General features: G+C 41.0%; 1 protein-coding gene across 2 annotated transcripts; it reads right to left on the reverse strand.

Annotated features, from left to right (window-relative positions):
• Nucleotides 1-12,865: 12,865 nt before the first annotated feature.
• VLDLR (very low density lipoprotein receptor) lies at nucleotides 12,866-27,442 on the reverse strand. Of its 2 annotated transcripts, XM_030236890.2 has the most exons (19): nucleotides 27,214-27,442; nucleotides 23,102-23,221; nucleotides 21,997-22,119; nucleotides 21,042-21,164; nucleotides 19,348-19,719; nucleotides 19,119-19,241; nucleotides 18,917-19,039; nucleotides 18,339-18,458; nucleotides 18,136-18,261; nucleotides 17,593-17,764; nucleotides 17,060-17,284; nucleotides 16,787-16,905; nucleotides 16,274-16,413; nucleotides 16,030-16,171; nucleotides 15,574-15,720; nucleotides 14,571-14,660; nucleotides 14,100-14,177; nucleotides 13,821-13,990; nucleotides 12,866-13,510 (listed from the first exon to the last, which is right to left on the reverse strand). In XM_030236890.2, the coding sequence occupies exons 1-19, from the start codon at nucleotides 27,425-27,427 to the stop codon at nucleotides 13,475-13,477; spliced, it is 2,763 nt and encodes a 920-aa protein (XP_030092750.1). In that variant the 5' UTR covers nucleotides 27,428-27,442; the 3' UTR covers nucleotides 12,866-13,474. The 2 variants fall into 2 exon arrangements, with proteins under 2 accessions (XP_030092750.1, XP_030092751.1); XM_030236891.2 differs by lacking the exon at nucleotides 14,571-14,660.
• Nucleotides 27,443-72,089: the final 44,647 nt, after the last annotated feature.

A 72,089-nucleotide genomic window follows, 5' to 3' on the forward strand; every position in this document is an offset into this window, starting at 1 on the left:
TCAGACTGGAAATGAGAGAATATAGAAAACATGGCTGAAAGGCTGGGGGATATAATAGATGGTAGATATAATTGATGGTAGTAAAGGTTTCTGATAGGTCTGGATTTACAGGTCTGGAACAAGCCATGGTGTAAATAGGCCAAAAAATTTGGAGGGTCTTCATTCTAAGTAACTCAAGGAATTTTAATTCATTAAAACACAAACTACTCAAAGCTGTCCTGAGTGTAAAAGTGTGTAATTTTCCCCAGTCAACTGCCTGCAGATAGAAAAACACCAAAGGCAGATATATTACATCCTCCTGCTAACAGTAGCATTCCCAGGGTCTCACTGAAAGAGCCATGGCAGAAGTTTTAAATCTTCCACTTGTACTGTGCTTTCTCAGGTAACCTCTGGGGACTGCTGCTTTTCACCAAGCAGAAGTGAGATACCCAAGTGCCATTCCCAGGCCCTCTGCCTGCAGGTGGAAGCAGCATAGGGAGCTCTAAGCCCCATGGAGACGTCCCATGCTGGAGCATTCTCCTGCCTCTTCCTCCAAGTGTGCCGAGATCCAAGCCTTTACTGCACCTATTTGATATTTCAGGCTTGGTTTAGGGGAACCTAAAAAAATCACTTGAAATTGCACTTTCTATGTGGAGTCAGCCATGAGGATCTGTGTTTTATGCCTCCTTGGGCACTAAATTGCAGAGTGTGATGCTAACATGCCCAACGCTGCCATCATGCTTGTGTCTTTAATGGCATGCTTGGACCCTCGTTCTGGAGCTGCAATTTCTCACCAGGTGTCTTGGTAATTAAGAAATAATAATGCTGGAAGATTTATGGCTGATGAGGTCAATAACAGTTGCAATTCATTTCCAGACCTTTCCCTGGCTGCTGCTGAATGGCTGAGGGCCACTGAAGCCCCAAACAGGTTGTGTGTAGTCATACTGTGATGAGCCAGAGATCTGTATGTTCTCTCTAATCTTTCTCTCATGATAGTTTACTGGATTCTTTCTGTCTATTTGGTTCTTTCTGTCTGTAATTGGGTGGATAAATAGTTTTGTATCTGGAAACCCTTAAGACTCTATCCCACCAGTCAGGGGACTCCCACCCTACCTTCTGAGGAGGAAAGTACGCCAATTGTCTTCCTGAGAAATTCAGATTTGCAGGAGCAAAACAGCTCATAGGTTTTCTGTTTTAAGGTCCAATTTGCCATCTTTGAATTCATTGAGCAGGAAACTGCCTGGAGAGCCTGGTTTTTATTCAGCTTCATAGTACAGTGTTTGGCCTCAGCTACCAGTTACGGGACCCAAACCCCTTTTGTTTAAAAAGTAAAATTTCAGTTTAGTAACATGACCCCCTTTCAGCTTGTCTAAGAAACACATATAATCACAGAGAATTGAACTGGTACAGAAGAAGCTCTTGGGAAAGAATCTACAAATATAGGAACAATGGTTCTATTTTAATTCAATAAAACAATTACTGATTATCTTTAAAACATAATCTAAAATTAAAATAATGAAAACCAAAATAAGATTGTTTCCTTATTACAAGTAACTCTTGGTGGATCCCATGCCAGAGAAACAAATGTTTATTTAAATCACAGGGAAGAAAATATGTTTGTACACATGGTCTCTGGTGAAAAAGGAGTAGAAAATGGTCTAAAAAGGATCTATCCTCTGATGCAGAGTTAAGCCTGCAGATTAATACTCAAGCGTAACAGCCAGTTGTTCAGAGGAGTTTTTACAGACTGCCCCATAGTGTAAGGTACAGCCCTGAGCCTGGGAAAACCCATTAACATGAAAGACAATGAAAATGCTAAACTAGGAATTTATTATCTGCTGCTTTTCTTTCCCCTCTTTCTTACAGCAGAAAACAGAATGTTAATGCAATATAGGAGAACAAATTGAAAAGGGCCAGACAGAAAAACCCATTTCCAGCTGTTCTGGAACAACGCTAATCTACTCACTTGTCTGTTTGTCTCCCTTTAAAGGGAACGTTCAGCATTACTTTTGAGGGTGACATAACCACGCTCTGAGAGTGTGTGTGTGTACGTGTGCTTGTGCACGTGGAGAGGGCACATTTGGAAGCAGCATCACACTGCAGTTTCTCTATTTTTTTGGCAGCTGGAGCGTAACATTGCCTTTTAAGTAGATTTTCTTGCATTTAATTTGTTGGATTAGCATAACTAGAATGGTGGTCATAGGACAGAAAAACATTGTGTCTCTGTCTCTTCTTTATTGGCTTGCCCTCTGACAGTATTGTATTTCACTGTCTGCCAGCTGGGTGACAGACTGCCTGATGAAAATTTATCATCTTGCCCTCCATGGTGGACACAACAACGTGTCATGAGGAAAGTATCCATGATGTCATAGTTTTAACCTCTAGCGGATGTACTGCACAAAAAATAAAGGCTATAAACCAGCTATTTTAAAAAAGTCCATTTCTCTGTGCAAATTTTCTTGCTCCTGCTGGTGGCTGACATTGTTATATTTATTAATTTTCTTCCATTAAAACACCTAACATTGTTACATAGCAAAAATTAAATAATATTCTTTTCTTAAAACAATAATTTGCTGTTTCATGGGTCTTCAAATTCAAGTACAGGGTTTTATTTTCAGAAGCCCTGAAATAACATGGTTCTTTCTGCTCATTAAACAGGTACTTCACCCAAATTAGTTCATGTCTCACAATAGTGCTGGATTTACACATGCATTTGAGTATATCAGAATATAAAATTTTGCTTCCAATTATTTTTAAGGGTTTTTTTTTCCTTTTTTAAAGTAACACAGATAATTCTACCCATTTAAATAGTTAAACCTATGAAGATGTCCTTTATCAACCAAGGCAGCTTGAATTTTAGAATATCACTATTGAAATATATCATATATGTTTTCTTTGCATAATTTCAGGTAAGAGAATTCCTTCTGGCATTTAACACCATGTGGTAAAAATAGATTTTTCAACTCAAAAAACTGAAGAAAACACTTTTTGGTTTCTTAAAGGCAGATCAAAATTATCCTAGCAGAGAGGGGATATTCTAAACTCAGGATGGGTCCTTAAAGCTTCATTGGTTTCTAAAGCGGGTATAATTGTGGCAAACCCTATCAACTCGAGAAGATTAAATTGTTATGCAATAAATATGCACTCCAGATTTTTATAGCATCACAGACATTTTCCTCTTGCACAAAGACTGCTGTTTTGCTGCACAGAGCAGTCAACAAGATACCTGATAACTGAGATAGAAAATTTTGCTGTAAATTTACCAATTAATCTCAATAATATCTTTATTACGACTACTATTTAGGCTGTTCTGATCCTGGAGATTTTTCTTCTGTAAAATGTGTCCTGCTGAACTTAGTTGACTAGTACTTTCAGCCCATAGCTTTGGCTGTGAAGCTACTTTGAAGAAACCAGGTTTCAGTCCCAGGGTTCCAGCTTTGTATGGAAGTTTTAAGAAGCATGGTGCTCCAGACTCCACATGATCATATCTCAGACACAGAAAATTATATTCTTTTACTGTAAAAAAGGAAATTATATCTAACACTGAAGCAAAAGCCAATAAAAAACCTCTCCTAATACATGGTACTTCTTTTCGTAATCTGTGCCATTCTTTTTTCCCCCTTTATCTAGAGCTAATAATTTTGTTTTGTTTTTGTTGAAAACAGGGCAAACTTTCATAAACATTCAGAAAAAAAATTGTTCCATCTTAAGTGTGCACAATGCTACACCTGATGTCAATTGCCATGTCTGGGTACAGGTCACAAATGTATCTTACTATGGGCCTCTCCTTCTTTAGTTGCACGAAGTGAATTTTAATTAATTGTAGTAAGGATGCGAATGACAATAGGACAAAATTTGCAGCTTGTTTTACATCAAATAAGCTATTCTGTTTTGCCTCTTGTATAATCGATTGTCTGTACACAAAAGATGAAAAAAAAGCTGGTCAAGGGTTTAGTGCTGTTCAGCTACCATTTGGCATGCCCATTAAATTACTGCACAAAGCAGACAACAATGCAGATTCAAGCCCTGAATCTCGTGTTAACTTGACTGCATAAATGGGTCTGCAAGTTTAAAAACAGTCGAACAAAAGAGCCACCATGGAGTGATTAAGACTTATTTGGGTGCTGGAGTGCACAGCTGCTGCAGGGAGGAGGGGGAGAGACAGCGCACATCCTCAGGGCTTGCCCGTGCTTGGCAGAGGTCCCAGCTGCAAGGAAAGGAATTGAGCAACCAAATAACCTTTGTGTTCCTTGGCTTCTTCAGGGCTGTCCCAGTCCCCCAGCGCCAACAGGATCAGTCCCACAGGGGACCACTCTGCAAAAGTCTGCCAGGCTGCAGCAGTGCTCCAGTTCAGTGTGATCTCCTGCCACACCGCGCTCCAAATTGTTCAGTTCTCCTGCAGGAACATGTCTGCTCCTTTCGTGTCACTGCAGAAGGGCAAGGGCATAGAAGCCAGGTGGGGGAGTGGTCTGCCAACTTACCAGCGAAATTTATTTCTTCAGCACGCGAAATTGAATGCTCAGCACTTCAAGCACAAACTTGAGCACTCGTCAGAGAAAAAAACAAACTCCTTTGATTGCTTTGATGTCAACAATACAGGGGTGACATAGCTTCCAGGAGAAAGATGTCTCTTCCTACATAACTGACTGATGTCTTGCTTCCTACGTAACTAGTTATCCCGGACTGCTCGTGTTTGCTAATGACTTCGGGAATCTGTGGAGAAGGAAGATCAGCACTGTACAAGCTAAAAATGAAAGCACCATGTGGCAATATTAACACAGAAATGAAACATTTCTTCATGACAGTTTTAAAAAAGACCAATTACAGTGGAAAAATGACTACTTTCAGGGAGAAGGCAGTCAGGGAACCCTTTACATGTTCAGTACCACAGCTTTATCAAAGAGCTAACAAATTACTGATTTCTTTTTTTTAATGCCACCAGGCAGTTTTCTAATACCACATTTTATTCAATTGTCCTCCTTTAACACAGCAGAGAGGATGGGCAGATTAGCACAGTACATTCAGCTTCTATGTCAGTCCTCTATCCTAAAGACAACATGGTACAGTGATAGAAGCAATGTGAAATTGATTTTTACTTTTTGTCTTTGGGATGAAGCAACTAATCAGCCCAAGACACTTTCCTTTTTCTCTCCTTTAATTTACACTTTCAATAAATTCTCCACTTCTTTGGGACATAGATGCTTTAGCACTATCACAATGTAAATGTCCCAATCACAGCAATGTATCATAATTTTGTTAAGTTTAAGAGAAATCTTGATTTAAAAAATATTCTTAGGGGCATAGTCCTATAAAACTGAATAGAAACATTTGAAGGTCATCAACACTATGTCCTTAAGGCCTTTTCTCACACAATTAGCTTGAAGCTTTTGAAAATGTATTTATGCTGTTAATGCATGATCAGTACAGTAGGCATGTGTGTGAGACTTCCAAACAGCATAAAGTAAATCCATATTATTGTTGAACTTCCCATGTAACCTGAATATATGCACAATATGAGTCTTGGAATTACTGACTGAGGCTGAGAGTTCACAAAAAAATCAGTCTTAAGCACGTCAACATAAAAAGCTGGCTTCAGGAGTCAGGTCCTGAAAGATATTTATTTTCATTGAAAATATTGTGCCAAACACCTCATTCTTACTCACTCTGATGGCTGACATCTGCATTTGTGCCCATTTCTCTTTCCAAAGAACAATACCTTGTTTTGTGTCCTTGTACCAGAAAGCCTTGTCAACTCATTGCTAAAAGAAACTAGCGTCATAAAGATATGTTAATATCACTCAAAACTGAGTAATAAAGTCTAAGTTGCAAACTCAAAACTTGCCCAGCCAAGCAGCCTGATTTAGCTTTGACAGGAGCCCTGCTCTGAGCAGTAGGCTGTGCAAAATTACCTCCAAGGATTTTTCCACAGCTATTAGAAATCCAGTTAATGACATAATATTCTGTGCTTACTCTTTCTATTTCTTTCAAATATGCATCTTGCTACTGCAGTAAGTCTAGCAGAATGAACATATACACAATTTATGTGATTGGATTAAACTGCATATATATATATATGTATATATATATGCATTTTCTGTTTTCTCTCTCCTTTAGAACAGCATGTTTAATGCAAAATCTTACAGCTAACAAAGAAGTAAACATCTTTATGGAGTACACATCTCTGGTTTAGGAATGGCACTCCCCAGTTCAATGCCCCCACCAAGACTCTCCCAAACCAAATTGCCATTCACCCCAACCCCCCTTCCCCTCATGATTCGCACTCCAGCAGGATGGAGAGGAGAATCAGAGGCACAAAAAGTTAAAATCAGGTTGATGTAAGAACATTTTACTGGAAACAGCAATGAGATAAGAGAATGAACAGTAACAACAACAATATTCATAACAAAATGTGTGAGACATAGAAATCATTTACATGGAAAGCCTACAAGGAATCCCAACCTGCTCTTCCCCACCATGCTTTCTCCCATCCACAAATCTCACTCTTCTTGGGGGAAAGAGTCCCTTAGCCTGTCCCTGGCAATCATCTGAGGTGATATGGTATAACATTAGGGTCTGGCCATTCCTCCTCTTGGCTATTTTCAAAGATTAATCCTATCCTTGGCCAAAACCAGGACAATCACCTACACTGCCTACCAGAAAAACACAGAGGCAGAACACCAGAACAACTCATCTCAGGTCTCTGATAAAATTTGGTTAAATCATGGCATTGGGCATCTTTAGGTGAAACCTGCTCATACAAGTGTGCTTCTGCACATGAGTGCTGCTGTGCACATGCATCATTCCACTAGAGCTTTACAAGCTCTGGTTCATATTTGCAGTAGCCCCATGACTTGGTACAAGTGGGAAAGCTGAGGCATAGAAGAGATTTGACTTAGATGAAGCAGGAAGCAAATAGCAGAATGAAAGCAACACACTTTCCACTTACCACATGAGCTACTCAATAGCCTTTCATACATCCCTAATCTGAGGCAGCTGTGACTCCTTACAAAGCACAGGACTATATTGTCTATACTTCTAAGGTCCATGAAGCTTAAGCAATCAAACATGATGGACCAGTGCACAGAAACTCTGGAGTGCCAAGGAATCCTGTGACAATTCCTCACAGCTAACTGTGTCAGCTTGTGTGTTTAAGATGAAGAAGTGCTGAGCAAGGCCTTTTCTTCTGTGCCAGGCTGAGGATTTCCCTGAGTTTTGTTTCCTCTCTCCAGCAAACTGGGGTCTTTTTCAATACACTTCTCTGTGTACTGCTTCTAAAAGCAAACTGTAAGTTCCTAGCAAATCAAGATACAAATTTGCCAAGATGAAAAGACTTTGGTTTGATTTCCTCCCTATTTTTAACAAATACAAAGAAAAAAAATTAAATCATTGGTAATACTCTGCTGCTGCCTGGAAATGGCCCTTTTAATCCTCATCATGTTAAGAGTTGATCTGTACCTAGTCTTCTGGACTCTCATTTATAGTCAAGCCTGAAAATGGTATTTAATGCAGCTCATAAATTAGCAGCTTGTACTGAGAACGATTCCCTGCAAGAAGAATTAATATAGCAGCTTCTCCTTTGACTTAAACTGATATTATGCTCTTGTCTTCAATGTATTGCTCCTCTTTTAATATTAATTTCTGAAAATCTTAAATAACACAGGATGTCTTTCTGCCTGATTATCAGTCCTTGATCCTTTGTTTCAACAGATGGATGAGGCATTGCATGCTGCCTTTAGAAGAGGACTGGAGCCTTTCCATAGGACCCAGGCTTGCTGGCAGGCACTCCTCCTTTAAGGAGCACCTAGGGATGTTGCTGCAGGCCTAATGGAGGCCTCCCAGATTTTGCTATTTCGGTTGCCCTACCTTTTGCAACATGAGCAGTGGGCTCCTGCATATCTTGCTTTTGTTCTTGGATTTACCCATGCAATTGCTTCTGACTGTGATGAATTTGGGCCACATTCCCTTCTGTGAACTATGGCTAATGCTAAAGACTTCATTTTACAGCATCAAGAGTCTTCTCAAAAACAACTAAAAGAGGATGTGCAGGCAAAGAGGAAGCTGCCACACATTTAAGCACACCAGAGGTACTGGAATATTCTCTGATGAGGACTGAGCTCCTCACAGAGCAGACCCCTGGCTCAGCCCTGTCTCTTGAGGCAGAGTGTGAAGCTTCACTCCCTCTCTACAGGACAACAGGCTCTGGAGGTAACTGATTTACACAGGTTGTGATTATTTCAATTCTTCACTGATTCATTAATGTGATTGTTAGGCTCCTAATGACCAGGCTGGCTGTGTGACTTCCTTCTAGTCTGAGGTAATTTAAAGGCAGTTTAATTTCCTCAGTTGCCCCTACAGTACCATGTAAAAAAACCTGCCACTTAGTGTTAAATTAACTAACTGCTACTGAAGTGTCAGATGAGAAGAACAAAATGAATGTCAGGTCTAATTATTAAAGCTATCCATCACAGCCACTTGCAGAGGCTTACTCTGGAGTGGGTCTTTTTAACTGCTGAACGCTGAAAGAAAGTGCTGGGGTAGCTCCTAGTGACAGTCATGTCTGCTCTGCTCATACAGGGAGCACCAAGCAGCCTTCTGATAGGGATTCTTGGTGGTCAACAAGGGACTCCTATATGGTATCATGTAGTGGGACCATCCACTGCTTGCCTGTGACATTCAAATTACAAAGACAGCTAACAAAACAGTAGTCCTCAGCAGTCAGGGGGTATTGGCATCTGAAACCTAAGATGGTGAAAAATGGCTTTTTTGAGTGGTTTTTCTCTCAGGTGTATGCACTACATCAAATACTGAAATGCAGTTCTCATGACACCATTTGAATTATGCTCTCTGCAAGCAAGCAGTTTTACAACTTTTCTTTCTCTGCATTCTCTTACATAAATTAAACTAGCGGTGGAGGCTGCCAGAAAGACAAAGGGCTATGAAGAAATAGCTCTTTATATGCTACAATCTGCCAGCTACCCACTTTGTCCAAGCAATTCTTCAAACTGTTTCTGAGACAAGATGTATGTATGCTACAATTACAAAATCACCAGGTTTTACCTGGCACCAGGAATTTGATAATGTGTGTGGATTACAACCAAAAACTTATAAATTCTACAGACACCATCCACCCCCTGCCCCTAAATGACTTTCACTTATTCCTCCACCAAAAAAAAAGTTGGGCAAGAGGGGCAGTGAGTTGAATGCTAATTAAAGAATAATCAGTTCTTCTAGTAAAACCAGAATGACCAAGTTGTTCTGTATGAATATAGCACATTTAACTTGAATTTTGTACTGAGGCTTCATTAAGGATCATTATTTGTAGAAAGCTGGTGGCACGAATTTATTTTTACCACTAGAGGCACCAGCAAAAAGTTAGAAACTCACAGTATTTGTTACTTAGACAGTAACAGCCACAACACACTATGGAATTATAATGCAAATTTTCAGAAAGTCTTCATTTAAATGCACGTGTGAGCTCTCATCTATTTAAGGGTCCAAAAAAGGAATAAGCTGTCTAAACTGAACCACACTTCTCAGTTGCACATGTCCACAAAGGGGACTTTAGAACATGCAGCACTGTTTCTATATGGTTGTGGCTGTATTCAATAATCAACCTTTCAAAAATACTTTCACTGGAAAGAAACAAGTGTTCCGAATGTTAAATTAATCTTTTTACATCGCTATCCAACTATCAGCTTCAAGTATATGCATTGACAGTATGTTAAAACAGTCTCATGTATTTTGAAGTTTGACACTAGGAAAGGATCTCTAGGAAGGAGGGAAAAAATTACCGTAAAACTGTCTAGTTTTTCTACAGAGGACATCGCCACAGCAAAAAACCATTTCTATGAAATGTGTTTTTCACAATCATTTGCTTTGATTTAATGCTTAGTGTTTCCTATCTTTGAGCAATTTATTACACAGCAGAGTATGTTAGTGAAATTAGCCTTCAGTTACCTCCTTAGGTTCTTGGGGTGAGGGGAAGTTTCACGTAGGATATGAAGCCTTTTCCACTGCTTGACCGCAGTGTGGAAGTGTCCCAACCAGGGTTGTGCAAGGAGAATTAACACAATAATTCTTTGCACAGGCAGTCTTTATTTTAGATGTTTAACAGCCTGGATATTCAGCAGCCTAACTGATTGCAGAGCCTGTCTCTCCCTCCCCTGCTCTGAAGAATTTTTCATCAATATGGGTAAATTTCAAAGCTCTTTCAGGACAGGAAAAGCAAAAACCAGCAAGCAAGGAATGTATGAAGTTGACTTCAAAAGAGCAGACAGACCTCTCCAAACACCTTCTTCCAGCAAGTGACAATACCAACCACTGTTGTGAGGCAGCTCAAAGAAGGAACACTTCTGCAGCTGTATGCGTTTTTCCTTTATCTGAGGACTCTCCCATTAATCTTCCAGCCTAAGTCTTTGTTTCTGTACTTCTCTTATCTAGCACTTACATAAAAATAGATAAATGCATGTTTGCTGTTTCAGGAATCATCTGATTGGAAAAAAGGTAGGCCCACTAAAAATGTAGGCAAATACAAGCTGGGTTTGAAAAGGCATATTGTAGCTAGCTGTAGAGGAACAAGGTGCAGAAGAAGAAAATCACATGCGCAGCATCAATTCCCTTTATGTTAATTTCCCTCTGAGCAGTAATGTAAAACATCTACAGCACTATAAAAACAAAGGCAGATCAAAGAGGAGGCAGAAAATAATGTGGGGGAAGAGGAAGTGTGTTAAGAGAAATTTGCATGCTTACAAGATTCAAATTTAGCTTTGCGCTCACACTGGCCAGCAGACACTGAACAGAAATAGGCAGTATTTAGAACCAGAGGGCTTATTTATTTTTCTGGGAAGCAAAAACTACACTATTACCTTGATACTACCTTAATAACCAACTACATGGTTATTAAGGTAGTATCATGTTTTTATATTTATAAGCAGAAAATTCTTCAGGAGGAATATAAGTCAACTTGACAACCAAAGAGGTTATTAATGTCCCATTGCTCTGGGATGCCACCAGACTGGGATGACGACTGAGAATTCCTTCAGTGGACACCAGCACAGCCAGAGGGTGCTGCTGTGGGCGTGCTCAGTATGGCTATACCACCTTCACTAGATGCCAAAGGAGTCATAAGACAAGGAGTAAAACAGAGTCAAACACTTGCAGATGTCAGGGGAAAAAAACTGTTGTAAAAGAGAGGAAGGCATTTGTCAATGCAAGCTGGATCTGTTTTTACAGAAGGAATCTCTGACCACTCTCCAAGCCTGCTGAGGAAGTAAACAATGATTTCATAACACAAAAATGAAGAGGGGCAGGAAAGAATAAGCCTAGTGAGGTTAAAAACCAAACAACATTTGCAAATTAGTACAAGGCATCTTGTATCATCTCCTGCTACTGCCTTATATTCCCCACTCCTCCCTCCTGCTATATGAAGCCAACTTTATCTGAAGTTTTAAGTCCCTTCTAGACTATAGGAATAAATTTTGTTTGTCAAGGCACTATTCTCTGTTCAGCAAATTGGACTAAAGTCAGAAAACAAATTCCTAGAGTCCACAGTGTCTGTAAAAATTACCTCAGGTTCCCAAAATAGACTTGAGTTGCTACTTAAAACAAAAATTAACCACGGGAAGAAATGTCTTTATTGGTTTTACTTGTTCTCTCCTTATACCATTTGGTATGATAGTGGTAAGAGCAATGAACTTCATCAAAAAAGTAGAGCTGTTCTGCACAAAGATTGGGAAGGCAGAGCATTTTGCCTGTAACTAGCTGCCATGTGAATTTATAATTAGCCATCTGACTGAGAATTATGTTTTGTTTTGTCACATTTGAACACAAATACTTCAGAGTATCCAGAGTTAGGATTTTAACAGAAAAAGTTGAATTCTACCCCATAACTAATGAACCTCACATATTACGCAGCCAAGAAAGGCACTTTATCCCAAAAGGTACTTGGCAAAATAGATACAGTATTGCTAGCCAGAAACTTTAGAGGCCCCCTTACATCCTAATCTTTGCAATTTAGTCCAATAAGTTCCAGATATCTTGATTGCCTGCAGTCAAGAGCTGACAGAGATAGCTGGTTAGAAGCTTGAACCCCCTGAAGAGTTGTGAACTTGTTAGAAACAACTTATTTTAAATCTGCACAGGTTGGCAGCTGTCCTCATCTGTTAATAAAGGGCTCCACAATACAAGAAGACCATTAAGAGAACAGACCCCAGCTGTAACTGCAACGAGAACAGGCATTAGAAGCAAGCCTAGGAAATGATCCAAGTTCTGACTCGATGATTTTTTGTTACTATTTTAGAGACAGGATTGATTGAGAATGATTTAACATGTCATCACTAAGGCATAACCAAGAGATTATTGCTTCTTCCAAATGATGTCTTAGCCTTGAAACTTCATCCCTCCCACCATAAGCAATTTTTTTCTTGCCTTGAAGGGGGAAGAATTAGCAACAATCAATCAAGCAGCACCTCATACTTCAAAAGTTATGGGGAGTAACTTTATGCCAATAGCCTGACACTGCAAGGACCTCACACTCACCTGGCAGACCACACTCTGACCTGTCTCCATCTTGCATGTCTGCCAGTGCTGCCTCTCAAAATATTGCAGCAGTGGTTGTGTCATTTTAGCCTGTGTCAGTTCTAACTTAGGAGGATCAGCTGGGCTTCTCTGACAGGAGACCCACTCTGTCCATTACTCGGTGCAGACTATTAGTCTCAAGAACAAACTTGTCACCTGGCAAGTGTCTTAGCTGCCTAGAATGCTGCTAGAAATAATTGAAGAAATACTTCATGATCTGGCTGGCCATGGTAGTGCAGCCTACTAAAGCTCTCAACTTAGGAGATACATCATTTGACTTCAGTGCTAACATAATAATCAAGAACAATACTTGAACTGCTTGACTCATTTTATTTTTATCCCCTTGGCTGCATTTGAGTTTTACAGTGGTTTCTTAAAGATCATTCATTCTTGTAGACCTCTAAGAGGTAACAGACAAGATTGAAGCAATTGTACATATAAAATTACTTATGTTTACAAATTTTTGGCAATCATAGTAACCCGTTTTATCCTATTGCCATTGCCCCAATCATTGAAAAAGAGTGTACAATAATTTACATCTGAAGTATTTCAAAGTGCTTGATAGTGATTTTCCAATAATTATTTACAAGTGGCCTATAGACATATGTACAGGTGTTACAAGTTGTGGCTGGAATATGGCTTTCTATGGAAAGTGCTTTATATTTGGTCAGTGATGTTACTGACTAACCAACCCAAGGGTTACTGATAAAACTGTAACCACTAACAGCTGAATTGTTGTGGACAGGTATTTACAGAGTTGTTAAGCTGTAGAAAATAACTATTTACACAAGTGTTCCATAAATACAGAAAGTATCTTCTTTCTTCCAAGAATGGAGGAAGTCCTTCAGCCACAAACCTGGTTACTATCCCCAAAGAATGTAAGACACAAGTAAACTGAAAGTGATTGCTGATCCAGTGCTCACGCCATATCATCATCGGTGCTGACAACAGATATCTGTAAAAAAGTAAGTACAAGTTAGCTACAGTTGCACTAATAAAAGGCAAAGCAACACACATCATTGCTAATTCTGCAGGCTAGTGACCACATTTAGCACAGATTATTCCATCCTAGGTACAGACACTAGTTAGCTACCAGAACTTTAACCTTAATTATAGGGTAATGTTATCAATTGATTCAGCCCAGTAGTGCCTGCAGCCACCAGCTTTCAAAAGGTAATGATACCTAAATTCAATTCAGGTATCATTTGGCAGTCTTTCTACTCCAATTATTAACCTGGAGTCTCAGACATAATAGATTTACTTACTGCAGGGTAGGTGTGTCCTACTGAACCACTGTGTCTTCCAATATCAATTGTGAGGTCCTCTTCTGTGGTTTTTAGGTAAACTGGATTATCAAAATTCATGCTTTTCATGTTCTTGTGCTGCCAGTTACGCCACATGAAGTAGCCAGCTGCTGCAGCCATCATCAGCAATACTGCAAGGAGATAAAGAGATTGCAAGCATGGAGTAGAGTCAGGTCAAGCTCCTAAGAGTGGCTTGTCCCACCACATGGGGTCCAAAAGGCTAGTAAATGCTCTACTCACCAGCAGGAAGAATGATCCAAGCTGCTGATGTTCTTCCAGCTGCAGTTACTTCAGAGGTTGTACCACTAGTGTTGAGTCCTGCATGAGAATTTGACACGGTGAGCTTGCGTACTGACAGGCTGGCAGATTGTCATATACAAGCATTCCCCAAACCCAGAAGCTCCTATTTGATTAGCTTCTCAGTAGCACACTGCTAGAACAGCCTGACATGCTTCGTCCTGTATTAGTTGGAAGCTTTCTTTATTGCTTGCCTTCTCTGAGCACTCCTGGGATTTCATGGAACCTACAGATTCCACACTGTCCTACGTGCACTAAATCTGTTTAACACATGCTCCAGCTGCTACACTAGATAAGTGATCTGGCCTGTGTTCTCTACTTGCATGCAAAGGAAAAAACTTCCAAGTAGGCTAGTTGGTCAGTTTGCATTTAATTTCTCTAATGTTTAGCAGTGTGAGTTATTGGGACCAGTACCTCCAGGAACTAGTCCAACAGTTGGAGATTTTTCTGTTGTGCTGGTATCTTTAGCCTCAGTGTAAGCCACAGTTGTTCCAGTACCTGAAACTAATTATAGATCAAGAACTAATTATAGATCAGTTAATCCTGAAGTTCTGCAATGGCTTTGCTATGAGAGCCATGGTAGTGAAGGTTCAGCAGATGGCAAAAATGATCATGCAGGTTGTTAGCTTCACTGGGAACACTGACATTAACTATTTCACTAGCACGCCCTCAGCAGTGAGTTCTTGATGAGAAGTAGTTCCAAGAACAAGGCCAGACAGGTAATCAGGAATGAATTATAGGCATTTAAAGTCACAACAGTCATAAGCCATCCCACCCCTCACATAAGGTTTTCTGAATAAGATTTTAATTTTACAAGTTTACTGGTAAGGTACGGCCTTTGATGCCCATAGCAGCCAAGGGAGGCCAGCATCCTTGCATTTAGCTCTCTGTGGCAGTCAGAATCAATATGCAATACAGTCAGTGGCACCTTGGAGTTTCTAGTTCCACTCCACAGGACAAAGCAAGCCTGCTACATAGTCAGTGGGGACAGCAGTAGTACAGTAGCATGCTCATCTGGACCGAAAGGGAGGTACAAACTTCCTCGGGCAGCAACATTAGCCAATCACCTTTTGATTTGTGTATTTATAGGTACAGCCTTGTTAGTTTATACCCTGTTTTATAAGAGGCTGAGTATGTTTTGTCCTTGTGCTTGCTGTCTGCAGAAAGTCATGGAGGTACAAGATCTTGTTGCAAATGATGATGATGATGCAGAAGCAAAGCATGGACTTTGAACAGCACCTGCAGACTCTAAGAGCCATATTAATGCATAAGGACCTCCCCTCCAGGATTAATTACATCAGATTAATTTTAGCAAAGCTGTCTGCCTATAGTGCTGTATTTCCTTCCCCCTAATAGTTCAATACTCTCCTGCTCCTTCCCCATTCATCCTGGAATGATCTCAGTTGTGTTACAGTACCTGTACATCTCAGACCATCCTCCTGCAAGATGTACCCCGCAGGACATGCACAGGTGTACTTTGGAGAATGTTCATTTATCTGAGGAGCAGGAAGGCACAGGTAGCTACAGCCTCCATTTGCGATGTGCTCTTCACACCAGTTCCTACCTGTTGGTACAGCAATTAAGGAGTGAACAAGAGTGAGCCTTCATGCTCCAGGTGTGCAGCAGAAGTATTTGCTCAGTAATTGTTTTAGTAGAATTACTTGTCTCAGCTGGTTATAGATTTATATCTGCTCTGCCCAAGGAAGAGCAATTGCAACTAGACCTCTTCACGCCCATGGGGCTGCCTATGTTAGAAGCTCCAAGAGCAAGAGAGTAGGAATTGACAGCTGTACAGTGTAGGGAAGGTTTGCCCAGGCAGGGCAGGCTTCTTACAAGTATTCACTGGCTTAACTATAAACTGTATTGAAATTACCTGAAGGCTGGACAAGTTCATGATACACAATGATGTCCTGTGCATCATTGAGGTTGTTCACGAGGGTAACCAAATCGGTTCCAGTAAATTTGTTGGCACCATAGACTGCCTCATTCTCTCCATCAATCCAGTACACACGGTCCTGGAAGACAATGTCATCACATCCCATTACCTCCATGATGCTATCAGCCCCATACCAGCAAGAAGAGGATCTTTGACAATGACTACAGGAAGTCATTCTTACCTCAAAAATGGTTAGAGCAAGAGGATGAGGAAGGAACATATGTGACTTCAGCACAATTCTACGATCCTGGCCATTCAAGTCTACACTTGACAGCATGTGTAGTTTGGAATCAAGCCAGTACAGGCGGCTTTTTACAAGATCTAGGAGGGGGAAAACACCAATACATTTAGTGTCCATATGGAGGAAACCTCCAAAGCTTGCTGCAAGAATTGAAACACGCACAGGTTTGAGAATGGTGGCAGTGTTGCCCTGGTTTCTTACCATTCCAGGATACAGAGGGCTGCTGCAGTGGTGCCTATATGGCCTGTGCCTCAACTATAATATAGAGCAGTTCAGAAAAAGTTACTATTTCAGTATCTGAGAAGTGCTGATGCCTGTTGCAGTGTCTTCAGGCATACAGAAGCTTCCTTTTCTCAGAAGCTGAAAATAGTTCTCTGAAGATTGACCTTGGATTTGTAGCAAAAAAATTGCTAAAGCTCCAGAATACCTCTGGCAGAGACAAGTTCAACATACCTAGAGCAATTCCATTAGGCCATTGGATTTCTGTTGTCACAAGCTGCTGTCTGTCAAATCCATTCATTCCTGCTTTTTCAATTTTTGCTGGCTCACCCCAGTCTGACCAGTACATAAAGCTGTGAAGCAGAATTTATGTTGTATGATGCACTATAGTACTGTGTAGTATCACTCTTTATTATGACCAATAACTAACAAAGGCTACCTAAGTCAGTTATCAGAACATGTAGTTGGTAAGTCCACTCTTTTAAAAGAACCTGGACAAATACTCACCCAGAGATAGGATCTACAGCAATAGAAGCTGGCTCTCTCAGCTCAGAGAGAAACAAAACCTTTCTTTTTGTGCCATCTAGGCTAGCCACTGAAATAGTCTTTGCAGTTGAGTCCGACCAGTAGATGTTCTTATAAACCCAGTCAACAGCAATTCCTGCTGGGCTGTGTATGTTGTCCAGGATTCTGATGTGTGTTCCAACTTTATCACGGGTATCAATAGAGGCACTGGAAGACAAGAATTACTTGCTTTCAACCACTTCCACTGCAGATACTATCCCTTGGCACACCTCAGCAAATACCGCACAAGATTTCAGGCAGAAGATGCATGTGGGACTTTCCATGGAGTGCTTTTTGTACAAATGTTACTAGGAAGTACAACAGGCATACACATTGGTAGCTGTGGGAGCTTGCATCAACTGTCTTTAGGACACCAGGAATCTAGTTTTCTTTACCAGAGACTAGAGAAATAGCTTGGGTAAAACCATGGGATAGTTTAGGGAAGTACACTAGGTTCAAAAGCTAAGCCCATTTACCTGAAGATTGCTTTCTGGCTGAAGTCTGCCCAGTAAAGCTTTTGCTCAGCAATATCAGCATCTAGAGCTATAGAGTTTCTTAGCTGCTCTACAAGCTGAATGTATTCTTTTCTCTCAAGGCCAATCTTCCTTATGTCCCGGCGGTTGGTGAAAATTAGACTTGGTTCTTTCCCTGTGAAAAGAGTTTGTCATCTTTACTTCTAGATATTCAGTCACACACTTTTCTTTTACAAAAAGATTTAAGAGTCATATTTAGTATTTGCCATTCCACACTTGCTAGCAGATGCTGCCAGAAGTCTTGGCTATACCATACCTCATCCTTTTCTCCCTCCACAACTTGGTAGGGAAGATGCTCCTGCCCAGGGACCAGACACAAGCAGTTTATGTCAGGCAGCTTTAGGTAATGTATCATGTCATCATTTGAAGTGTTAGTAGTGATCAGTAACACCATAATAGCTAGTGTAAAAACCACAGTAGTATAAACAGCGCATCATTTGCTGACTCATTTTAAAGTAGGGATATGAAAGTCATGTCAACACTCACCAACTGCCTTGCACACCCCAGTAGCAAGATCCATCTGATAGCCACGGCTACATTCACATTTGTAGCCCCCTTTCAGGTTGATACAGATCTGACTACATATACCAGGGTTCTGACATTCATCAATATCTGTGAAAACAAAAATTTAATTTATGCTCACCTCCAATATCACCAGTGGAGTCCATGTTAAACTACTAGACACGTACCTCCACAGGTTCTCCTGTCCAGAAGCTCAAACCCAGCTGGACAGTCACATTCATAGCCAATAATTAGATCTCTGCAGATATGAGAGCATCCGCCATTGTTCACCAGACATTCATTGATGTCTAGAAGAGAGAATTGGCCACTTCTGAGAAGGCATGCTTGTTTAGTTTTATAGTCTTAGCCATGGAGCACTTTTCCAGGTACACATCCACTTTCTAACAATGCCTGCCACATCTGATAAACTGTTCTGGCACTCAAAGTCATATACAAGAAAACCCCCTCAAATTCATGTTCACTCAGCTACCAGCACTTTCTCTGTCTTACAAGCAGGCAGTAATAAAGATTGAGGTTCCTGAAGTTCCAGTGCTTCTAATGCTTTCAAGTGCTTTCCTGACTACAAAGAAATCATCCTATCAGCCAGTTTGGCTACAATAAAACTAGTCTATTAACTAGGTTGGTCTCAGTTGTAAGTTTGTCACCAAGAAGTACCAATGGGCATTCCAGCTGACATCTGACAACTCAGAGGCTGTATCTAAGCATATCTAGTAATCAGCATTGTGCAAAGCGTTTATTCACTTACTACACTCCTTGAGGGGCTCATCACTCCAGTCCTTGCAGTCTCTCTGCTGGTTACACACTTTATTGATATCTATGCATTCTCCACTTCTGCACTTGAATTTGCCAGGTCCAGAGCACTGAATAACTGACATAATGAAGACTGTGACTACCAGCTTCAACAGACATTCTGCAAAGACTTTATTCTTGCTCAGTTCCACACTTACCATTGTTACAATTTGCTTCATCTGTGCCATCCAGACAATCTCTCACACCATTGCACTGCCTACTCCCGTGGATGCAGTTCCCATCTTCACATCTGAACTGGTCTGGTCTACAGGTCCGAGAAGCTGAGGACACAGCCATTACAGACTTTTACTCCTGAGGTTTACTGAAGCAATGGAAATAAAAGAGGAGTCAAGCAGTACCTCCTAGAGAAAGACCAAGTGAACTTACGGCAGTTGATTTCATCACTTCCATCCTTGCAGTCAGGGTCTCCATCACAGCGCCACTTTTTGTGGATACATTCACCGGAGCCACACTGCACCTCACTGGCAGAGCACTTCACAGAAGGTGCAGGCTGGCGGCCACATTGCTCTAGAGACTCATCTGAGTGGTCAGAGCAGTCAGCATCATCATCACACACCCAGCTGAGGGGAATGCAAGCCGAGCTCTTGCACTGGAACTCATGAACTCCACAGGTAGGAGGTGCACACTCCAGCTCATCACTACCATCACTGCAGTCATCTTGACCATTGCAGACAAAGCTCTTGGAAATACACTGCCCACTGCTGCATGTGAAGTCTGCTGGACTACAAGTCACATTGCCTGGGGTAATGAGAGTAAGAGAGATTAGTACATTGTCACAAGAAGGCTGGCTTTTGGGTAAAGATATTTTGTTTTGCAGCTGCCAGCTGACTCAAGATCAAACATCCTGTATAACGGAATAAGGAAGCCTAAGTGACCATCTACAGGACACTTGGGTTCCACAGACCATCCTCACTGCCTTTGGACATTGTAAGTGACGGGCATCAGATTTGAACTACTGAGTGAAAATAACCTTCTGAAGTAGCTAGGCTGCCCTTCACTTCAGATTGCAGATCTTTCAGAAAACAGGGTCTAACCCTGTGAACCAAAGACAAAGTAAAAGAAATGCTAACTCAAGAGTACAGACTAACATTAAGGTAGTCTGATGGCCAGCATGTACTGTAGCTTGAAATTAAGGTGTTTTGTACTGGTTCCCAGGACACCAGTGTCCCATTTGCCTGGACCAGTAGGGATAACAGACCAAGATCTTGCCTGAGTTGATCCCGTGGTTAAGTGCACCCATGCAATTTATGTCAGTACAAATTATGCTGGTTTGATAGCAATGTAGCTAATAGCTCGGTGTGCCTAGGCTCATAGTTTTCTCAGCTTCATTAGAAATACTGTCTGTAGATTTACCTGTAGATCAAGGCATTAGTTTGTTGAGTAAGATGGCAACTCCACAGACACACAGCAAAATTCTGGAGATCTGTGTCTCATTAGGCCATCCAGGTAAGGTGGTTCCAATGGAAGCCAGCCCTGTGGCTTTGGTTACAACAAGTATGTCTCAGGACACCTCAGAAAACTCACATGTATCCAAATTCTTTTGAATATGCCAGGAATGTTGCACTCTAATGCTGCAATAGCAGCTTTACTTGTGTACCAGCCTGAAGTTTCTCCCCACAAGCCCCCCATACATCAGAAATCGAGCTTCACAGATATTTCAGGGTAGGACTATAAAGTAGATTAGTTATGCTCTTTGCTAAAAGTTGCTACTACACCTTTAGGAGACAATTTGTTAATGTAAGCAGCAATTTCAGAAACTCTCCAGAAAACAAGTTCTGACAGTTGGCTTGCCAGGTGACTAAACATACCTATGGCTACTGCCAAAATTAGCAGAGAAAAAAAGACACACATAAAAAAGCTTACATTATTGTAGCTCTTAATTTAGCAGGATAGAGGACTGTTAGAAAAAGTTTGCTTTAAGTAGCTGCAAAACAAGATTGGTGCAGGAGAGATATTGATACTATCAAAAAATTTTACTTCCCAGATGTACTGCCCAGCTAGCTCCTTTCCAGACAAGTCAATTTCAAATAGAGTTATGCAACCACCATTTCTTTCCTTACCACAATTCTGTTCATCTTCCTCACTGTCACAGTCTTTTTCACCATCACATTTCCAGGACACTGGGATACACTGAGTTGACTGAGGACCACAGCTGATTTCATTTACCCGGCATGTTCTCGTGTCTATTGAAAAAAAGTTTAAGTTCAATCTAGGAGCCACTGATCTTGGGTATCAGCATTTGTGCTGAAAACTGAGACAGAAAGGCTTCAGGTCTGGACAAAGTTGCAGTTATTTAGATGCCAACATTTGTATAAATTGATGGAAAAGGCTGTAACTATTCTGTAGTGTTCAGTTAAAAAAGATGTTTCTAGTTTCTAAGAGATGAATATTTTAAGGGTACCTTTGTAGTGGTAGCTTTGTGATTGAATGCCAATTACATGGTAGCAGCTTGAGCTACAAGCCATAGTAGTAGGGACGAGTAATGATAAGTGCACTAGGACTTGGGCTGAAATATTCCCCACTGTGAATCCTACTGATACAGGAAAATGACGATTTCTGGATCCATATTACTGGATGAGTTATGATACTTCAGACCAGAGCTGTTAATCCTGAGACCACACAGTCAAGCCTCTGCTCTACTGCTTCCCCAATAGGCAGTCAGATACTCGGTCCCTGATTAGCTCTGTAGTATTGGGGCTGCACTTGCAAAGCAGCTGCCTTGGAGAACAGCAATCACTTGGAAGACAAGCCACAGTGATGGTCAGGCCTATCATGTTCTACTTGCTGCTTCTGACTGCGAGGAAAGCCTGGTACCAGTGCAAGAGCGCCCACTCAGTTTTGCATCTTTTTAAGCAGCGTAAAGTCTCCTCAAGACCCTGACAAGGCCAAGCACTTAGGAAGGTGCTCCCCAAGACAAGTTCATCCCTGCTTTAGGAGGAAAGCCAGACTGCAGACAGGAAGTCAAAACGCTCCTCCCCACAGGCTTGGCTGCACCGCCATGCCAGGTTCACTTACGGCACAGTTCGGAACTCTCATCAGACCCATCCTCACAGTCGGGATCCCCATCACACTGCCATCTGTTAGGCACACATTGACCACTGAGGCACACAAAGTCAGATTCGGCACATGTCTTCTTCACTGCAAAGAAGAAAAAGACACTTGTTTAGGCACCAGAGCTTAGCTTATTTATTGCTAACAGGGATCAGCTTTGTTCCCCTAGAAAGTTATTCGACGTCCTTGGTTTGTGGATTCTTGGGGTTGCCCCTCACCAACCTAGTAAACATGCTCTTGACCACTTCCTACTATGTAGGAAGTGGTCAAATGTTTCTCTGAGTACAGAGAAACATTTATATTCATCTAATCAGGCACTGAAGGACTGCTACTGCTAAGGAGACTAAGCAGGTTAGTTTATATTAGATGCTGCTTTGAACAGACCTGAGTTAAAATAAGGTGTGTTGATATTAATATTTAGGTTTTGAACTCTGAGTTTATAGTTGAGGCATTTGATTTGTCATTACAGAAGCACGGTACTATGTAACTCTAGGGTAATAGTTTAGGTCTGCCTGAGGAGACTGGCAGTTCAACCACACCAGTGATGGATATAGAGTATACTTTGCCTGGTCTCCAAGTAAATCTAGTCATCTATCTTGGCTTCTATGTCTGCTTAAAGCTAGGGTTGGCAGCCAAAGCTAGACTTAATGTTTATAGGAGACACAGCAGAATCACTTTCACATATAAAACAGGGCTTTTAGCCATGGAATAGCCAACAGCAGAGTGCTAATAGCAGGCATTTTCTGTTATGTATTCAAGAAACAACTTTAATATAAGTTGAGAACAGGCTTATATTCTGTTCATGTCAGTCATCACTCTCACAAGTGAAGAATTTTGGTCACAAGCTTTGTCTCAGTCACCAATTTCAGGAGAGTTAGATAACACTCAAGGAAATTCAATTGCCTCAGATGGGTACAAGGAATCAATAGTGGTTATTCTAAGAAATTTGTCTTTGTGTTCCAACTGCCAGAAGTGCTGGGCAGGATAAGCATCTCTCCAGCTATCTACTGTTAAGTCCCCACTTCCAGCTAGCAAGTACTAGCACAGAGGTATTATTTTGATTACTTACCACAAGCACTCTCATCACTGCCATCTGAACAGTCTTCATCACCATCACATTTCCAGATTTGAGGAATACAGCGTCCATTACCACATGCAAACTGGGATTCTTCACATTTTGCTCTTGCACCTTCAATGAAACAAGGAACCTACGGCTCAATACTGTCAAGCAATACCTTCTCACTTTACCCACTGATCAAGAAGCTACCCAGCATAATCAAGAGCATAACATCAACACAAAACCTGATCTGAGCTCCAAATTTTTCCAATCACCTTATTCAATCATGACAGTAGTGCCAAAAGCTTTCCTTCACAGTACTAGAGCAGAGTTATAGCACCATAACCATCCACCTGCCAAACAGCAGCAAACAGTCTCAGTGTTACTCTCACTCAGTTCTCCTCTTCAAGTCAGGGTCAAACCTTCAAAAGTGTGTGCCGACAATTACTTTTGCTGTCTCACACCTAGCATCACATTCTCAAAACTGTTCAAACTTTAGGCAAACTTGGTTTAAATTGATTAATGTCAAGCTGGATTAGCACTTCAATGCTCTGCTGCTAATACATTACAGCAGAATCCCCAAGACATCTATAAAGGTAGCTTAGAGAACTGCTTTGTAGCTGAGCAAGTTTTCATGCTTTGTGTTACTCCTCAGAAAGTGGCATCCAGAGACATTCCTTGGTCTACACGAAAAGAAGTGTGATGCTAAAAGTGCAAAGTAATTCATCACTTCCTTCTGGAACGAAGCCCATTGTCTCACAACTGGTAAGTCCAGGTTTGCTAGTATGTTTGAGTAAGGTACTGCTTTCTGCACAATGCTTAGAGTGAATTTTCCAGTGTATCTTCAGCTCTACAACTGTATGACCCCGTCCCTCAAGGGAACATGCTTTGTCTTGGAAGCCCTGTTATAACTGTCACTAAAAGCAGCAGCCTGCATCTTCAGCAGCAGGCCAGAGCTGTTCCACTTAATGCATGAAGGCAAGTGTGTAAGATTGTGCATCAGTATTGGCTGCACATGCCTAGAGCATGATGCAAGACTCCTGATCCTTCTTGGTTTATTGCATCATTTAATGAGAGTGCTTTGTCCTGGCATTCCAGAGCTCAAAGGGCATCAAATTTTAGTAGAGTATTATTTGCTATTTTTATAACCTCTCTGTATGACATGCAAAATGCCAGGCAGTTTCCAAGCAGTAGGAAGGTACTAAGCCATTTTACATTATATTGGCTAGCCACCAGGCATGAGGTACTCACAAATGCTGGACAGTACAAGCAAGAACAACATGAGCAATTCTATCTGCTGAATATCTCATGTAAATCCATGAGCAAGGATGTGAAAAAGCTGAGTTCTTCTAATGTTTTATTAGCCTTACTGGAGAAGTAAAGCAGTAACCCACTTGTAAGAAAAAAGTTAACAACTTTTGTCATGGGAACTGCTTTCAAAAATCACCAAAAATCAGAACATCAGCTCTTGTGCATACTGTTTCCATTCCCCTGTTTCCTTTTCTGGTTGGGAATTACACCAGCACATGCTTTCTAATAGCATGGCTTTGTAAAGCTACTACTACTACTACTACTTGGTCATGAGCTGTCAATCAATTGGCTTGCCTTGTGCTAGACAGCACACCCCAGCCACCTAAGAGCGGGAGTAGTTGCCACGCTTAGAAGCTTGTTGTAAGCCTGATACCTTGCTGTCCAGCAACCTCTAAAAGGAGGTTAGAGTTGTGGGCCCTGGTCACAGACTTCAGGTTTTTTCTGTACTCCTGCATAAAATACGCAACAACTGACTCCTACTAGTTTCAGGGCTTCCTCATCCAGGCGTTCAGAGTGAGAACAGTCAGCCTTTCCCAAAATAGCATACAGAGATATTAGACTAAGCCTGCCACTAAGGAGATCCCAAAATAACTCCCTGGCCCTTAGTTACTCTGTTTCAAGCTAGAACAACCAGAAAAGGCTTGCTAAGGCTGCCTAGTACATTGTAACACCATTTTGATCAAATGCTAGAGGGAAGCTACACACAAGGCTAAAAGAAATCATAGCTAAGCTTGGAGTAACAGCTCTAACTTTACAATTACAATCCTAACAAGAAGCCATTTCAAGAATAGGTCATTGCTTCTGCAGCTGATACCAACTGAAATGTCAGAGCAACTACTTTTAGCCCACAAACAAGTAAAAAAAAAAAAAAAATCGGCAAGACCTAACACCTACACAGGTGCACAAAGGTAGAGGTCAGCATCTGTTACTGCTCCTGAAGATGTCTGTCAGACTCCAAGAGCCACTTGAAATGAGCTCCAGTTAGGATGGTTAGTTACAGCTAGTAACTCTGAGTAACCCCTGTCCTACACCAGTCACCATCCTACAATGCCAGGTAACCAATTTAGTTAGATACTACCAGTCTAATCCGCTGCTATTTGAAGCAATGGAGTCATACCTCAGCTGCAGCTTCAATCACTAGACACCTAATGATTTATGGATCAGCATCAATTAGCTACTAATTCAAAGCTTCTCTTTATGTGCTCTTCTTACAGTAGAAGCACCTTCACACATCTCCTCTTCCTTGGAATATAATTTAGGCTGAAAAATGTTGAGAACCAGTAACATCAGAGCCTGTGATTGTTAAACACATATTATTTTACTGTTCCCCAGGTAACTACTTATTACACTGACTACCCAAGTTAAACTACCTTTCTCCATATCTCTGCTATCACTGTTAGTCTCAGCCCCTTAAGCAAGTTGCCAGATTACTTGTCTGGGCAGCTTCAAACATGTGACACTTGTGTACTGTCATTTGACACCAAGTCCCAGAAAAGCTTCCAACCGTGATTGGGAAACATTGCGAGAGCTCATATAGGAACTAGCTTAGACTTTTCCCAGACCCTGGCAATTGCAACTAGTAGTAGAAGAGAGCTGATGGGGCCACTAACTCAAATTGAAAGAACAATCAGAATAACTTGGTTAGCTAGCCTACTAATTACCATCCACTGTGTATCTCTTGTGATGACTTCTGAGCACAGTGAAGTAGCAGTTTCAGCGCCAGCCAGCTTGGTCCTTCATTCTGCAGCTGTTTAACTATGTCTGTTGCAGACCAGGCATGGGAACAACTTACACGACTAGGAGACGAGAGGTGACTCGGCAGACATTTCTCCTCCCTCTCTTTGTATGAGGACTGGATACAACAACATACTGGCAGGGCTCTACCCAACATACCTGGTGTCTGAACTACTGCACACTGTTACAGGAAACTCCACCAAGATGAGACACTTAGGCCTACTTTAGGACAATAGTCAGGAGATTTAAGAGCAGTACGACAATGCAGACTTCCACTGCCCACCTCCTACCTGGAAGAGCAGGCTGAAGCTCAGCTTCTTAGGGAAGAAAGGAGTCAGCCAAAGGATTACTACCTCTACTTAAGAGTAAAATATTTTTAAATGACCATCCAACAGGCTCGTTGTGCAGGACCCCTGCCAATACGGGCAACAGCTTCTAAGCCGGGAGGCACCCCGGGAGCTGGCCACGAGCAGCGCTACTGGCGAGCGCCCAGCCTCTGGAGCAGGGACCCAGCGCCGGCAGGACCCAGCCTTGCCACCAGGTGGAGACCCCTCACGGTGGTTGCCCGGACCTAGAGCCATGCCAACGCCGCTGGATAACACAAAGCCTAAGTTGCACCGCAGTTTGACAGCACCTTAACGCCGCGAGCTTCCCAAGCGCTCCTCTTACGCCCTCCACAATAGAGCCCCAATCCTCCCCGACCCTCTCGCGTTAGCCCCAGCCCCTCAGACCCTCCACCTTAGTATCGACCAGGAAGCCGGGCCCCTCCCGCAGCAGGCGGGTAGCTCCTGGGGCTCGGTCTCCCCTCACCGCTCCCGCCGCCCGGGGCCCCGGGGGGAAGGCGGCGCCTCGCCCGGCACGGGGGGCGGCGGGGCCGACGCGGCGGCAGCGCCCCCCTGTTCACACGGGCCCGCCCCGCTCTCCCCGGGGCAGCGGGCAGGCAGTCCGAAAGAGCGGGAGAAAATAACGAGAGCGAGGCAAAAATAAAGGGCGGTGGGAGACAGAATCGCCGCGGGGGCAGCGGCGGAAGCCGCCCCGGCGGTGCGGGCCCCAGCCCACTCCCCCGGCCCCTCACTCACCGTCGGCGGCGGCGCGCAGGCAGCCAAGGGCGAGCAGCAGCAGCAGCGCCCAGCAGCGCGGGACACTCCGCCGCTCCGCGCCGCGCCTGCCGGCCGAGGCGCTCGGGTCTCCGGGCTGCCGGTCCAGCCGCATCGCCGCGCCGGGGACAGGGTGCGCGGGCAGGCAGGCGCTGCGGGCGGGGAGCCGAGGAACAGAGGCGGCAGCCGAAGACATGCACGGGGGGAGGCCGTCCCCGCGGCGCTCTTATAGCAGCCGCCCGGCCGCCCTGCGCGCCCGCTAGTGACTCACGGCGCCGCGCCGGGCCCCGGTTGGCTCGCCAGCACCGCCCGCCCCCGCTGCCTCCTCCGCGGCACCTGCTGCCGCCGCGGCGCGCCCGCACACCGCTCGGCGCGGCTCGGCGGGGCACGGGCGGCGCGGTGAGTGGCGCTGCGGCGGCGCGGAGCGGTGAGGTGCTGCGGGCAGAGCTCCCCGCGCCCCCCCGCCCGGCCCTCCTTCCGCAGGGCGGGGACGGGCACGGTGCGACCCTGCTGCCAGACCCTGCACCGGGGCGGCGGAGCGCGGCAGTCCCGGCGGGAGAGGGTCTGGAGGCGCGGCGGTAGCGGCGGCTTTGTTTCCCCTGCGTCTCCCCAGCGCCTCTGCCGCCGGCCGCGGGGAGGGGGGATGCGGCTCCCCCGGTCCGGGCGTGCCGAAACCCGCGCTGCGCCCTGGCTGCCTCCAAAGAAGCTTTTCTTCCACGCGGCGCCCGCCGCCCCATGCGCACATGCTCGCGTGTCGGTGCGGTTTCCCCTCCCTCTGTAGCGGAACTTGATTTAATACGAATCAGGCGCGTCTGTAGAGGAAGAAAAGCAGTACTTCTGCTTAATCCGATCGAAGGATCGTAGTTAATCAGTAATTTTACAAAACGATATGTCAAAATTGTGTAATTACAAGCTTAACCTTTTATTTAAGGAGGAGAATTGGTAGTTTTAGGCCACGTTTGTAGCGTTTTATACATTCAATTACGTCTCGGTGAAATATACATAGAAAAGAAGGGCTGGTAAAATGCAAAGTTGCGTTTGTACGCGGCACACTTAGAATTTCAAATTAAGCTTTCTAAAATACCCTGTTTTTTTTTGAAAAGTATTTTTAAAGACCTCCTAGTTGACGGTCGTACTGTGCTTTTAATACTGTTGTGCAGATACAAACCTCAGCAAGCAGCTCCATCCAAAAATGATGAAAAAGCTGATTGCTGTTTCTTCCCTTGGAAATGAAGTCTTGATTTATTAGCCTAATACTTTGAGTCTTTTCCAGTAACATGAATGATTCCTCCAGTGAAGCAAGTATCTTTGATTCCCCATGTTTCCTCAATTGTCATATCATGTTTCTTTGTATGTTATTTGCAGAGTGAAGCTCTTTTTGATTCACATCTGGTTGTATCGTGACTACACTAAAGACAAACCGTACTACTGCATGAATAACTTTGGAGTGGATTATCTCTTTTGCAGTTCATGTAATGAATGACTGCACATGCCATCCAAGCGGGCAAATAGGTGGTGTAACAGATTTTTAAAGGTTTTAAAAAGTCAAGATTTGATTTTGTTTAAAAATCCAAGATTTTATTTTGTGTAACTGAAATACATCTGGGGATTATATTTCTCGTATGTGTGTAAATATGAAGAGAAGAGTTCCTAGTGTTTGCCTTCCTACAGCTCTTCCGCTTCATGGCCTCAGGGGCAAAGACTGCTTTCCCAGCCTGCCTGGTATGTGACATTAGATGCTACAGCCTTCTTCTTGCAAACATAAGCTGCTTCAAGCAAGAAAAATCTTTTGTGTACACGGGGGTTGACTGGGGTCCTCAAGAAGGTGGCTTAGTGTAAGTAGTATGTTGAAAATATAATTCCCCTTGCAGATCTACAGCACAACATACTGCCTTCAGTGCTCACTGCTGCATGGCCTGCTGTGCTTTGAGCTGAACAGCATTTTCATAAAGGTCCTGCTGTCATTACAGAAATATTTTATAAGCCATATCCTGATATGCAATACACAAGAAGACTCTAGTCATGGAGAAATACAAAGCTGGACATACCTTGGTGTATCCTGGTAGCTGATGGCCTTCCTTGTTTGTCTGTAGAAGATACGTGTTTACTGGAGGGAGAAAAATTATTCTTTGTGCCCTGCATTATGGCTGCTCCATGATCATCTGCACCTGGCTTTGTGATGGGGGTCTGACTTTCTATCGGGGATTTACCTAGTTCTTCACACACCTCAGGGTTTGGACTCCAAAGCAGAACTTGGTATATAGTAATTTTTATGATTTAGCTATATTAAAGTGCTTGAGTAAGTTAGTGTTTGAATCTTAGGATCCACAGGTTTTGGTGACATCTCCGTAAAGGGATCTCAGACAGAAAAGTCTTCTCCATCCTTAACACCATCCTTACAGGAATTCTGTTCAGGAAAGGGGCAGGAATCAGGATGCTGTGAGATAGTCTGCCAGATGGGTCCCATCCGCATTGAGGTTTCATGCCTTTGCAGCAGCAGCAATAGTCTTTCAAAGGCTTGCTCAATGTGGGAGTGAGAAGGTATCTTGGGGGGTCTGCAATGCATATAATGAATACAGAGTCATTTGTTCATGCAAGGATACAAGCCAGAATATATACCTACAGGAGAATAGAATAGAATTGGGGGTTTCTGTCTGGTAAAAATACACACGTAGGAGAATAACAGCCCTACTGTGCTAGTGATAATGTAGGAGCAAAGCACCCAGGATGGTCTAAGGTTTAGGAAGGGTGCTGAATTTTGTAAGGAATGTGAGCTGTAATTGTAACTACTTTGTTCATTTTTTTGGGAAAAATGCATTAACATTTGTTTGTTTCCATCAGTGACCTGCAGTTTTTGTTTTTTTGCAATACACGTTTGAGTTAAACTTCTTCAGCTCTGGGGAAGTCAGGAAACTGCAGACAGCGGGTGGATAAGAAAGTGCACGACCTCAGTACAGAAAGGGAGTGTGTAGGGAAACTTGGCATTGCCAAGTTAAGTTACTCAGTTAAGCAAGTTCCCATAGTCAAGTGGTATATGGTATTGAATATTATGCATAATTTTTTTATTACTGCTAATTGTTTTTAGCGAAGTCTCCAAGTCTCCACCCTGTTTTCTGGCTGTAGCTGGTGAATGTTCTTGAATATGAGATGTTCCCTTGAAAAAGCTGTAAAGTACTGCCAAGAAGCCAAGCGAACCACTTAGGCATTGCCTTCGCCTTAAAATATGACGAAACAAGAAAATGCATCATATTACCTTTCCTTTTAAGAATTGTGGCAGATATGGGCTCCCTGAGACTTTACAACATTAATTCACTGGTTAACACATTTGGACTTACAAAAAATGGATAAGTGGTCCCATCCTCTGTGGTTTGGATCCCTTGGGATAATTAATTTACTCTGTTGGTTATAGAGTGTAAAGTCAGCTTACAAGAAAAAATAAAGAGCAAAAAGGACCTTCTGGAGTACACGTAACATGAATTCAGTGTGTTTTTTCTTTCTCTTATTGCCTTTAAGACCATATAGCCTCCATTTCTAAATGAATTCTGAAACACTGGGATTACTAATTCAGCCTCAGGTCTTAAATCAGTGGGACTTTTGCCTTTGGCTCCGTTGGTGAAGGACATGAAATGAGGATGTGTCTACAATATTCAGCCTAATCTAATAAAGAAAAGGAAAGCATTATGGGTAGAAAAAGCAGCAACTGTGTATGATGGGATAACACCCTGCCTTGGGATCAGTTGCAGAAATATTTTCACCATTGTGTGCTGGCATTAAAGACGTTGACTGCTTTTGAGATTGAATGCTTGAACTTACAGTAAATGAAGGAGGTGTGTTCATGGCTGTGTTTTGGACGTGCAGAGCCAGGATCTCTATTACTGACTTCAGAGAAGTTGTACAGAGGATGAGAGAGAGAGAATGCATCCTTTGGGAATAATTTAAAATAGGTATGTGCATGAATCCTGATTCATGTGATTGTGTGTCTGTATCTGAGGGATAAATTGGCCTATTTTTTCTTTTTTAAAGGCTTCTCTGCAAACTGTGTGAAGGTTTATACCCTGGTTAAAAAGTCCTGCTTATGTCCATAAGCCAGACTTATGTTCTCTGTTGTATCTGCAGCTTTACACAAAAAGAAGGGGAACAAAGCAACACATGCACAACTTTCCAGTAAAAACGCACCATTCCTGTGTTCTTCAAGATATCTAGGAGTGAAACAGGACTCACAGAAAAGTCCCATTTACCCACCATTTTTATCTGAGCTGTAAAAATAAGGCAGAACTTAAGTTTCACTAGTGATTTTAATCGACTTTTAAAATATTTTTTTTCAGCCCTTAGTGGTACAAGAAATGTATAGTTCATCTCTGAAGGAGCCTAGAAAATACAAATTTCTTTAGGTTGTATTCTTCACAATGGCAAAAAAAAAAAAAAAATATATATATATATATATATATATATATATACTATTCCCAATATCAACACCAATTGGAATTTGCTGCTCATTTCTGTAAGGACAGGATTTCATTCCTTTTTGCTACAAACTGGTCAAAGTTTTCTTTGTATAGTCACTTATGGACGGGGGTCCCCCGTTTGTGAGCACGTCTGATGAAATGCCTGGAAATGAGAGAATTGTAAGTCATGCTTTGGAACCAAAACTTCCATTATCCTTTTTGTTTGCTTGTTTGTTTGTTTGTTTGTTTCAGTAATATGAGATAAAACTTTAATTGTGAAAGAAGAGCTTCAATTTCTGTCAGATGTGGCATAGAATGTGGCTTCAGAATATATCCTTACCAATTTCGCAGCTGTGCACTTTTTATACTTATCTTTAGAAATGAGAAACTCTTTAGAATATCGTGACCTGATGTGACACCAATTCTGTATGCTTAGTGATAAACCAAATAAAACTTGATCTTACTGATTCTGCAAGATTTATTATACATAAGCTGGAGTATATTCTGATCAGATTTTCCAGTGAGAAAACCTGCTAGGATGAAGATATATTAAAATTCCACTGGAAGTGCATGTTTGTAAAGTTTTCCAGTGGAAAATGAGGAATTTGAAGTTTGTCTTTCTTCAATGTTTTTTTTAATATGTTCAGCTTTGTGGAAGTACACATGCATTCACAAGGTAAATCTGACATTTGTGTTCCAAAAACTCTATAGTGGAGAAGGATATTAATATTTTATTAATAGCATTAATGAATATTAATGTTTTCTTTTTTACTAAGGATAAAAAAATTATATGGTGTATATTAAAAATAAGAATTGTATTAATTAAGTGGGTTAAAACTTCTGATTGTGGTGGTGTTCCTGTAGAGCATAGGAAATAGAAGGTGGAGCAAGACATTCATGGCAAACTTGGAGTAGGCCATGATGCTCTTGCATTATTTTGGGTGCATTTAGGTTTGGAGGATAATGTGGAAACAGAATACAGTGTATTATCCTGAATATAGAAATCCTGGAATATGTTCTTGGTTCACACAAAAGGTAACGGGTAGTGCAGAACACATGTGTGTACCTCTGTGTAAGAATAAGCAGCAGAGGACCATGCTGGAGAAATTCTCACTGTTCTGTGCAGATAGACTTGCTGATCAAAAAAAGAACAAACTAAGGACATGGTGAGAGAACTGCCCTGGACTCATCAGTTGTTTGGAATTAACAGTTTTCCAGGGCTTAACAGTTTTCCATGTCCCGTAAATCTTGCAAAAATGATTTGTTGCTACTCTCTGCATTGCCTACTCACATTTTAAATGCAGATATAATTTTTCATCACTAAGGGTGTTGTAAACTCTTGCCATTTTCATTCATTAGCCCTTCCTCTTCCCCATATGTTTAAGTTTCACAGTCTTTTTTTGGATATTCTTGTGAGGGAAGTGGTGTAATATTTGACAGGCAAGTGGTCAAGCTTGTCTCTGCTGCAGGTGGTGTTTGGCAAGAAGTGGTAGACAGATTTATTAATTAAAAGAAATGCAATATAACAGCACTCCCTTACATTTTAACTTACATTGAATTGATCAGTTCTGATGCCTTTGCATCTATCTACAAGATACTATTGTTCTGCTTATTGAAATATTCTTAGATTTTGCTTACAAGGAAATTGCTTCTTTTGAAATTAAATGGTGTCATGAAATACAGTTTCTGAATCTATTTCAGCAGTATAATGTGTATAATAAAATGTGTCTGCCTATAGCAGTACATAGACTCCAACTTCAGTTCTGCAGGTTGAAAATCAGCTTTCTTAGGCCTTGGCCACCTTATGGCATATCCAGATAGGATAGATATAAGTGTATTCTCTCCTTTAAAGGTCAATTGTTTCCTTGTTACTACTGATTTCAAAGGGAAAATGGGGGTTTCTTGATTAGTTTTTTGCTTACAATGAGACTTTAAACCTTATGAAGAGTACCCCTGATGTCTTGTTTCTATGTTACTCAGTTTCCTTTTAATTTACTCTCAGAATTTCTTTATTCTGTTAGTTTTGTTCCTGTTGTTTCTGAGACTGAGACTTGTGTTCAGTGACTGCACCTGACATTCTTCCCTGCCCCCACTTGCTCTCTCTTTTCCAAGCTAAACTAGCCAAACTCTTTTAAGCTCTTCACTGTTGAGACACCATTCGTCTAACCATCGTGATTGGGATCATCAGGCCCTCTCTCAGCTTGACTCCACCTTTCTGGGGCTTGACTGAACAGAAAGGTAGGTATTGCTCCAGGGCTTTGAAGAGCTGCACTGGAGGATTTTTCAAGTCTTCTATGCTGACATTGAGCTGACACTGATAATTTTCCTTGCTGGAAGTATCTTGGTTGATATCCTGTGCTCTTCCTCTGGCTGCATCAGATGGTGCCGTGGTCTCTGGTGTACATATCCAACTACCCTAAGTATTTATCTTGAGGAGCAAGTGTACCTTTATAATCATAGGGGAGAAATGGGCATTTCTGCATGGCCATTCAGAGATGTTGATACAATTTCTAATATTTAGTTTATGTGTTGGTTGTCTGTTAAAGTGTGCTGTCCAACTTCATGTCCTTAATTTTGTTAACCTCCTTTCTAATTTCTAGATTATTGGTGATATGGAAGATTGGTCATAATGCTATTTGATAGGTCCCATGGTTGGTCACCTCTTAGTAGACTCCTTTATCTTAAAATTTTCTTTTCACCATTACTCCTCATGTACTCTTCAAGCTATGTATGTTACCCCATCTGGCAACTCTTGTACAAATTGCCACCATTTGCTGCTTAACTAATAGTTTCCCATGTTCATCTCATTTAGATTCTTTACTGAGTGACATGTGGACTTGATCTAGCTAATTAGTTGAAAAAGTCACATGGCTTGTTGAAAGAAAGAGTGAAGTTAGCTGGGTACAGTCAAATTCTGGTAAACTACAACTGCTTTCTCCTGTTTTCCAAACACCCATGAAGTTTATGAAGTTTTCTATTCTGCATTTGTTCTAAAACTTTGTATATTATTGAAGTTGAGACCGTAGGTGCCTGGCTGAGCAGTTGGAGAAACTTTTCCCATTGACTTCCTTAAATATAAACTATGCTCATTTTGTTCTTCCAAAGCACGTCTTAGGATAGAGACTGTCTTTGTCACTGCAAGACCTTTGGAGTTTCAACTCTGCTCCACTTATACTGTTTCCTTTTTTTCCTTTAACCATCCTACACTTGACAGCATTGTCATTGTTCTGTTGAAAAGTGAATCAAATATTAATTTAGTTACAGATCTATCTTTGATCTTAATATCATGTTCAATATGTGTACAATGGCCTTTCTTTTTTAAGTTTATTAGTACATTTAATGATCATTTGAAGGAATTGCAAATTCTTGAACTGTCTAGTTCTCTCAGGTTTTTAAAATTTTTTCTTTTACAATAAATGGCTTAATTAATTTGATTTAAAGTAAGTTGGCTGGTGATCATTCATATGATATTTTACCAGCTCTGATGTGGAAAACTTAATAGAGCAAAACTCTTCAACTACAATAGTCTTGGTTTATTGGCTACCTGGTGAAGGCAGGCCCATCATTCATGTGCTGAAGTAGCCAGAACTGACAGCAATCAGCAGGATGTTTTTCTGCGTATGGAAAGTTCAAGTAAAAATACGAGGTCCTGACAGATCTTTCTGCCATGTAACCCTGTGCCTGCCATCCTGTCTGGTAGCCTGTATAAGACTCCAGCTGTATCCCCTTAGAATCTGTCTGTTCCAAACTGGTTTGGCTCTTTTTTCCTGAAGTCTGTCACATCATTAGTATGCAAAACTACTACACTGTCATAACCATTATTTCATTTCACCCAAATTCTTTAAAATACTGGTAAATATCTTTTCAAAGATGTGTTTTTGTCATGGTTGCAGTTTTAGCATGTCTCTCTTATTCCTTGGAGATCCATTTCATCATGATCTCTGCAGTTAGGTTCAGTGTCAATACAGCATAGCATCTCCAGTTACAAGAATATAAATCTTACTTGCATATTATAGGTGATTCTTTGTGCTTTTCAACTGCAGTTACCTTTTCTGGTTTTTCCTGGTATTGCTGTGAAGGTACTGAACAGCAGCCAGGATATCTAGATTCAGTTTATGACTTGGCTTTGTAGAAATGGTTTTCAAATGTTCTCATGCAGATCAGTTTTTTGATGTCTCTTTGCCAAGTAAAATGAAGGAAAAAAGTCCCCCTGTGTCAGAAGGCATTTCCAGGGAGTATATTTATCAAGGCTTGGTCAAGGCTCAAGTAATTCCGTAGTAAATGCAGCAGAAATAGTGACTGGATGGTTCAGTCCTCAGAACAGCAGTTAATATATTGCCAGATTTATATTTTTTTCAAAAATGAAAGCTTAGAAAAATTTCAAAATACAGCAACCATTTTGTAGAATAAATGCTATCCATGCCTTTCCCAATAGTTATTATTATTATTTGAGCTCTTGGCTTATTTTCAGGTAAATACACTATTCAAATTTTAAATTTATATTGATATGTGTAAAAGAGAATAACTGTCACCTAGAGAAAAGGTTTTGTTAATAATTTCTGTTATGAGATCCTGCTTTCACTGTGATGTTCTCATTACTGTTTATTAATTTAGCAAAAATTGCTTGCTCTGTATTTCTTACCATATAGTTGAAGGAAACTGCCGTGTTTTGGGCATTCATTCTCAGAGCTTTGCTTCTACACTCCAAGTTTGGGATATGTGATTTGACATTTGAAAATGAGGTTGCCTGTGTTTTTTGAGTCTCATTGTTGCATAAAACACACTACCGTTTCTCAATAATATTAAAATAATGAGTCTCTGGTTCACAGAGCTGTGATTTTCCTACACTTATAATGGTGAATTCACCCAAGACCCCGTATCATAACAATTATTAAAAACAGAGATGATACAAATTCAGTAATGGATGATGACAGAAAAGCAAGACTGCAGAAAAAGACACTGAAAGAGCTGTGTTAAATGGAGGACTCAGGAGATTTCCAGTTACAGACTATAAATAATTGCAGTGATAATAGTGTAAATGAAAGAAGGGAATTACCTGCATTCTCAGAAGAAAGAAAGACAAGGTGCAATGGCCTGAAGCTGAAACAGGAAAATCTTAAGTCATAAGAGAATGTTTCTTACAATGAGAATAATTGTGCAGTGAACTAGAGGGCAGTGCAGTGGCACTGCAGATGGGTTACAGAGGCCATGAGCATTCCTGCAAAGTGGAGCTGGACAGATTAGGTGACGTAGATGAGCTTCTCCAACTGCTAGTTATTTCAAGAGCTTACAAAAATCAATGTGTTTCTCTACATCTTCTTCATAAATCCTTCTACAGCTCCCAGTCAGGTTGGGCCAGTGGGCTGTCAGACTGAAATGCCTCTTTGCAGCTGGGATCACGAACCCCAGTGGCTTCAGTGAGATGAGGGTCTACCTTGTCTCATTTTCAATTGAAATTAAATGTGTCTTCTGCTCTGGTTTTCCCAGCAGGCCTCATCTTTCTCTCACTGTTGCTTACTCAGGAAGTAAGTTCTCATTGTCATGTTTATTGTCATGTTCAAGTGCACTGCAATGCTTATCTATTGTGTGAGCATCAGCCAAAGCATGCAAGAAAGGCCCAGTGTGACCCTAACCTGTTTCTTCTTCCTATGTATCTTACTCCATTTGTTGCTGTGCTAGTGACACCATCCATTTGAGACTAATTCCAGCAGGTGAATACAGCAGTGTGGCTTATCTAGGCTTTACTTGGGTTATTTGGAGAAAAAAAAAAAAAGAGAGAGTCAAGGTCTACTTGCATTTGGCTTGGATATAGCAGAAGCCCTTGTGGTGTTAACACATTCCAGAGAAAAACACAAAAAAAATCTTGGGAAAGTTCCTGATCCCTGAAAGTTCCTCTCCTGTTACGAATTAGAAATTCTAAGTCCTCATTAGTGCAAATTGCCAAGAAAAACCACCCCTGTTTTATCTTTGGTGGTTTTGTTAGATAGTCATTCCTGTGATGAGAAAAAGCAGGAAATGCCATGCACTCCAGGCTGTCCACTGCTTTCAACAACTTTTCCAACTTTTTTCCAACAATTTTTTTCAACAACTTTTACTTAATACTATGCCCTTGTTCATAGCTGTTACACTGCTCTGAGCAAGTAACAAGCAGTGAGACTTCCTGCTTTTAACCTGAAAGTTAGCTCAGAAATTGTGTTAGGCTCCAAGTAAGCAGCCCCAGCAAGAAACTACAGCCTGGGAACATGATTGTTTAACTGCAAAACGGGAATGTGACCAGGCTTAGTGCTGCACGCTTCTTTTCAGCTGGAGCTGGAAGGCCCATCAGCAGGGTTAAGATCAGAGCAAGATTCAGCCCTTTGTCAGCAGGCTTTGAGTGGCTGCAGGATCTACTCTCTTTCATATTTATTTTGCAGGGAAAGCGTTCTTTGGTACCTCCTGACAGGCTGTGCTCCATAGGTATCAATAATTTAAGTTTTGCGACAGTTCTGTGAAGGAACTCGTGCGTGTGAGCCTGAGGGACAGCCACAGGTCTGGTTCAGCAGGAAGGCAATTGCCATGTTAAGCTGCCCTGGTTGTTTATCCAATTCTTGCTGCCTCACTGCGCCATGGAGTCTTTAGCCCTGTTTTATTTGCTTTCACTTCTCAGTGCAGTTACTGCCTCAGAAGTGGGTTCTGGACTGGTGATCCCCAGGAGCAGTGAGTCTGAGGGAGAAAGCTTTGGGTTTGAAAAAGCATAAGCGCCTAAATCTTCCCAGACAGCCTCAGGCTTGCCAAGCAGGGGCATCTCTATATTTCAGGGCCCACCCTTCCTGGGTAGTGAAGTGCAAAATTTCTCCTGTGCCAAATGGATGACATTTTCTAAGTGAGATCCTATCTCAACTTTTTTAAGGAAATATTGATATGAGTATTTTTTATGTTGTTTTAGATGTGCTTTCCCCCATTAGTTCCATTTGAATCCAGATTCTTCAATAAGGTCAACACATACATGGTTTGTATTCTATATCTGGACCTTAATTAGAAGCATCTTGCTACTCACTCTGAAAGTTAAGGACTTTTTATGTAGTCAAACTGCAGGCCTCTGGTTCAGTCAATGTGTCTGGTTTTCTGCTTTCCACCCCTATGTAACTCTAGGCCAAAAGAATTCTCAGAGCAGCATCTTGCCAAAGGCACACCTGGCAGCTGCCTGGGTATAGCTAGCTGCTTTGTTTCTGATTTTACTATGGCTATAAATGAAGCAACAAATTTTCTTCCCAAGCTTCAATTTTGGCTAAGGATGCTGTATTATTTAGCTTTGCATTAGCAGCTGGGGAAGTGCTTATATGGTTGCTTAACTACTTAGTTTCACTCTTATTTTTAAAGAGTTTACTAATAGTTCAGTCAATTACTTTAACAAAAAGCATTTGTAACATTCATGAACTGAAATGGTCTGTCAGTGTTGCAAATGTGTTGGTAAGCAGCTGCATATCTGCCTGCATGAAGGTAGTATATAACATGCTGTGTGTAAGCTGGAGACCGATCGTCCCAAGTGAAGAAAAAACTTCAAAAAATAAATATCTGTAAAGGTAAAGTGTAGTTGTTCCTTAGAACCCCAAAGTATAGTGATGTGAATCATCTGAGATGATGTCTTACCGCTATGACAGAATTAACTCTTACATATGATTATTTTATAGCTGTTTTCATAAGTATTAGTTATTATTAAGAACTAATACTAATCACATAATAAATAAAATCTTAACATCTTCACTGAATTTTTTAAGGCTTCCAGTGAGACTTTTATCAGACTTGGGGGTGAGCAAAGGCTGATATTAGTATTCACCTTTGTAAATTTACATCTGGCTAAGTGCAGGTTGGTGGTAAGCAGTGCAATACAGACCTCTAGAAAAACTGGGCTAGAACTGCTTCTCCAAAGTCATCTAATCCATCTCCTGCCTCTAGAAAAGGCTGATACTCCTAGGTTGCTCTTGATGTGGGAAAAAGCACATCTTAACACATTTTTAAAACCTTCCAACAATGGAGACTCCAGGTCTTTTTCTGCAACAGCAGGACACTACTGGCTCTGTAGTTTGTTATCTGCAGTTTTCCATCTGACGTTTAAGATGCACTAAGTCTTACAGAGAGGAAGTTAACTGTGCTAAGGATGCAGTGTTTGTGTTATGTTTTGGACAAGACTGAGAGGCTGTGAGGGTATCTTTGCAAATTTAAATGACATTGTTTTATTCCTGGTTAAGCCAGACATGCCTGTCTAATGTATGAAGAAATTTTCAAGGGCACTTTAGCAGAGGTGAAAACTTTAGTTACAGCTGTTTTGTGTGCCAGAAGCAGTCCTAGGATTGCACACAATTTCACCTGATGAATTGATCTGAATGCGATTTGGCGAAAGCTCACCCCAGAAGTCAAAAGGATCTGAGTTCTGTGAATAAAATGCTCAGTGTACACACTGACAACTGGGCTCCTTGCTCGTAATAGTCATGACATAGGTGGGTGATGAAATCTACCCTCTGCTAGCCAGAGGGCAGGAAGCAGGACCAGGATGGCAGCCAGCAGCTTGCTCCCTTCCCCGTGTGCATCTTGTTCCCTGTCAGCCTCCGACTCTGGTGAAAGGGAATGAGCCAGACCCCTCCCAGGCTCCTGTCCCAGCTCTCTGCTCTTTCCAAGGCAAAGTTTTCCATCACATGGTATTTTTGCACTTGCGGATTGCAAAGCAGGAACAAAGTCAGGTGACATCTTACCCCTGTACTAGAGGCCTCTGCAAGCTCTAAACAATTATTTTGAAGTGGTAGATTCATGTGGTAGCAGATAGAGTTCCGTAGTGCAATTCCTAACTGAGCCAGGTCACAGGGCAGAGAGCTGGCACAGTATATAAACATCCTGCTTCCCTCTTTTCCAGTCAGTAGCTTCAACATGTTTATGCAGAAAGCTGAGTTTTCTGTCATTGAAACATCAGCATCTCAAAACTGTGTTTGCAGGGGCAATGTGGTAAAACAATATTCATGGCCAAATTCACTTCTCCGCTGTTCTCATTTCAAGACGTAAACCTCACTTCTTATTTGAAAGGTCACACTAGGTAAGTTTTTATAGAGCTTGCCTCACTAGAAAGATGCCTGAGGTTGTTGTCCTCACTGGTATTGTCAGAAGTAAAAACTTACTTGAGCACTTGTTGATGTAGAATTTATTGGTTTTTTACACTCACATTTGTTAGAGGGCTTGACATAAAAGGTATAACATTCTACTTCCACCTAGATTGCTTGATTGGAGTAGTTATCAGCAGCAGAATTGCACAGGAGAGCACATGTTATGAGAACAATACCTCCATTATGACCTACTAACATGGTAATCTAATTTGAGTTTAAAGAAAAACCTACATATTAATATCCAGTACAGTAGGATAGCTGAATGCATTTTTATAATACAAAAACAGTGATCTTTGACAGAAGGTCAGAGCATTTGCGTTTCAGGTGTTTATGTTTCAGTGTTATTTACTTTGCCATTTTTAACTGGTACAATATTTCAGTTGAATTAATATTTGTCCCCTTATATAGGCTTTATTTTATTTAGTTTTTGTTTGTTTCTTTTGTTTTCTTTGTTCTGTTATTTAAATTGTTAAACAAAAAATATGATGCTGGAAAGACTGTTAATTAAGGAGTAATTCCTTATTTGGAACCAAATTTGTCTCGAAACACTGAGGACACAAAGGAGCCTTGATTGTCTCATAATGGCCTAGATTAAGGATAATGTTGTAACTGCAGTGATCAGTCATGTCCTATATCAGAAGCTCAGAAGCTCATAGGCTCTAATGTATTTCCCGTCAGGGCAGGGATGGGAGCTGGGATGCTCTGTTACCTCAGCTTTACAGGCTGAGGGAGCCCAGAGCACAAGAGATCCAATAACCCTCCCAATGCCTTGGCAGGACCTCTGTGACAGAGCAAAGAGTTTGGGCAGCAGCAGCTAAGATCCCTTCTCTCTGAGTGGTACAGCTAGAGCCCTCTGAGGAGCTGGAGCATGTTCCCATATGGACCAGATTAGCTGCATCCCATATTGAAAACATGGCCACAAGCTATTTTTTTCTAGTGCAGTATGCTGCACTGGTGTAACGTGTAACAAAGTTACATTAGCAGGAATTTCTTCCCATCAAATGCAGCCAGACTGCAAATCTTGCGAGAATGTTTCTGTTTACGTGTAAGCCCAGCACTTGCCTGCCTTGGAGTTGATGGAAATCCCTAAATTTATGTAGAATGTTCTTACTGTGCTCAGGTTTCCCTCTGTTCCTGTCAAAGACATCTCCTAGAGGCATATTTAAGTGAGTCAGGGTAAAGATACCTAAGGGGAGTTTAAAGTATCAAGTTTAGCTTGCTTGTTTTAACTCCCACTACCAGCACTTGGAGCACTTACACGTTCCTGGGTCACGTAGGCAGTTTGAAAACACTCCTTGCTCATTTTTATGCAAATCTGAATACTGGTCCTCGAGCCAGATCTCAGTTATGTATACAGTGTGGCAGCTGGTACTTGCTCCCATTCCCAGAGGGGAAAAATATTGATTGTGTATTTTTTGCTATTGGATTTTGGGTAGCTGAGCTGTTTCCTTCAGTGCAGGCAAGCTGTATTCAGCCATTAACTACAGTAGCTTAATTAAATAATTTGAAAGTTTCTGCTTTCATTATGCTAGTTGGTATGCTTAAATACATACTTTTGGTGCTGCTAGAATTTTTCCACCTGCTTATTAACACATAAATAATGGTACCATTTTTAAGAGAAGTTTGTTTTCACAGTGTCACGCTTGTGAATCATGCCTCTTAGTTCCAGTTTAAATAAGGTATTATGGGTACCGAGATGGCTGCAAGACACATAATGGCAAATAATACAGACAATTTCTAAATAAATGAAGCAACTGCTTGTGACCAAGTATGTGGGAAATTAAATAAGCCCTAATTAGCCTTTTTTAACATTACATAGCTGTTAAGGCACAGAATTATGTCATAACTTAGTCAGAAAAAAAATCTCTGAATTTCTTTTTGAGATATTACATGTGTTAGCTGTACAGGCTTACTTCTCAAAGGAAATTTCAACATTCATCTAGCATGCAGATATTTGCCAGACACGCCTAAGCTGCCAGAATAGCTGCCTAACATACATGGTTTGCCTATTCCCCACTTGAAATACCACATTTTGATTTCTGCCTGACTTGCACAATAGTAGGCCTATTTCTCCCTCCCATTCCTGTTCTGACTTTTAGATTACTTGTTCTTGCTGGAAGTACTCTCTAACATTTAATTACAGCTGCCATTTTCTGCTCTATACTTTGAACAATCTATTATTGTTATGCATAGACAGAGAATAGTCTTGCTTTCCAATTTCTTTTTCTGCACTTATTTTGTGTTCTGTTTGCATAACCTTACATGTTTTCAGATGTATGGAGCTTTAGGGATCCAGCTTTGTCAGAAGGTCTAAGGAGAGAAAAACAGGGGTGGGGTGGGGGGGGTTGTGGGTGGGTGGGTAGAGTGAAAGAACAAAGTTCCAGTTGTATTAATAAAATAATGCAAGTAGTAAAAATACCTGGTTTTGTGTCAGTGGTGGTGTGGTAAATAATTGCAATATCCCTGCTGGAGTGTGCAATAGGAACTGGGTAAAACCAATGATGGCCAAATTAGAAACGTATTAGTCTTTATTTCTGTTGAACTGAGATTGAAGTAATATGAACTGAAACACTCATTAACTGTATTACATGGTCATAATTTGTATAGGCTTATTGATGTCTTTAAAAAAAAAAAAAGCTTAGCTGAAGAGGGCATTCACCATGCATGGTTTCTTGAATAAGAAATATGGCTGGATTTTAGGTTTGTGAGACATAGCAGTTACAAACTGGAAGACACATCATGGTGCCTTGTATGCATTACAAAACAATGGTAATTACAGGAATATTCCTCAAACCACATGGAAATGGGTGGTCCCTGCAGCAAGGAAGAGCCAAGTCTATCCTATGATTTATTAGGAGTTAACAATGCCAGAAGATGACAGGATAGCTTCTATAATGCAGAAAGTTCCTGCTGTGTGGGAACGGAAGGTTAGGTGAAATACCTGGCAGGTATGCTGAAACCTAGCGCAGAGGCTCTGCAGAGACTGAGATCTTGTGGAGAGAAGCAGTAGCCTGCAGTCTGATGGCACCCTAAGTACGTGTCTGTGGCTGGTTGGGCTCATGCACAAATGCCCTCTGCATGGGTGCTCGGCTTGCTGGACACCAGCCAGCTCCAGTTCAAAAGCATGTTTGTGAAGCCCAGCCCAGATCACTCAGCCTCTGCTTGGGCGCAGTGTCACCCTAGCAAGGTCACAAGGGTTTTCAGTTCGGTGCTGGCTAGAGGCCCATTAGATTGGTGTGCAGGCAAAGGGAGCTCCTGTGTACTTTTCGTAGCTCCTTTACCCACATCTTGTAAGAGCTTACGAGGATAAGCAGTAGCACAGAGGTTAGGAAAAAAGAACAGAGTGCTCTGGAGCTCTTTTGAACAGAACTATTTTTATTAAGCAAGCTTGTATGTTACTTGTAGACTGGGTCATTCATATACTTTTAAAGGCCATGGAAGGGGAGATTAGAGGCTTTTACTTGAAGGCAGGCTAGCACACGCTGAAAAAGCTGCTATGCCAGCCTTGTCCTGTGTAGGGCTTGCAAGCACACCTGACCTGCAGGACGGCTTTGCCCGCTCGCAGCTCGCCGGCGGCTCAGCCAGCTGCAGTGCGGGCTGCTCCTGCAGATGTCACTGTGCCTGCCGCCGCCGTGCCCGGCTGCTCCTCCCCATGGCCTTCTGCTGCCGGCATCAGATTGTGCAGCCACCTGGACAACTGGGCTGGTGGACCACCTGGCTGAACCCCAGTCATTTATTTCCCTGTTGCTGTCATTCAGCTGAGCATCTTCCGAGTTCCAGCCCCTCTGTGTGGCCACACGAGTGATGGCACAGGCACGAGAGGGAAAGCGGCTGTGGGCAGGGAGAAGGTGGTGAAACCACTCATTCTGGTGCAGCCAGGATTTTCACTGTGCTGCCTGCACAGCTGTCCCTGCACACTGCCTACCACTCTTGGAGTATGCCTGCATGGCTCAACATAGTTACACCTCACCCGAGGCACACCGTAGCCCAGGGGTTGTGGGCGCTGCTTCTGAGTTCCCATCTGGCTTGCAGTGGAATCTGAGCTTAAGTGCCACTACAGTTTATCCTGACAATATCTGGGTGGTGGGGTTTTTTGTTTTGTTTTTGGGGTTTTTCTTGGTGGTTGGTTTTTTTTTCCTCCCTCTTGGTTTTTTTTTTTTTTTTCCCTCCCTTACTTAGTTTTATGAAATAGATGTGTTGGGGTATTTTTTTGCCAGATGTTACTTTTTCTGCAGTCCTGAAAGCTGTATTAGGCCCATCATAGGGACTGAACTTTGAGTACATGGTATTGAGAATAAAATCTTTTGTAGGGAAGTGACCTTGATAATTCCCAGATCTAGTAGCAGGGACAGTTTGGATTTTTTTCAGATCATCTTAAAAAAATTAAAAAGTGGAGTGTATCAGAGAATCAAGAACTGTTTTGAAGCCTGTCTTTTAAGACATGTTTTTGCAGAAGAGAGTAGAAGACTGTCTAATGGGAAGCACCTCCACATTTTGCTGCTTTCATACATCATTGGTACCTTTTCTAAACGTCCCATGCTTTGACAAATACTGATTAGTGGAAGCTGAAGATGAGGAAGTATAAAATAATATGGTTTTATTTTGATGGATAATCTGTCAAAAGTAGGCACAGCCTTAATGGCAAACTGTGATCGCGGTATCTTTGTTACTGGGAAATAAAGTTTATTCTCCAGTGTAAGACAATATGCCGAACATACTAAGACAGGCATTTTAGGCACTGTGTACGGTTACTGTCACAGTTATGCTGTGGAATAGCATTTAGTTCTTCAGTAAGAAGTATCCCCTGAGGAAGAAAGGTGAAGCAAGACTAGAATTCACATTGTTTTAAGTTACACATTTTTCTATAAATAGAGTGCCTATTAAAATGAAAAAATAGAGCACCTATTAAATCTGCCATGGATTTCAGTGGGAACTGAAGTGGGTCATAGGTCTGCATAGAAACTCAGAAAAGTAATGAAATGTTATGCATGGAAGTGCCTGCACCATGCCCCAGATTCTTTGTCAGGTTTTGTTCTGTTCTTTTTCCACATAGATTTGAGTTCCTGCAGTGACTCTTGATCTACTAGTGTTCGTATTTATAATGTGTTTCAAAAAAAGGTATGATTAGCCTTGTGTTCTGGATATTGGCTTGTCTCTGGGGGTGACTTTTTTCAGCTCTTATTATTTATGTCTTACCCAGAAGCACAGAAGTTGCATAGTAACCAAGCTCACTGACAAGAAGGTTGCATTATATCACCGTGGCATTGTGAGAGAGACACACTTGAGTTCTGTCAAATTATGTTTACAACTTTTGAATTATCAAGGTTCTTTATGTTGCCAGTGCAGTGTAGGAGTGCCAAGGAGAGATGGAGGATTTGTGCCTACACCTGCATCAGTGGAGGGGGAATGAGATTAACAGCTGACCACAATAACCAAGGTACAGAATAAACAAAGAGCCAGATGCTGGCACACACCAATACCAGATTTCCAGGATTTTTCATGGGTTACAGATATCTTGTACAAAGCAAGACTTGATGTCCAATTTTGTACAGAGTCTGATTTTGCTGCTCACTTAGGTAACATATATCATTACATCTGGATCAATGAATCATCCATAAGAATTTCGTGCTGCAACCAGATGCATGGATTCTGTTTCTTGTACATACAGACCACAAGCAAGCTAAAATGGATTAAGGGCTGAAACAGTGACATATTCTCCACTAATTCAGAATGTTGCATTTTAGTTAAGACTACTAGAAGTCATGACAGCCTGTTAAAAAAAGTGAAAATACTCTAGCTTCTACAGAATTTTTAAAATTTACACAGTACTGGTGATTACATACAGATGTGACTGCTGTGGTAGCTCTCGTTGAAAAGGGCTATTTATAATCAAAGTAATATATGCCTAAAATTTCAGATTGCCAAAAGGCCTCAAAAGAAAAATCAGTATTTCTGAAATATTGCCTAGGTTATAGTATTGAAAACATACAGAGAAGAGCAACATTACATACTGCCATGAAGGTGTAAAACCATATGGCTTGGCATTGCATATCAGATAATTGATTCCAGTCATCATCATCAACAGTTACAATAGTTATTATATTTTTTAATTTTTTAAAATATTTTTATTATATTTTTAATATCAGCTGTTCTTGTCTGCATCTAACCAACTGTGCAACAGGAGTACATCACAGAGCAAATTCCTTCTCTGAGTGATCATTCCATTTATACCAGTAAATGAGATTTTATTGTCCTTATCTTGCTTCTTGTGTGAGCAAATGGAAGTTCTCAATTTTCTTTTATCTCTACTGAATAGAAGAGACATACTGACATGAAATACATTGGTAGGAGAAAAATAAATAAAGCAACCTATCTTGAGTGCTGTTGTATCTAGATATGAACACAAACATAAGAAAAATATATGGAATCTATTTCAGTCATACCTGATGCCACAGGCAGAATTTTAGCAAAGGAAATTTTGTGAAATCTCCCACCCAGGTCCTGAGCTTTAGGCTATGTTCAACAGAGGAGCCAAGAGTCTTACAGAACACTGACCCTCTCATCAACCCTTGAAAACATTCATGAACACAAAAATATGAAATATTCTCTCATTCAGATTTTTCAGTTCACAACGTGTTTCCTTTGCTGCAGTCAGTTCCCTGGTGATTTTTGATGACTCAGAAGATGTGGATACTTAAGAAAAGCTAATTCACAGGTCAGTTGTACCAGACATTCCAGTTGGTTTCTCTAACCATATAAATGTGGTAGGCTAGGTGAAAATGTAGAAAAGTAATGATGGAAACAAGTCAAAGGAAGCTCTCCTTTGTGTTTGAAGATGCCATGTGCTACCTGCTCGGCAGTGTGTAGCATGTTATTTGATGGCTTAGATTAATTAAAGTCTGAAATCTCTTGGATGCCATTTTTCAATTCCCTGTAGTTTTTAATTTTGCTAAGCTCTGACAAGCGGCATTTTGCAGAGTTCACTGCAATGTAGGTTTCCTCTTTGCCCACAGAGGATCTAGGTTGTGTTCTCTTGGCAGTTACATAACTTCTGTTGATCTAGGAACACTGTCTGAGCGTATTGTCTTGCAGTGCCAAGGCCTTCCCTCTGGACCAGCCCTCCACCTCCTGAGGTCAGTGGGCTGGGAATGGGCAAGAGGTTGGGAGGGGACCAGCTAGGACAGCAGATGCAAACTGACCTCAGGGATGTTCTGTTGTACCACATGGCATCTTTGATAGCAAGAAAAACTGAGGGAAAACAGGAGGATGCAGGGACACTTCCACTCATGGCATTTGTCATCCCGAACAATCCCTATAGGTAGCAAGGCCCTGCTGTGCTGGACATGTGCCTGGTGATGGGAAGTAGTGAGTAAATTCCTTTTCTTGCCTTGCTTCTGGATGCAGCTTTTGCTTTTCTTACTTGACTGAGTTTATCTGAATCTAGGTGCTTTTTCAACTTCTTTTTGTCCTCCCTCCTGTTAAGGAGGGGTACTGAAAGAGCAACTGGGTGGATGTCTGACAGGCAGCTTCTGTCAGTGCACCACTGTCTTACCTAAGACTGTACTTTAAAATGAGACCAATATCACAGGTTTGGCACACTTCCTTATACAGCATCATATTCCTGATGTAAGTTCTCAGGCATTAGGGTAACTTCTCTTAATTCATAAAGTCATTACAAGACTAGGTTTGTTTCAATGTAAAGCCCAGCCACATAGCCTGCACTGACAGAGAAAAGTTACTTTTTCAACAGAGTAGTGTGCAAAATAAAAAATTAAGGATTTGACATATATTTAAGGCAGTGTCATTGTTCAGACTTTCCACAGATGGTGTCTTCACAGTGATTCAAAGGCTCAGGAGTTGTTAATCCAGTTGATAATCAGGATGGTTGCTCAATTCACTACCAGCAGAAGAGATTATGTCAGTGTGAAATGCAGCTTCAGATGATATTTCCTGGAAAGGGAACTGTGAAATTATGGTATTTCCTATAGGGAGCTGTGAAAGTCCATGAGAAGGGCATGGGAAATCATACAGAGGAAAAATTAATTTGATGTAAGAACAGCTTCTCTAGTTTGCTGAAGGGAGGACAATACGTGAGAAAGTGAGGTAAAATATCGGTGAATGTTATGAATAAATGTAACTCTCCAGACAGCCCTTTGTTTGACAGAACAGTCCTGATTCTCTCAACCATATAAAATTATAATTAGTCATGTCCCAAACTCGGCACAGCTTGCTGAATAGGCTGTTTATATAAGATCCCTGCAGCAGACTTAGGAGTCTTGGCATAGGAAATGAATGCTAGTATAAAGAAATCAAACAGATTTTCCCGTAAGAAATTGTAGCCCTGCTAAAGTCTTGGGGTCAAAACCAGCTTTATAATGATGAAAGAGTCATTTGCTGTTTCAAGCTACAGCCTGGAGAACTTCTGCAGGTGAATGTGGTGTTTGTGCACGCTGCACAAAAGCGACTGCATCCACTACAGGATGCAGCAGGAAATCATAACCCCACAGAAAGTGGTGGAAGCCTTGGCATGCATTTGACAGAATCATACCTTTATTAATCAATATGGCTAGCAGAAACTGGTGGAGCAAGGGAGTGTGATGACTTTGAGATCAGCCAACAGGGAATGACGGCACACCCTTTAGCAAGGTGCCGCAGACAGTGATACACAGTTGTTTCTTGTAAAAATGACAGCAAGAAGCCTCCTGCTTTAGGATGAACAGGTGGTAAGACTTTGTAGCTCAATATTTGTGAGCCTCCAAATTGGAGCATGAAACCTTTGCCAGTAAAAAGCACATTTTGGAGCATTTTCCCAGAGCTTATTAAGTAGCAGAGCTGGATTTTTAGTTGGAAACAGTCTTCTTGCTTAGAAGCGTTCTTTGACATTTCTTGAGGAAATTTATGATGAGAACATTTAAAACCCAAAGCATTCAAGCGAGTGGCTTAACTTTTTTCCTGACTGAATGGTAATTCAAGCATGCAAAGCCATGCTCCTTTCTACAGTCACAAATCTTCCTGTTCTGCTTTTATAGAACACCCTACACTGGGTACTGTGTGCAGCAATTGAGCTGGTGTGTGTTATGATAATACAAATAGTAAATACAGGAGTAATCAGCAGCACATGGGATTTTCACACGGAGTCTGTAGGAACATCACTGCAGTGCAGCAGGCCACACAACAAGGGACAAGGGAGCAGTCAGGATGATTCCTATAATTGAAATTAACTGTATGTTGTTTCAATTAATTGTTCCAATTAGTCTCTTTTCAGTTACGCCTCTGTAACAGTGTCATCTGGGATGCTGTGAGAAATTGAAAATGCCCTAATGGTCAGAATGCTCATCAATTAAAGAACTTTCTAATTAGCTCCCTAAGAAGAATTTATTGTAAGAATGAAAAATTTTATAGGTGGAATGGGTGAGAAGTTGTTTTTATCACAAGGCAAATTTTCCTCTCAGCAATAACATTATTTCTGTTGCCAGAAATAATTTTAAAAAACCCTTAATAGAAAAGACAAGGAGACAGCTGGTTATTTCTATGCAGCAAAGACTTGATCTTGTGAGCTATCTTCCACAATAGTTTAGTAGCAAACAACGCAACAGCTCCAAATCAGTGTTTCAGAAAACAAAAATCTGAAATAACCATGCACATTCATACTATTAGAGCTCCTTTTTATGAAGTCAGATCACAAGGTACTCTTTCAGATTTTTGGTCAGTGAGACATTTCCTGACAAATAATGCTTTAAAATGGACAAGCTCTGGATCTGATCAAAATATTTTTTAATTTATATATTTTTTAAAATGGAAAACTGAAGTCTAAGATGCAGTTTCAAAAGTTTATTTTCTTTTCCCCAGTTTTTATTTGCCCTGGAAGTTTACACAGTATGGGGAGCAGTTGATAGGAGTTGTTCCCCCTGAGGCTGTAAATGTAAAAGGACAGAAAGCTCTGCCTCAAAGCATGGCCCAACAGATGCTTTCTGCCACAGCCTGTAACCATCTCCATATCCAGGTGTATCGTACTGCCTTGCTATGCTGAGATTCAAGGAGACAAGTTTTTCAAATAGAATTCTAAGTATGGCACATAGCCCACACCTTAATCCAGACCTCCCAAGCTTGAACACTAAACAAACGCCTTCAATTTGAGAGTTTATCCACAAATGGAGCTATTTTTGACTTTGTCTAGGGTTACTCTGTGTCTAAGTACAGCTTGTGAATGATCGTACCTTCCGACTTTCAGACAGGGGGCTGCCCATGGAGCTGTGGGATTTTTTTTCTGCTTATTCTCCATTAGGAATGCTGAGACAGCTCTCCAGAGTTACTTAGTTGTGGTGTTGCTTCAGCTCTGGTGATCCAAAGAAATTTTGTCACATAGAGGTGACAAAAATTAGGGAAATGTGCTATCTTATCTGTCTGCTTTATTATGTAGTACGAACAGATGGCACATGACACTTTCATCAGCTGTTTGCATGGTCATTAAAAATATTTTAGCAGCAGGACTTAATGCAGGTTCTTACTCCTCCTGTCTCATTTCTGCTCTTAGCCTAAGAGAATGACTTCACTGTAATCACCACCGATTTGAGCACTGGATTTATTTCTCTATCTCTGTATGTCTGTACAGGCATATGTATGTATTGATGCACACACCCACCCACCCACACAGACACACATATATATAGGTATATGTGTATATACTTTTGTTAAATTATGAACCAGCTTCTGTTGCAGTCTTTGCTTATGATTTCCACATCAAAAATCTGTGGTTAACCAGAATGCTGAACAAAGTGAAGCTCAAAATTTCTCCACCCTAAGCCTTGTTTATCAAAGCTTCCTAATACTTTTGGAACATCTTAGCAAAAATAAGTTAAACACCACCTGAAATAGTCCATTTTTGCATCTGCCAAATTAATGATTTTTGCCACTGCATTTAAGTGCCATAAACGTTTTTTTTTTTGTGGTTCTCAGTACTGACAATAGGATTAATTTAAAAACTAACCTCTGACATTGACAGAGCAGGAGCTTTAAAATCAGCTTTTCATGGATTACCTACTAAATTAAAAATTTTTATAGGAAACTTCTGCCTTGTCTTCTTCAAACACTTGCATCTTCTTATTCATTCAGTTGAAAAGAACTGAGCAGAAGAATCATTAAAAAAAAAAAAAAACATAAAATGCTCAGAAGCTGTAATTTCCTCCAGGTTGTGTCACACGGGTGAAGAGATTTTTGTAACCAGCAGTGATTTACACAGATATGTACCCCTTTTGCATTTCTTACAGTTTACACCACTTTGATGTGTTCTTGGAGGAGAAAGGAGGAGCATTGCATCAGAACAAAGCAGTGTTTGGCAAATGATAAACCATGGCTTCTCAAAAGCCAGTCATGCATTTCTCTGTTTACTGAGTATTCCTGGAGTGACAGTACAATGGCCCTGTCCTTAAGCAGTGTGCAAGTTCGCAATGCTTTCAACTACCAGACCATACATTCCTGCTGCCTCTTTTGTTCTGGCATTAGCAGCTACCCTGGATGTGTTGTGAAAATGAAGCTTTTCTCTTTCTAGTGGGATAAATGTTATGCAACATAAGTGAGCATTCCACATTGCTTTGGTTATACTGACTGTGAACCCACAGCTGGTGGGATGGTGAGGAAAAAAAGAAGTGTCTGTCAGTACTGTAAGCTCGTATTTACAGGCTGTTTCATCCTTGTTCTGCATGGGAAAGGACGACCAGCCAAAAGTAAGTCAGTCAGAAAGGTACATAAATGGTCTTAGGTTACTGGGCCATGCTGTTGCTCTCTGCTCCTACTCTGTTTCTAACACCTGCTCCATTGATTGAGTTACCAGTGATTTGTGTGTTTCCTAACAGCACTTCCCAAGTGCCCTTCTTCCCAATGTTCATTCTCTGCATATTGGCTCTTCTTTTTCTTAACATCAAGCTCCTTAAGTTCCTACTCTGTCCGTGTCTTCTATTTCTAGCCAATTCTACTGCATATAACACTGTACAGACATCCTTCCCAGAGATGAAGGAACTCCACCATTTGCTTTTGTCAGTCAGCATGCCTTGGTAAGGAGTTTTGGGTACCATGCACTACTGGACTTCAAAAATTTTGGTGTACTGGGTTTTGCAGATGGATGAGTAGACTGCGTGGTGATAGTGATAAGAAAGATGAGGAATTACATGCTTCACTATAATTAATTGTGGCAAAAAGTTTCAGAGTACTGTTTCTAGGTACCTTAGTATATTTATTTATATTGGGATAATTTTTATTTTTTTACTCTTTTAAACAGTAAAATCCTCTCTTTCATATGTGGAAAGAATTAAGAGCTAGAAAACAAGATAGGTCTCAAAATAAATTTGGTTTGATCTAAACTCAGGGATACTCTCATTGGGCTGTTTTGAATGAATTGAGAAGTGCCTGCAGGAACTGAGCAGGACAAGCCAAGCAGGCTATATTCTGGTTCAAACATCTATTAACTGAGATATTAAAGACCCTGTACAGACAACCCTTAGAGAACACAGCATCTTGGGATCACCAGATTAGACTAATTATGTAACTATATATGTACTCTTGTAAGGCATTTTCTACAGGTGTTTTTTGGTGGAAGAGCTCTTGTTCGAAAGAGAAGGCACAAGTGAACACGCTCTTTGTTTATCCATTGCTTGAGTATTGTTTCATGCAATTCCAGAAAACAGTGTGTGAAAGATTATAAAATTTGTCAAGTGACTGTAATGTGCTTTGGTAGCCACTAATGTCTCAATGGGAGCCATAAGCCAAGTGTAAGAATATATTATTTAATCAATAGTCTCAAGATTTTAATCATTGCAATGTGTCTAACTCTATGTCTGATATTGCCAGTCTCAGCTTAAAAAAAGGAGAGGAGTTGACTTCTCCACCTCATTTTCCAAGGCAGAACTTTCAACAAATCCCTTTCTCTTGGCTCAAACCTTTCCTATCTCACATCAGCTACTGTTGCTATTATTATTACTGCCACCACCATCGTCATCACCACTAGCAAACAAAACTCCATCATGTAGATGAGCTTTTATGGCTGTTTTCATGAGGACTTTGAGACAGATGTTATGTGCAATGTGCTGCAGACTTTGTCTCAAAATTGCTGTTTGAAATGTCCTTTTTTGCGGACCACTCACGACGGATGCCAAGGGTAGCAGAACAAAAATCAAAGACTACCTCTGTGTTTTGTAGGAGGGGTTTTGTATCTGGTTAGGCACTGGAGACTGTCTGTAAAGCAGTAGCCACGTGTAAGCCTGTGAGGAAATGGTGCAAATAACACACATCACCTTCAGCACTGTAGAAAAGTGTGACATGAGATACAGCCAGTGTGTTTCTGAGCAGGGTAAGCTGTGAAATAATACTGTCTTCAAGCTACTCCAAACTATTCATTCCTAGATTCTCAGACCAGATCTTGAACTTCCTTTACCTGAAATGAGAGGAAACTCCAAAATCAGGAAAGCAACCACTGGTCTCATGCTTAACAGATCCTAATGAGTTGTGAGGACATTCTATTCAAACAGGTCTCAAAGAAAAGCAGAGAGCTACCTACAGTGTAAAACAAACACCTTAGGCTTTATTATAATCTTCACCAAATCTTTGAAATATGGATTACAGAGTCTGTCTCTTGCACTGTACTTAATTAACTAAAACCATCACACATTCCTCAGTTCTCAGTTTCTCAGTTCATGGTGCTATGGAATTGGCCAGGAACTGATTATAAAAATATCTTTCTCTTTTGACTATAAATTTTTTATCTTCTAAGATGATGACCTTCAAGCCTTCAGTGTTAGGAGCTACAAAATATTAACTCTTGGGATGATTATTTAAAGTGTGTGGAAAAGGACAATGTGAAGACAGAAAATGAGCAGGCCTGCAGCCAAAGGCTGTGACGTATCATTACCAGGACAGGATGCAAGAATGCACCTGAGTGGTGCATACAGAGCTGGCAGATGATGCTCCTGAGAGTGAAAAAGAATTTTAGGGCTTTTCTAAACCTTGCTAAGAACTAAGGATAAAGCCACTGTACCATGTGGAGAAGTAAAACAAGAGGGCATTTATCCTGCTTCTCCTGTCCTCCTGGGTGTGCCAAGGAAATCACAGCTGCATTTTGGTCTTTTCTGCTTAAGGGTACAAAAGCTGAGCTACAGATTAACAGATAAATCTACTTGAGAGGAGAGTAAGACAGCAATTAAATTTATTAAAATAATTTGAAAAAAACACCTTCTATCTTCAAATCTTCATCTGGGGCACTTTTTATGTGATACACAATCTATTTTGTGATGGGCCAGTCTGTTAAAGCAGTCAGTCACAGACAATGATTAGTGCTAGTGTGAGCCAAAAGTAGTTACTTATTTTCCATTTTGTAAGGTTTACATTACACAGGTAGCATGTGATGTAATTCTAACTGATAGGAAAAATTAAATCAGTAATTAATTAAGCACATCTCTGGAACAAATGGACTTATGGTTATTCCCAAAACATATGATACAAATTAGCACTGATCAAGTCAAAATGTCTGCATGTACTGGAACTCCCAATCCATCAGGCCATGGCCCAGTGCCCACATTGTACAGCTTTTCCTGATAGCTGCCTTCAATGGATATCCCAAACCTGCTGAGAATGCTGTCGAGTGTGACTGATGAACCTTACTAGATTCTGGTACTTTAGGGACTTTGTGTTCAATTCTCTAGGTACAGACCTTAGGGATTCAAGCGATGTTGGAGACAGCAGTTTTTCTGGATCTGAGTCAGATGGGCCTCAAGTCCCATATTGATAGGAGAAGCTACTCAGTGAACTTCAGTCTTCAGACTTAATTTTCCTTCCTGCACTGCTGTGAACAGAAGTGTTGTTTTCAGCTCTTTAAGCAGCAAGGATTCTAAGCCCACTAGTTTATAATATTGCTGAGACCTCTCCAGCCACTTTGAGTTTAAAGTACAGCTGACTGGTGAGGCTTGTTTGCTTAAGAGAAGTGACAATGGGAGTCACAACCGCTTCAATGAGAAAAATTGCAGCCTGCAAAGAGGGATTTGATTCTGCTTGGGAAAGAACCTTTCTGATTTCAGTGACAAAAAGGAATACAGACAAAAAGAGTGTTAAAATAAACAGAGGTGTAGGAATAGCCTCTGCAATTACTTTTTACTTAGCTTTTTACTTCTGGAAAGTCAGAGAGGTGGTGCTTACCACTTAGTGGAGGGTGTCTCCCCACAGCTAAATGAAGGTGCTGTGACAGTGCTCTGTTGGTTTATAGTTTAAGATAGCATGGATAGAAAAGAAAGGAAAGAACACCCACTGGCTCACACTCTCCTGAGAGCCAGCAGCTTGGACTTCAGCTGTTCAGGGAACTGGGCTGTGCATTCTCTTCAAGCCGTAGCCCGTTGAGTTGCTTGCTAACTGTCTGAGCAATAGCACCAGTTAGCTCTAAATGTTCTTAATTTCCTTTGGGAATTGGAGAGCAACATATCTGAGATTTTAATGTCCTTGAGGAGGGGCTACAACTCAGCTACATCTAGCAGGTTCTGCTTTGCCTCTTGTTTAGCTAAATTAATTTGTTAGGCAATTTGCCAAATTGTTTTTGTTTGTTGGGTGTTTGTGGCTACACAAGAGGAGATAGAGCTTAAAGTCTACTTCCTCTTTAATTAAACTGAAGGATTAAAATTATTTATACTGAACTCCAAAGTGGTGGAAGAAGCAGTGATTCAGTGCATTTCATGTTTCTTGCTGAATCCCAACAGCACAACTGTTCTTTATAGTACCCTTTGACTTAAAACATCCTATAAACACTGCCTGCTCTGATCTCTTTCCCCCCAGATCAGCACAACTTTGTCTTCACAAAACATGGCATTGCACCCCTTGCTTCAGGCCCCTGAAATCCTGCTGACCAAGAAGGACCCCTGGGTACAGGGGAAGGCTTTGCTGCTCACTTGTGGTATGTCACAGTGTGGAACATTTAGCAGTATCTGCTGTCGACTTGCTGCAGGGTTTTTTTCTTGCTTCTGAAATGAGCAAAGAACATTCAAAGGACAGACATCTAAAACGTTTTAAACAGCGAGAGAGAAAGAAGAGAAAAACCAGAAAAGAGCAGAGGTTACTTACATAAGTAGGAATTTTGAAGGCAAGAGGAAAAAGTACTCAGATAAATTAAAAAAAAAAAAAAAGGAGGAGAACAAGAAGAAATTATGTAAGATATATATATATATATATATATATATATATATATATGTATTATATATATGGGTAGCAGACACTATGTTGCTGGAAGTGTTAACTTAAGTCTATGTAAGTGATACCTTTAACAAGAATTAGACTCAATAGGGGCTTTTGCAACTTCTTAATTTTGTCTGAGGCATAAGATGTGATTTGAACCCAAACTGGCTTTCTGGACCTGAAGAGATATAGGCTATCTGCTTGGAAACCATCCACAACACCTTTAAAGATTGTGTTCTCAGCTTGTGGCCACAAATATGAGTTCTTTCACCCAGTGAATGCCACAAACTTCAGTGTGTATGAAGCCAATTCCCACTCAGAGTTGAGGGATTTATTAATTTCATTTCTGTGCAGAGATGGGTGCCAGGTGGTAAACACCTTCAGCAGGACTTTTAAAATGAAAAACTGGCATTTCACATATATTTAACAACCTAAAGCAGTAGTCCTTGGCCTTGCATTCTCCTGTCTCTCTGACAGTGCACACTTGTTACATGGCACACGCTCTACAAGAAAAAGGCCTGTGTAAGGGGAAAACCTAGCCTATGGGTGGATATTTTATTGTGTTAGTAACTAAGATGGACACAAGGTTCAATCAAAGTTATTCTTTAGCTTTATCAACACTGTTTTTTTCAATTGTTTTATTTACAGTGTCCCCTTCTTACTTCTTGAGTCATAGCTCTTGATTCCTGCAGGCTTGGCTCTTCCTTCTTTTCAAATAAAATGAGGGAATAGCCTCTTTTATTTATCCTGCAATAATAATTTACTTCAGTAAATTTGTAACCCTCTCATTATACTTTATTTCAACAAGCTGTGAAATAAACTCTGCCTTACACCCTTGTAACACACTGTTCCACCCTTGCAAACAACAAGGCGTCCTCCAGGCCTGGTAGCCAAGGCAGATGATTTTTATGCATAAAACTTCTGACCCCATTGTAAATGGTACAGCTAGTGGAGATCCTGGAGATTCTTCCAAAGACACCAGCAAATCCACTGCACGGGGCCAGCAGCTGGGGACTAGTCACAGCAGGTTCTGTCAGATGCTGAGTGCCCTTGCCCCTCACATCCCAGCACCCATCAGCTGCCGCTGGGTTATGTGGGAGAGGAGAGCACTTCTGGCCCCACTTCAGGCTGCTACTTGCCTACCTGGGAAAATTTCCACTGGAGTTCTCTCATGTCCCTAGTGCAGAATAATTCCCTTTCCAAGTTCAGAGGTCTGAACCAGGTTTTAATCTGGCATTCTGTGGGCAATGCCAGATTAAAAATCCACACAAACTTTGGAAAAGGCTATGCTGTCTCTGGGGATGAGATGCTGTTCCTTTTTACAGAATATCTCCAACACCGTGAGAGCAGAGAAGTTTTTCTCTGGCTTTCTAAAAATTTCTTCCAAACTGTGAAGTCCTAATTTAACTATATTTTTATAGTGCCTTATTCAAGACCTCAATCCCCTCACTTGAGATGTTCTTGGTTTTGGTGGTCATGTGCCTGCATGGAGTTGCCTTGCTCATTGCTCCAGGGAAGTCTCAAGGTGGATGGTGGGCTGAAAACTGGCTTTTTAGGCATATTGACTGCTGAGAGATTGTTTGGCCCACACGTTATCTGTGTGGAGGACCAAAGCTATAATCTATCTTCTGAAAATTACTGGAGTTCAGTGGGTAAAACTGAGCAGAGTCTTCACTTGCTCTCGTCACAGCCTGAGAAACAGAAGTTTGGTGCAGTCTGCATCCAGCCTTTGAGAGAGAGAATTAGAGTAATCCAGCTCAGAAGTGATCCCGCCTGGGTCATTGTGACCAGTGCTTATCTAGAGAGAAGGGATGACTCCTGCTCAGCTGGAGGTGATAAAAAGCCTTCTTCCAGGCTTATTACAAATGTCCTGAGGGCTTAACTAGATGCACACTGTGAGATACTGTATGGAGGATAAGGCCAGTTGTTCAGCTACTTCTTCAAAGGATTTCAACTCCCTAATCAGCACTTACTCAGCCACACCGGCTCCTCTGGAGATCCTCCTTGGAGGCATGCTGATGCCCTGAGGGACATGGTCATGATGTGGCTTTTAGTGTTTGCTGGCAGTAGCCATGGGTCCTGCTGAACTCCACTATTGAAAAGCCTGAAGCAATCCTGGCTATGCTTCCTCTGGGACCCGTTTTTTGGGTTTTGTGCACACGGACAGTATCTGCCTACATGACAGCTACACTGTTGAAATCTGGGTTATGTTCCCAGGCAAGCTGTTGGTCATCTGCACGGAGCTGAGAAGATAGTTACAGCCAGCAGCAAATTGATGCTCCCCTGAGGAAAGGAGGAGAACCACAGCTATTAAGGCCTGACTCACTCCTTTGCGACTCCTCCAGGGGATGAACATCTCTGTTCCTATCCTGACACAGATTGTGAAAAGCCACTAGTAAATCCAGTATTGCAGGCTGTAAGATGAATTTCCAGGCTGATAGGAGTGTGTGGGCTCCCTCTCAACTCCTCTAAGGCATCTTCTTCCATGAGTGCTTGTCACTCATCATTCCTTTTCGGTCTCCGAATAGCTCCTCTCCTCGGTCAAGTTGTGGAGGTCCAGGGGGAGTCCTGTGTTTATTCAGACCACTGCTACACTGCTACATTGCTGCTGCTGCAATGTGTGTGGTGTCCACTGTTATCAGTCTCCATCACAGTATGTTGTTTTTCAGTGTGTATTTACTGGACAACCATTTCCTCTGCTCTGAGAGGAACCATTTTCTGTCCTGAACTGAAGCCTTGGGAAAGAAAATAGTCAGCTCTGTTATGTACTAGTTCCCCTTTTCTCGCAGAGGATTTGGGAGGATACAGCCAGGGTAGCTTACCTCATGTCTGAGCAGGGAGAACTTTGTTAGCCACCCTTTGCAGCTTGACAAAGAGAGCAGGCTTAATTGTAGAAATTAAGCTGTTTCTGTAACCAAATTGGGTTGCTGAAGGTTTGCACCAAAAAAACCCCAAAACTTAACCTTATGCAGCTAACCAACATAGCAAGGGAAATACCTTTTCAATTTAACACATCAAATTTAAATACATTTAACAAAACAATCAGTGTATGTTGAAGAAACACCCTCTATTCTTTTTGAGAGCCCAGGATTTGTTCATCTTCCTCTAGGTGCTAATAGTGAACTGAAGATATGAAACAAATCTGGTTCTATTAACAAAGTGTACAGATTTGTGCAGTTGCACAAATATATTTTGGAAAGGGGCATTTTTAAATTCTGCATGTAGATGCTTCCTACAGCAGGCAGCAGAAATATCCTAACAGTACAGTGGGATTTTCCAGCAGTGAAATCTCCCAGGGTTCTAAAAACAGGCTTTTGCTTTTGCAGGTGTGGAAAAAATAACAAGGGCCAGTTCTCACCTTTAAAGTGGTGGGAGGAGAAAAGGAGGAAATCAGACAGAATGCTTTCCATTTGATGTTACCATTAGCTGTAAATGTATACTTAAGGTAGTATTTTTTCAGCTGAGTTCCACTAAAACTGTATAGAATCTCCCTGTATGGAAGACAATGCATGCTCTGTAAGATTTATTGCGTATTCAAAAGAAAATAATCTAAACATAAAATAATTGGAATGACAGAGGGGTTCATATGACAAGCAAACAGTTAGGTTTTTGACATTCTTCCTTTAGTTCCACTTGCTGTATTTTGTAGAGAAGATGAGTTATTTTTAATTATCTACAATAGCAATGCTCCTGCCAGTCAACAGAAGATTTTTGATATGAAGATGATATTGTATGGGTAATTAAGAAATATAAAAATTATTGTGGATACTCTAACATCTGTTAAAAGTATTTTTTAAAGTATCTTGAATGGCTCTGAGTGTGTTTGGTAGGACGTGCATGCCAACCCAAGATATGGTCTGGCTGGACTGATGTGGAAATCAGTTAGGAGACAGTTTGTTTTCTTCATCTGATTCTTATGTAAAATACTCTCTGGTTGGAAATATTTGATAAATATTAGTAAGCATAAACCCTAATTTGTGGCAGTTTTTGCATTTGCTCAGTCGTTGTGATGGAGATGCCATAAGTGGGCATTTCATTACAGTTCAAGGAATGGGTTGTCTTCCTCTATTACAGTTGAATGAATGCATCTTTTTGCATGTGTTAGAGAATTACACTAGTTTAAAAATACCCCAAACCTGTTGCATTGATTATTTTTATCCCACTCAGAGTCTGATTGTCTTAATAACACTGAGATTCTAAAGAGGTTTTTGTACTGATGATCAAAGCACATTGGCATCGTGACATGTTTCCTAAGCTGGAAAAAGGAAGGTGGAAAAAACCCTGTATGAGTCTGAGAAAGATTTTGTAAGATGTAGAAAAGGATGCCTCCTTTCAGAGAGAAAGAAACTCTGCCAGCTGTTCTTGAATGCTGTTCTCTGTTCAGAGAGTTTATTTAAGTGTGCATTTATGCTTGACAAGGTAAGACATGGCAAACCACAAAAAACAAAGCGAGATTCTTTGTGAGCAATGCCCTTTAAAGTTTGGGAAGCCGGAGGTATGGTACTGAATGTCATTTCTTGGGCTGAGTGAACTTTCTGCCCTGAATAAAAGTTTTCCTATTTCAATTCTTTTGTGTGCTAACTTTCTCAGTTGTCAATATAGTTTTGAAGTGGGATCTTCAGTGATTTTTGAAGTACTTCTTAAAAGACTGATAATGTAGAATAATTAATTAGTCACAGTGGCTCTTGGCATCTCAAGATAAGTCTGGCCTACTTAACAAAATGACATGATGGAAGGGCTACAGATTTGATTAAAGAAAGACTTAGGTCTATCAGGGATGAATAGGTCACTTGGTTATTATGTAAATGCTGCTTGCAGAAGTTTTCTGTGAGTAGCATGGTATATCGGAGTGACGTGTTCTCCCAGAAATCTGACATGGGAGAGGAGGAAAAGTAAAGGGAGATGCCAGCTGCATAAATAAATGACTTTTCATGAAGAACTTTAGTTGAATGACCAAGCTGAGTGACATAAGTTTAGCTGCAGCTACTAAAAAGGTGCTCAGTATCAAGTAGACCTCCTTCTGTAAGGGAAAGGAAAATACAGAGTAAGTCCTTGTGTATGGAGTTTTTAGGGAAATTTCCACCCTCCCTACTGCCCTGTGAAGCTATGGAGTTGGTTTCTGAAAAGAACACTGCAAAATGCCGGTTCTCCTCAGTCTTTGGAGATGTTCCTGTTACACTCATGCAGTTCACCCTGACCTGCTGAGCCAAACAGAATCCCCTATCACTGCACCAGCAGTGCTGCTCCCTGAGCCTGCCTTGGGATGGACAGTGTGCTCTGCCATGAGATAGCACAGCCCAAGGCGTTCATATCATTTCACAGGGCCTCTCCATGAGGCTGGAGGAAAGCTGCACACCTGCTTCCAGACCGTGATCCACTTTTTTTCCTAGACACCATCTTTATTCCCTCCACAGATACAGGCATTGCCTATTTTATCTGGTAAAGCAGACTTCTGCACTGACAAATTTCCTCCCTAAAGTAATTGCTTTTCAAGAAAACTGAGACAATCAGCCAAGGCTATGAAGCGGTAATGTTGAGTTGAACCATGTTAAACTACTCAGGAAGCTCCAGCCAGGTGTAACATTATTAGATTGGGGCAGCTTTCTCCTACTCCAGAGGAGATTAATTTACTGCAATTGAAGAACAACTGTGTGGGAGTGAATGGGAGCCCTCACAGAGGGTGAGGGGTTAATAAACTTAATTTGTACCCTGAACTGATGTACTGCTCCAGTCCTTGTGTGTCAAATCCCCACAAAATGCCACAAAGGAGATGGGTGGAGTTTTTTGATTATTACTATCGCTAGTGATGCATTTTTAAAAGACAAATAAGAACCCTTTTGTCACCTGCTTAATTTGGGTGCCTGTGGCAGGCACTTAGCTACATCTCAGTTTTCACCTTTAATCCCTCTTCCCATTTCAAATCATTCATCAGGAGACTGGAAATAAGTCAGTTCTAAGCTGGCACAGGGACTTTTTTTTACATGAAAGCACACATTTTGAATGAAGAGCTTTGCATGACCTCGTCTGGGTCATTTTACTGTTCTGCCCAACTGCTGTTACATATCATGGTCATAAATTGACTGTTCACTTGACTCAAGCTCCCAGCAGACTAATGGTGCTATGGCAGCTTGCAGATCACAGACATGCAGCTGCACATTTTTTCTGTGTGTTTCTGTTCTGCTGACTTGAGCCACCAAAACAGAGGTTTCTCATCTTGATGCTTTTTGTTGTTGCTGTTGTTGTTTTCTTTTTTTTTTTTTTTTTTTGGTGGGGGAGTGGTGGGAGGGGGTTCATTGTTGTTTCTTTCTTTCTTTCTTCTTTCTTTTCTTTCTTCTTACGTGTCTATTTCTTTCTTTCTTTCTTTCTTTCGTTCTTTCTTTCTTTCTTCTTTCTTCTTTCTTTCTTTCTTCTTCTTTCTTTCTTTCTTTCTTTCTTCTTTTTTCTTTCTTTTCTTTCTTCTTTCTTTCTTTCTTTCTTTCTTTTCTTTCTTTTCTTCTGGATCCCAGTCCTGTAAGATTAGAAATTAGATCCACATAAAGTAGTTAATTAACAAGAACCTCATGGCAGAAAGATCAGTATTATTGTGCAAGGTATGCAGATTTTCTGGGAAACATTTATACATTCACAGATCCAAAACCCCTGCAGTAAACCCAGTGCCATCATAAATATTTCAGGATGTCCTTTAGTGCCTACTCTTTTTGATAAAATGTTTGTTTATATGGTTTAATATCTCTAATTAGTCTGCATTGTTGCTTAACTGCTGATGTAATTTGCATTATAATTATTCTTTGCGATTGGTAACTGAATAAATTTTCTTGAAGTATTACTACTCCTTATGCTTCATTTTATGACCATGTTTCATGGGTCTTTGTGCAAAATATTGGGCTTTGATTGGGCTCAGCAGATATTCCTGCGACCAGTCTGACCAACTATCTTTCTTCTCTTTCTGTGTTCACAGATCAGATTTATCTCACTGAAACAAATGCTGCCAAGTGCTTGGTATTAATAATGCATTGAAGGCTGCAGCCACGTCAGATGTTTTCTTGACTCTTAAGGAAAAGGATTATTGTAAGCCTTGTATGTTCTTTTCATTCCTCCAGTTAGAATAATCTTGAGGGCTCTCAAGGTACTCAGGGAAGGCTTACAGGAATGTAAGAGGGCTTTTCTGAAACAAAAATCATTCTACTTTTTCTCTTTGTTCCAAAGGAGTGTGTCTCCTCCCATGGAAGAAGGGAAGGTCTGCAATTACATGCTACCTAGTGGATTAAAAATGGATACCACTTTCAGTTAAATTATGTAGATTGTTTCCTCTTACGTCTTTTTATTTGTCAGTTCTTTTTTCCCTGGCTCATACTTAAAGCAGTCAAAAGATAAAGCGTTTTCATCTAATCCCAGACTGGAGGTTAGTGAGGCTCTGCACATCTGTGTGATTGAGGCAACCAGACCTAAAGCCCTTGGAACTGATCTGAGACCCTGTAGTCTGGGACCATGAGAGAGGTGTCTGTGCTCTCCATCCCTGCAAAGGATGTAGATGAATGGTGGTGCTTACTCAGCTTGGAGCTGCAGGGAGACAGCAAGTAGGACACAGTATGGATGGGTATTTGGAATCCTATCCATCTCTGTTGGACCCAGCTTTACTAGATGGCCTAACAGCCTGCACAGCAAATGAATGGAGGACCAATGCATTTTCCCTAGAATCTTTTTCAAGTGTCATAATTTTCTTTTCGTTACATGTGAGTAGCACAGTTGGCTACAACAGGAAAGGCCAAGGGCATGTTCTCCCTCTCCCGTCCCAGAGCAAACCTGTTGGCGCTCTCTCCTGGCAGCAGGAAGATGTGGCCATCAACTGGTATTGAGAAGGGCTGAGCACTTAGCCCTATGGAAGTGCTGTGGTAGAAGGCAAAAAGTTGCCAAATTTTGTAGTATTTTTTTGGTTCTCTCTGGCAGTACACCTGTATTTAGGGCACCATGGTCACCTTCATGGAGTTTCGCTGAAAGATTTTGAGGCACTTCCATTACAATGTGTTTCTGAATATACATGCTATTCAAACAAGATCTTACTGTATTTTCTGCTTTTCTTTTGCTGTTTTCTCTTTTATTCCCTGTGAATTGATAGCAGTGATGACCACTAGTATCATCTGTGCATGGTCTTTCATCTCTTTCTCAGCCTATACGCAAACATGCCACAAAGTTTGGAGTCAAACAAACATGCTTCCTGCCACAACTGTCTGTGAAGGCTCTCATGAGACAAATGCACCCACACAGGTCATTATCTTGTGCTTGCACTTCTTTTTTCCAATGCAATCCTTTTGACAGTACTCACTTCCAAACCCGTGTCTTTTTAGAGCTCTTTGTAATTTCTGACACAGGAAGAATGAAAAACTAAATGAGATCTGTTATGGCCAGTGGGAGTCTGTCCTAGATAGCAGACAGTGTGCAGGGTAGCAGTTACTTGGTTTTAACAGCACTGGGCGTTTTGGTAGATTAACACCTTCTCACGTGACCTTGCAGGTTCGCCCTGCAGAAACCAATAAGGCATTGCAACCCACATCAGAGGGGTTAAAGGACCATTTCCTGATTTTATAAATCAGACATCAGAATCTCAGAAATGTCTACATCTGCATTCTGGGGAAACCTGCAGAAGTACACTGTGCTTCACTCAGAAGAGAAATTTGTAATCAATGACTGAGAGTCAGAAAATTCTTTTGAAGTTCAAGTAAGACTTAATGCTCAACTTTTTACACTTGGTGTACTTATGGGCTGGTATTTGACCAGAACACTGGTCTTGAGCATGATTTATTGGCTTTTGAAGCAATGGGATACCAGCCAAAAGAAATTTGAAACTATAGGTTTGGTGGGATTATTTATCTTCTTGTTTTAATGGTGTCTAGCACATCTACAACTCTATTGCACAAAAATTCTCATATACCCATTGATTAAAATCTGCTCTGGAAGTCTCCACAGGTTTAACTGGAGATCCCTCCTGGATCCCAATAGGACGGTCTCTGAAACAAACTGAATATTCCCCATATCTTGTTCTGAATGTTCCTCATGTCTTGTTTGTCTTCTCTACTGTATCTCCCCTAGGAATGAGGCCTTCTGTCACAGTATGTGATTTGTTCCAAAGGAGCCTGTTTTGGTTTTTTGTTGGTTTTGTGGTTTGTTTTGTTTTGTTTTTGGTTTTGTGGGGTTTTTTGTTTTGTTTTGTTGAGTTTTTTTTGTTTTTTTTTTTTTTTGTGCTGCGAGCATACCCTCACAGTATGTTACAGAAGGTCGAAGGAAACCTTTGTAAATGGTGAATGGAGTCCTCAGTCTGGGCACCAGCTGCTGTCATGATGGAGTAGCAGAAAGATGAAGTAAAACGAACTGATTTGCTGATGGAAAGAGAGATTAGGGTTGAGAGTGGAGCATGTGTGGTAAGAGCAACATGTAACTTTGAAAGATGAGAAATTGAAAGGGGATTCTGCTCAGCTGAGTGTCTATAGGCTTATCTTGGGAGTAGTAATCTGGATGGGAGGGAAGAGAATGAGTGAGGAGAAGCAAGAAAATTAATAGAAAAGGGAATTCTAATATTTGGAGGAGATGGTTTGGGAAGAGTGAATTAATTTTGGCATGATGAAGAATAGAGGAAGGTACTAATATATTTGCACTGTCAGATGATAGGAATTCTTCAAGCCTAAGAACACCAGCCAAAATCTATTACTGGTAAGTTATGTGAAACTACTCTTTAACCAAGAAGTGTTCTGCTAGTTCCTTACTACATCTTGCTGACGTGATAAAGAAATGCGATTTTTGCATGCAATTGTCCAGTTGAGTATGCTTCCTATTGTAGCAATACAATTTTTGGTGATCCCAAAATAGTTTGTTGGAGGGATATAGACTTTATAGGAAAATCTCATGGGAGTGTCTAAGAGAGAAGGCAAATTGTTAAAGTGACTTTCAGATATCATTTGGGAAGCACTGTTCAATGTTTACCACAGTCCCCTCTGCAGAGCGAGACTCCACTGGGCCATTGCTCTTCTCAAGTCACTTTGAAGATGTAAGTGGTTTGTAAACCTTGTGCTTGATCTGTGCACACAGGTAAAATTTAGCCTTAAGGTGTAGCTGGTGTTGGAGTGAAGCATGAATTTTAAAGCTGGGTTTTGGCACAAGGGTGTCTTCTGTCCCCTGATCGAAGTCGTCAGGGTTGCCAAGAAGATGGAGCTGCCTGTGAATACTTGTGCAGAATTTATCCTTTTGGCCAGGTCTTTGCTTACTTATGAGATCATTTCTGTAGCAAGACAAAGATGCCTCTCTTCTCAGGAAGTTGATACAGCCTCCAAATTTAGAGTGATGCAGGTTAAGTATCAAGTCAGTGGATGTCACTTATGTTCCTGCAAATTGATAGAAAGGGTATGCTTATTAAATCATCTTCAGGAAGGGCAAAATGTAATGAGAAGGCTTAGTTTCTTTTTTACACTTACTCTAACATTGCCATAAAGTGGAATCAGTACAAAAAATATTGGATAATAAGATGGTGTTGGATTTTTCTATCTGATGCCCATTACTATCCCTACCCAAATATACTCTAAAGCATTACAGAGGAGGTTCCTCCAAAAAAGAAAACTGGATCTGATACACCAGCTCTTTGCTACAAATATATTAGGACTCATCCCTTTTAATAATGTTCCTTTGGAAAAAGCTGGCCATGGTAACAGTGTCAAAAGCATAGTGAGAGGAAAACAGGACCCTGACAATTGCCCAGGGTGAAAACTGACGCTAAAGAAGGAGCAATTTATGTGTATCATGCTTATGCTGTGTGGTGTTACTTTTCTCTTTACACCAGAGGGCAGGTGCAAGTACAGCCCCTCATGAAAACACAGTGAAACTATTTTATTCAAGTGCTAGGTAGGAGAAGTTGAGACAGCCTAGCACTGAACAGCATAGGATGTGAATTTCATGATTTGAAACCACGCTGTGAGATATTTTGTTATTGAAGTTATGCTATGTATGATCAGCTTGGCAGAGACTGGCATTGATTCAGTTGCTTACCTTCCAATTTCTTTCTGTTCTGAACTGTAAAAATAGTGTTATAAGAGATAGATGCATTTCTGGCACAATTTGGAAGTGGAACCAGAGCTATTAAAAGCACAGTGTGTGTATTTATCAAGAAAGATCAATTAAGTCAAATACTCTATTGATTCTTGTAAGGAAAGGTTGAGTTTAATTCAATCAAATGGGACAAGAACAGAAAAATCCATCATTGGCAACTTGCATTGTGCAAGCACGTTGTCAGATTCTGTAAGATGATTGCTGTAAAATAGGCTGAATTTGGTTCTTGCTGCTAACAGGTATCCAAAGACATTGGCAGAGTACGCAGTTTTGAGAAAGATCACTCAAAACCAACTGGTTTTCGGTTTTCTGGTTTTCAATGGGCTTGTCAAGTGTGTAGCAAATGTGTGGAAGGATCTGCTGTGTTCATCTGCACTGCCTGATAACTTCACCATAGAAACACCCAGATATACTAAACCAACAATTCTGTGCTGGTGTAGCTGGAAAAAATAAAACACACATGGATCTAATTCCAGAGTCTTTGCAGCATTCTTGAATTGTACCAAGCAGTGTAAGGACACTTAAGCATTCATGGGGAATTGACCCTAGAATACCAGAGAAAACACAAAGTTTTCTAAGGTATTAATTAATAACACAAGGTTATTTTTTAAAACAATTGTTTAAATTATTGCTTTTGCACATCTTAAATAAATGGACCAATGGCAGCTCTGTACAATGGTTTCAGTTGATGAAAAATGGGATTCGCAACTTAAAATGAGAAAATCTTTACTAGCTCAGGCAATTTTCTATAAAATAATGTGAATAATATAATGAAATATAGACAAAAGGAAGCAAATCTCTATGGAAAAACATTATGGAAGCTACTCTGAATATAGGATGGCATGACTGAGTTTTCTCCCTGTGATTTTGCACATTTTTTTATGCAAATATCATCAACACATCAACATTATGATAACAATTACATAAATAGAAGGGAATTGGGATATCTCTGTACAGAAGGTTATATGTGAAGTCATCTTAGCATGTGAAAATACATTTTAATAACTTTGGAAACAAATTAAATTCCCATGTTAAGTGGAATGCATGCACCTTTACAAGTTTGTAATGAGAATTCTGCAGTTTAGAATATCTATAAATAAGGTATACAGAACTTCCAGACCTTATACTGATACACTGAATATGCTTTGTGTGCATATTCGTATAAGGGCACCTCAATAGCTTTTGTTCAGATCTTCCGAGTTAATTGTTATAGCCTCAAGTAGGATATGCTCCCAGATATTGAAAAGAGGATAAACAAACCATGTCAATGCTTTTGTGCAATATTCATCACTGTTTCTTCACATCTGTGTTTTGTACCTGCTTGCTCATGCAGATACAAGCTGGACCTCCTTCTTAGAAGGTTAAATAGGAGCTGGTACTTCAGCAAAGCTACAGAGAGTCTCCTACATGCAAATGCTAATTAAAGTCTGAACATTTGTGAACAATACTAAGTAGAACAAAGCAAGAGAAAGATCCTCGGCATTTACCTCTGGCTGCATAAAATTAGTGTTCTTGTGTTGGTGCACTGCAGTAAAAACCTAATATGGAGCTATAAATATAATTCACATTAAGACAGAGACATTCAAGAACATGATGGGTTAGCAAATATTCAATTTCCCATTCAAGTTCCCCTTATCCTCTGAAACTTAAGCACTGTGATTCTTATACATTTTTCAGTGGTATGGTGACATTTTGACAGCAAAACTCAATATAGTTTTATGAAACTGAGTTTACCTGTTGAGAGCTTCCTTTGGATACTTATCCTGGAATAAACACCTGAGTCAACATCGCAGGTCAGGCTGCTTTTGCAGCCCTTTAAATTAAGGTCTTGGAATGGCTCACATGTACTCTCTCTACATGAATCTTATGGATAAGATATGGTTAAAATGATGTCACTTCATATATCTAAACCATGAAATTAGAGCTGGGTGTTGCAGGGGGATGGGCTCTAATGCAGTAAAAATTCAGGAATTCAGAACAGTATTGGAAGTTTTAATACATTAGGTGTCCTGCAAAAAAACTCCACAGAATTTTAACCATTTTTCTGTGTTTTTTTTCTATTCCTCTCTCTTCTTCCTCTGTTCCCTCTGCACCTGAACTGTGGGTGAAATCCCGTGAGGTACAGATGATCATACATCTCTGGTGAGCTCCGATGTGTACTTAATGGGAGCAAGTGAGTAATGAGATTAAACCTGGAATAGACCCACCATCCACTGGTTCATCTCCAGCCCCTGTTGACAGTGGTAGAGTATCATTCCTGATGACAGATTTTCAGTAGCTGAGAGAAATAAAGAAGTTCTGTAAGCCTGTTCTTTGTGACTAAATGGCTTGGGCGTAAGATGACCACCAGGGAAGTGAACCATGGGCAGAATTCAAGGCCTGAGTGCAGAGAGCACCAAAGCTGCCTTGATGCTTTGAGAGCTGCTCATTGAGGTCAAGAATGAAGTGTGCAGTGAGGAGAATATAGAAGACCCATCCCTTTGCTTGTTTCAAACACTTAACACTATATTCAGTCAAAAGGGGAGAGGAAGAAAAAACCCTGTCCTGCTTCAAATATCCCAGCTTGCACATACAGTGAGAAATAGCACAAGAAAGCCAGGAACTGCATAAAATGATGTTTTATGCTTCTGTACTTAAGAAAAAATACTAGGTTAACAAGCTGTATTTGCACAGGAGCTGTAATCACATCAAAGTACAAAAACCTTTGTGGTCGAAACAGTCCTTTGAAACAGATCTATTGTATCTCTGTGGTTTGTTCATCACCAGAGTGAAGGTGTCCCTGCCTCCCTGCAAGGACTGATTATGTCTGTGACACTGAGACATCTCTGCAAAAAGTGGTGCCACCTTGCACTCAGCACCCTATGACACACAATGAAGACAATCTATATTCCCAGGCATTTACAGTGGATAGAGATAGATGATAAACTGGTAATTATCTTTATTTACACAGCAGGGAGCCAAGGCACGGATTTCAGTCAAGCTTAAAAATTTAGGAGAGTGCCAAAACCAGGCTTTCAAAATCCTTTAACAAGTAAAAAGTCTTTTTCTTCCCTCCCAGTCACTTTAATGTTGATAGCTGTTCTGAGACAAATCTATATGAGTGTTGTGATAGAAATGCTAAGACTGATGTGAATGGGTATATGTGGTTCTGGGAGCAGCAGGAGGAAGGAACAGCTGGAGAAGGTCCATATTAATGCCATATCTTGTCCCACGGCGCCTCTATTACCATGTCACTGTGACCCCATCATCAGTACGCACAGTTTTGCAGGAAACCCAGTGTGGGAATGGCAGCCTAGAAGAAGAAAGACCCAAGCTACCTAGAGAGCTTAGCAAGCAGCAGAAAAATAGAGTACAAACCAGAAGAGAATCAGATAAACATGAAGTATGGTAAGCAAATCCTAAATATCCACAGAGCTGGAATGTTTGGAGAGACAGACTATCAGCATTCAATGAGTACAAAAGATCAGGCCAAAGACCAGTATTACTTCCAAACTCAGAGGAATCCAGGGCACAGGAAGGGAACTCAATAGTGAACATCCCTCATATTTCATGTCCTCTTAAGAAGTTTTTGGCAGGCACTGAACTGCAAGATACAAGCACTTCAGGGCCAGGGCAGGCCACCCTGGTGAATGTCTTACTGATTGTAAGCAAGAGGATACAAGAGAGTAAACTCACTTCTGTTCAAGTTTTGTTTTGTGCCTATCCTCTTTATAATCTCTTGTTTGCTACTTAATTATTTCAGTATTGCAACACTATTTGTTGCAAGCAAGGACTTAATTTTGACTGTTCAGTGTGTGCATGCACATGTTATTTTGCAAAAAGTCTGCTTTTGCCAGAGATCAAAATAAAAACTGGTCTTTCTGGCCAGGGACCAGTAGATGACTGCAAGACTTGGCTCTGTATGTTTTCCAGCAACTCCAGAAAGCCACACCGTTTTTCTAAGTGTGAAGTATTTGAAATTCTGTTATGCCTGGAACTATTAGAGAAA

The sequence above is a fragment of the Serinus canaria genome, chromosome Z (genome assembly GCF_022539315.1).
Source record: "Serinus canaria isolate serCan28SL12 chromosome Z, serCan2020, whole genome shotgun sequence".
Lineage (NCBI taxonomy): Eukaryota > Metazoa > Chordata > Aves > Passeriformes > Fringillidae > Serinus > Serinus canaria.

Excerpts from the sequence above, each read along its gene's own strand:
- VLDLR (XM_030236890.2), bottom strand. The coding sequence starts at position 27,427 with ATGTCTTCGGCTGCCGCCTCTGTTCCTCGGCTCCCCGCCCGCAGCGCC. Across the intron at positions 21,165-21,996 it reads TGAGAGTTCCGAACTGTGCC|ACACGAGAACATGCCGGGTA; the intron begins GTAAGTGAACCT and ends TTTTTTCAATAG. Across the intron at positions 19,040-19,118 it reads TGAAGCAAATTGTAACAATG|TTATTCAGTGCTCTGGACCT; the intron begins GTAAGTGTGGAA and ends TCATTATGTCAG.